Source organism: Pinus tabuliformis, chromosome 9 (assembly GCF_031772625.1).
Source record: "Pinus tabuliformis cultivar Carrire ecotype Pingquan chromosome 9, CPIR1, whole genome shotgun sequence".
Lineage (NCBI taxonomy): Eukaryota > Viridiplantae > Streptophyta > Pinopsida > Pinales > Pinaceae > Pinus > Pinus tabuliformis.
The window spans coordinates 66,506,050-66,578,138 of record NC_142307.1 but is presented as its reverse complement, the minus strand read 5'-3'; positions in this window follow the sequence as shown (position 1 = coordinate 66,578,138).

The following is a 72,089-nucleotide window of genomic DNA, read 5'->3' as shown; positions in this document are numbered from 1 at the left end:
CCTGTTCTTCCGGGGATGTATCACTTTGAGTCTCCACCTCATACTCTGGTGAACCCTAAGATGCCATGACTGTTGTTTATGTATTGTGCTTGGACTACCCTTTCATGACGGTGAAACTAGGTGTTGTTGTGATATTTGCCACCAAGGGGAACAATGAAACAAAAGGGAGTATTAGGAGGGGAGTAATGTGATGGGAATAGGGGTTATGGGGAGAAGTTTGTTTAGGGATATGTAGGGGGTTTGGGTATTTGATAGGGTAGGTAATTGGGGTGTTTTGTTGACAAATAAGAGGAGGGGAGAGGGAATAGGGTTTGGTGGTGTTTTAGGGTAGGGATAATGGGAAAAATGAGAAAGGGAGAATAGGGAAAAATGGTAGGTGAGGGAAAAATGGTGGGTGAAAATGGAAGTTTGGCTTCAATACCACAAATATGCAACCCTAGAAACAATGGCCTTTGGTGTTTTCTTGTGGTTGACTTTATGAGTTTTGTTGCATTTCAAACATTTCCATAAACCACCATATCATTTATAAAATTTGAGGAACAAGTCATGTCATAGAGCCTACCTGTCAATTTGAGGGGCTTCACAAAAAATTTGGGGAAGATTGGCACTATTTTGGTGCTTTTTCTATGTGCGTCGCGCGCAAAACCCAGTGCACCGTGCCCTGGGTGTGCACCGCACTCGTTGGAAAAATACACTGAGGGCTGGCTCTGTGCACGCTGCACCCTCTGTGTGCGCCGCGCCCCTGTGTATATGCGCCGCGCCCTGAAAACTGCCTCCAACCTTGCTCCAAACATGCACGATGCACACTCAAACACTTTGCAATGTTTCCCTATGCCTTGATTTGTACAATGACTTTGATTTTGGTGGAAAATTGTATATAAAGACTTGGAAGTCATGGTTTAAATTTTTTCTTCTCCAAAAACCCATTTTTTTAATGTTATGTTTTGACACTTTTTCATTGACTTAAAGCAACACTGATTTTCACTTTCCCTTTGAAATTTTAGCTCAAATGATGAAATTTTCGGCACTCTTTGCAGGGATTGCACAATAGGACATTTGGCCATGGAAACCATGTCTTCATCTGAAGAAATCAACTGACAAGTTTTTTGAAAATTTTATCACTAATGACACTGTTTGACTTTTCTTCAAAACAGAGTTTTGAAGAACAGTCGAAGTTTATCAATATGACGATGAAACTCTCTGAATCATTACTTTGTAAGGGCCTCACTCTGGCCTGCATGGCTTTACTGGACATATTTAAAGACAAAACTGATTAATCCCTAAACCTAATGATTGAAAATGACTTTTGTCCATTAAAGGACCAGACCTTGACTGTCATGGACTTTGGTGATCATTGACAAAAGACCTAAGCCAGCAGGAGCCAGACATGAGGGGAAATGACTAGCATGACCTTTTCTGTTAGATTATGGCATGCTCCTAGTGGAATGCAGCTGGGTGAATGGAGCAGGACTCCTAAAAATGAAATGCATAAATAGTTTTGATCTCTGACGGAGGACTGACCAGACCAAATCTAACATTGGATCCAATGGGGGATGGTAGCTCCTTGGAGGTTCCAAGAACAGCAGATCTCTGGAAGAGCTAGACAATGCCTTCATCCATTGGGCTATGGAGTCATCATTTCGACAAACAACACCGAACTCTGACTCATTTATGAAAATCAAGTGACCAAGAAATTAACTCAAACTTGACATTGAAATGACTTGACGACTAACTTGGCAAACTCAAACCAAACTGAAATAAAAATGGTATTTACAATGACAGTGGAAGCAGTGTTGATAGCTTAGAAATGGTACCACTTTAGCAGCCGACCATTGATCGGCCCTCCTGGATAATCTTCCCCGTTCATTTCCTTCAGAAGAAAGGCATTCTGACCCTGATATGCTGCAATTTTAAAGGGACCTTTCCAGAGGTTCTCGAACTTACCGTGCTTACCTTTTTCCTCATTCCTTGCATCCCACTTCAGTACCACATCATCCAACTGAAATTTATCCGCCTTTGCTTTTCTGTCATAAATTTTCTTGATCTTCTCCTGCAATTTGGATGTGTTCTTGAAAACTTCTTCTCTGGTCTACTGCAAGTGGACCATTTGATTCAACCTTCTCTGCACGGGATCTTCTTCACTGCTGGCCTCCTGAAGAAGTTTGACTGCTGGGGCAGCGAGAGAGGTAGGAAATACTGTATCAACTCCATAAACAAGCTCAAACGGTGACGTACTGTTATAGACATTTTTGTGCCTTACAGCATGAAGCATGAAATGTCCATAATCTAAGGGATCCAAAGTCCCTAAACATGTTGTTCCTACCCCTAGAGGAACAAGGTCAGCAAACCACAGCACTGAATATTAGTTCTCCACCTGAAAACACTCAAAAACAAGGCAATTCTGGATCATGTCAACTGCTCCACTGAGCATCTGCGTTGAATGTCAACTGCTCCACTGTCTACCTGCGCTGAATGTCAACTGCAAAGAAGGCTACCTGCGCTGGGCGAGTTGGGACATGTGGCACAGTCATTCCTCAAGGTGTCAATGCCCAGGAAGCTTCCAAAATGACACTTAGATCAGGGAATTCGACTAGTGATGAGTAAGAGGGTCTAGATCTCCAAGTGGAAGCAAGAACCTCCAAGTGGACTCAAGAACTGAAGAATAACTGAAGTGAGAGAGGACACTAGTCAGCTTCATGCCAGCTTCAAGCTGACTCATCCTTTCTCCAAAACTCCTATATATAGAGCTCTCTCATGAGGTCTAGGGAGGCTGGAATCTTGTGAATGTAAGGAAGTGCTGTTGGTTTGAGTATAGAACTATTGGGTGATTTTCTTTGAAGGAGGTGAAGAGGAGATTTCTTTCTGCTAGGAAGGTGATGCTGGATTGGGCCTATTATGGTTGTATCGCTTCCTGAACTTTACTTCTTCCATTAATAAAGCATTTGAGGTTCTTCTATATGCATGTGTTTCAATGGCGTATTGTTATACTTGTGTATTTGGTTTATTCTAATCCTTGAATCAATTATGAATGTATGCTTCTTGTAGTTTCCCTCTCTTGCCTTTTGCAGGATCTTGGTGTAGCTGGGCCAGTGAAAGAGCAAGGAGCTGGGAGCAAGCAGCAAGGAGAGAAGATTGGATCAACCATTAGCGAAAGACATCGGTTAGTGGACCTCTTTCTCCCCTATTTTACTTTCATAAAGAAGAAATCTTAGATAGCTTTGCTTTGATTGTTGCTGAGGTACTATCACCCTTAGAGTGGGATAGGGTCATTCCGTATTGGATACTTTTCCCAACAACAAATTGGCGACTCCGCTGGGGATCGTATCTTGTTGGTTGTTTGTGTTTTTTGCTATTCATTTCATAAACACAGGGAGTACCGAATCGAACTGCATTTGGATCTTTCAAATGCAAAGTAGAGGGCAGATACTCTAGCTCAGTTTCTGGGCATGTTTATGATTTGAAGAGCTGATCCACAAGGACTCTGAACAGCTCTTAGTGATAGCTTTTCATCCTCCTAATCATCCTTTAGTGTGTACTTGATTGATAGCTTTTGATTTGGCCAAAAACTGTGAATTTTTGAGCAATCTGTAACCCGGAAACTGAGAAAAACGAGAGTTTCTCTCTTCATTGCAGGCACTGTGAAGGCAGTCTGCATTTCATCGCAGGTCCCGAAGGGGCTACCTGCGCTGAATGTCAAACTGACAGTGTACTACCTGCGCTGAACCAGTTTTGCCTTGTGCAACTGGGGTTCCTTGCTTTCTGTTGCCCTGTTTTCATCCTTGTTTTTGCTGCCTGTTATCAGTCAATGTACCTATCTGAAACCACTTTTCTTTGCCACTATTCCACCTCGGTTGTATAAAGAAACTGTGCTTGTTCTTTGTGTATTTCTTATATCATTTGCAGTTTCCCATAACGAAAGCGAACTAGTCTTGCTGTGACCTCTTAGATCTAGACCTGTGATAAGTGTCGTTCTGATCTTAAGAGTTAGTTTGTTTGCTGTTCATAGCTGATTGAGCTTTTGCTTTCGTCATATGGTTTGAATTTATGCATTTCTAGTGTTGAAACAAGTAAATCTGAAGGTGTCTTTTGATTTTGGACAAAAGCTTGTTTGCTTTCACTTGAAATTGAATTCAAAGTTATACAACAGCTTTCTTTTTGTAATACATCAACATTAAGAAAGAGAAAAGAAATACCTGCATTGTGCATGAGCATTTTGACAGCTTGCATGTTGATTTAGGAAAAAGTGCATTAGTGTGTGCTCTATGATCTGTGTGAAAAGATGATGTCTTTCTTTTCCCTCAGTAGTTAAGATTTTCAAAGTTGAAAGATTGAAAAGCTTGCTTATCATCTTAGACTGCATTTAGGAAGTTGTATTATACATCTCGTGGTGATCCATAAAGGCAAACTGCTAAACAAGATCAACATTAAAATGAATTGAATTTACATAACAACGCATTGAAACATAACGCAAACACATAGAGGTCTAAGCTAGAGACGTGTTCTGGCGTCATTAAACGTGATATCTTAGCGTTGAGTGGTTGGGTGATTCCTCCACAGTGAAGCGATAAGTATCAATACGGACTTGTGCTCCCACGTACCGTCGCGTATATATTGGGAGACCCCTATAGGAACAAAGCCTTTATCCATAGGAAGCTGTGTCGGCCGCCCTACTGATCGCAATGCAGTGAACACAGCATTCACGAAGATCGACCACCTGTACCGTAAAATGTATTCTGTGGTTTTGCGAAAAGTTTGGCACACCCTCTGCCTAGATCTCCAGAGTAGTTTCTTTTGGCCTTTTTCAAACTCTATAACTGAAAAAGTCCATCCGAGCATTTGTCACTTCGGGCTCGTTAAAACATCGAAGGAGACTAGAGTCATCTTTAGCTTTTTCTCGACTCTTAAAAAGTGAAAAAGCAAGTTGTGTCTAAAGCGTCGTTATAAAATTTATTTTAAACGGAACATAATCCCCTCCTATTCCTGCGTTGATCTGTAGGTTGAGAACATGGAATGCCCCAACCAAGGAATTCCCCATAATGGAAATCCTAGTCCTTTCTCCTCTTGGGGAGAAGTTGGTGCGCCCCACATGGCCACATTGTCACTTCCAGGACTGACAATTGGCCTGCCAATTTGGCTATTCTCAACCAATGTAGTTCAGAACACCATGGTTCCTGAACAGTCGAGTCAACAGTTAGATCAGTCTAGAGATGCCCACCAGCCTTCTACTTCCTATAACTCTTCCTCCAATCCTTCATCTTCGCAAGGTAGAGCCGGCAAAAGCCAAGCTCCCATGGAGAAGAAGGAGAAGAAGAAGAGAGAGAAGAAGAAGGAGCCTAAGGCGACTGGGGGCAAGCAAAAGACATCTAACAAAAATCCACACACAGCACAGACCGGGCCTAAATCGCCATGTGTCATATGTAGAGGAGACCACTTCCATAGAGATTGTCCCTATATTCCCCGGATACTAAGGGACTGGTCCCCTCGTTTGCACAATTCGGGAGCATCAACCTCTGATAGCCATGTTGAATGCTTACCGTCAACCAGCGAAAGTGAAGGTTCAAGACAAAGAGGGGGAGCAAGAACCCCCTGCAGACTGTGTGAAGGCGATCACGCCATCCACCGTTGTCCCTTCTTAGACGAAGTGAAGAGAGTTTTGGAAGATCGTCCGGTTTCACCGTTGAGACTTCCTCCTGGATACAAAAAACTCGTGCCAAGTCCTTCGTTGGTTGAGAATACAGCTGGCCCGCTCAAGTGGTCAGCTGAAGCGTCAGTCATTGAAAATGAACCTACTGAATCCAGACCGGACGAAAGTCCAAAGGTCGATACGGCAGTTGACCCGGTTCTCCCTTCAGAAGTTTCATCTTCAAATGGCACCGTCACTGAAGATTCACCTTCAAATGACACCCTCACTAAAGAGAATAAGGATGACACCATCCAGATTCTTTTCATCAACACAGACTCTGACGAGCGTCAGGGCAATGCGCCCATTCCTTTATCGCAGGAAGGAACATCGTCAGGGTCATATCCGGCCGTGTATTCGGTCCCACCACCAAGCAACCTGGTTGTGTCCTTTGATTGGAACCAACTAGGCAGACCCCGGTTACCAGCCAGTATACCATTCAGAATTATAGTCCAAATTCACAGAACGGTAATGGCTGGCACTATCATTGATGAAGGGGCATCTGTGAGTATCCTTTCCTCTATTGCTTGGAAAGCACTGGGGTCCCCGGCGCTTTTGCCTGAGATAAGAAATCTCTCGGGTTTCGATAAAGGAACCAGTCGACCATTAGGGATCCTCCCCAATGTGCATGTTACATTGAAAGGGAAGACCGTTCAAATGAATGTGATGGTCGTTCAAGGACCCTTGGATTATAACCTACTCCTTGGACGAGACTATATATATTGCATGGGAGCTGTAGTCTCCTCACTCTTTAGAGTAATGTGTTTTCCACACGAAGGAAGAATGGTCAAGCTCGTAGACCAACTTTCATTTCCGGGATCACGCATCGCAAATAGTCACATACCAACCCTGAATGGTCTATTCAATCAAGAAATGTCTCCACCCCCAGTCCTCCTTCCCGATGAGTGCGAGTGATTCGGAAAGATGGGACTGGAACCCAGGGGGCATGCATCCTGGTTTGCGTTGGGTAGAGAAAACCTTGGGTATAAGATAGAATTTCTGCGAGAGAATATGACTAGTCCGTAACCCGTCCGTGGTTGGAAGAGGGGTTTTTCTAGAATAGGATTCTTTTGTCAAAGTTACGTGTTTGACAACAGTCATTCACCCTTGTCTATTTCGGTAGACAGTGCCGAGGAAATGTTTTTTTTGAAAGATTAACGAGACAATCTTTGGGTAACCAGAAAGAGGTAAGCCTCACCCTTTAAAACAAATGTTTTGACGGATAAGTAGGGGCAGCCTTGAAATTGTATTTTATACCTGGGGGCATGCAAACCTTTTGGAGTGCAAGCTAAGAGCGGTTATTTATCTATTTTTTGGGTTAGCCGTTTCCGAACTTGCATAAAGAAAGGATATGGAGTAAAGCTTAGTGAAGATGAAACTCCTTAAAAAATAGAGATCTCACAGGGGACATTTCTTATCTTATGACTGGTATAATCGAGCAGTTTTAGCATAAAGTTCATGCTCATTAAAAAATAAACGCAAGATCCGAGCAGTTTTAACGCAGTCTTCATGCTCGTTAAAAAATAAATAAAAGCAGTGAGCAATGTTTCCTCCAGAGTTTAAGCTCATTTTTATCTAAAAAATGAACCTATTTCGGTAAATAACCGTTGTGATCGTAAATTTATTAGCCATAAAAAGCCTTGGTCGTGTTTTGCACCTGCCACCTCCACCGTCATTTGGCCGATCGTTCACCTCCATATGATTTTTTACCCATTTTGAGGAACAGCTGCAAAGAGTGATTTCACCTAGCCATCCTTGTGACACTGCCGTGATTGGAAAATTCCAACCTGTACCTGGAATCTGCTGCTATCCCTGTTTATCACTCGTTCCTCAAAAGAAGAGTCTTCTTTGAGCTCTTTTCAACTGACTCGTAAAATATGAAAAGTTTGCCGAGTTTTGGCCTTCCAGCTCGTTAAAGTGACCGGAAGAGCTATCCCTCCTCTAGATTTTAATCTTTTTGGACCTGAGGGATTATTGCACAAAAAGGTCGAGCGCTTGTTTTATTCGGCTCGTTAAAGTTATCGAAAACTCATCCCTTTCGTATTGTTTTATACTTTTTCGGACTTAAGGGATTAGATGACGAAAAAGGAATTGTGGAGTTGACTTTATGTATCTTTTTAGACTCTCTAAAAATGAAAAGGACCGAGTTTTCCTTGTCGTTAGACTCGTTAAAATGATTAAATAGCGACAAACTTGTCTTTAGACGAGAATGAGTTTCCCTATCGCTAGGCTCGTTAAAACATAGCGATGGGCTTGCCCGAAGGGCAGGTTATAGAACAAGCATATGTTATCCTCCTCAAGCTTGACAAAAATAAAGAGGTACTGGTCAGAAATGACTGGGGAAAAATTGGGAGAACCTCAAAGCTTCAATGGTAGCAAGTCGCTCTTGAACATGACACTTTTCCTCCGTACCACATCGGGTTGGGTTGTTTCATTCACCGGTCTCATCACCATGGTCTCGCCAAACCATCCACATTTGGGGTAATGCTACCGATCCATCGCATCAGTGGCGTTATATGTTCAAGAGATGTTGTTCAGAAAGAGTCAACCATGTCCCATCCACTGCCATACATTATCCTTCATCCACCCATGATCGCCACCCTGAATCATATGTCACAAACTGTTTTCACCTCCATTAAAATCATTAGCTCCGTTCCGTGTCACTGATGTGGGATTCATTAAGGCCCTCCTTTGACGGATCGCTTCTTGTCGACTTCAGCTCATTATCCAAGAAGTTGATCTAGTGATGCAGGAGCATCGGAATTAGCCAGCAATGTGGAGGATTGTCCACATGTTGTGGCTAATCACAGTAAAATTCATTGACGGGTTTGCCAAATTCGGGATTACTAGGAAGAATAAACTTCTCAATTAGTTTGTTATTGTAATAAGTGTGAGATTGCCTTATTTTAGAACAGAGATAAGGTTGTTAAACAAATGTGATCGAGAGTGATAAGATAAGAACTTTGTTGTTATGATCTTTCAACAACGCAGGAGATCCCGTGCGCTATTATTACAAGATAAGCTCCTCATAAAAATGTGGTGAGGCGAGAGCCTAGGGTTCTTTTTAAGAGAGAAGGAGAGATAGTTAGGTGGACTTTGTGTGGAGCGGAAGCTCAATTTAGTAGCGAGGTGTGTGTATAAAACAAAAATAGTGATCAGTCTCTGTGTAATTGGGCAAAAGCTGATACTCTGTTCCATTCATTTAATGCAATTGTGGTTTGTATGCTGACAGAGGTCAATTCTTGTGAATAAGACCTGAGACGGAGACCCTGTATTGCTATTTTTCTACGAATAGAATTTGTGCTGTGTGTGTATCATTTTCTGATGAACGTGAACTTGAGTATCAGTCTTTTTATTGTAAAAAAAATGAAATGATAGCGCCTGTGTGTGTTCTTATTTTAAATTGTAAAGAATCTCATTATTAAGTCAAACTCAGCATAGTGGGAATTGGCGAGTTGCAAAAGTCATTTAATATATGATTTGGTGTAATCATCTGTTGGAACCTTTAAACGAAATTAAATTTTATGTCAATCAATTTATCGGGTCTGTGTATAGCCTTCGTGTCGATCGGAGAGGGTTCATATCACAACGGATGACACTAGGAAATGGATGCGAAAAGCTGTAAAGTTGGTTGAAGTGAAATTGGATCCGATAACATAATATCGGAACTGTGGATCGCCGATTAGATCGGATCAGAAGGTGTTTCATATTTGCATTGGAGCGGAACTGTAGTAATGGTCTATAATTGCGGCATTCAAAAGAATTGTGATTAGGTGTCTTTGGATAGTTATCACATCAGGAGCGATGTAAATGCCAAATTCCTGTGTCGTATTAATATTGCAAGTTGAGCCAGATCAGCCAATCAGATCTAGGTGGAAATCGACAATGTGTGGTTGCAAATAGCGATTTGCACTTATTGATCAATATTCACACCTCCGCAGACACAACCAATGACTTACCTGTCTCAAACCTGTGGATCTCCAAGCTTTGAAAATGAAGCAGTGAGGCATTCCTGGCATCTGATCTTCCTGGTCTTAGCTTGACGGATACTCAGAATGCTCGTGATATTACTGACGTGTTAGTGTAGATGCTAAATGCTTTGGATCCTCACAGTAAGGAGGGCGTAAAGCAGGAAGTGATAATAGATCTTGTAGAACGATGTTGTTCTTACAAGCAGCAGAATTCTGTTTCTGTGCAGAGTCCAGGGTATGACATTGAATGAAGACCATTCCCATTCAAATGGGGTTTTGCGTGGCCACAAAAGACCTCCTTACGATTTGATAAAGCCTTTTGGGTTAAAAGACAAGCGCATCGAGGTTGCTTTGCGAGATCCAGAACCTTTGGTTCATTTTCCTTAGTGTCTGGTTCACGATCAAGCCCTGCCATCAGATGCTATTCACCAGGAAGTATTGATGAAGAATTAAGGCTAGCTGGAAGGATATTTTTTGATGATGGTGGGTTTTGATCGATGGGGAGAACAAGCTTGCTTCAGTTAGCAAGATTTTGAATTGGTACAGTGTGGACTTTGGTAAAAAAACGAAACAGAAGTCTTGAAATTTGTGGCAAACTATCTGGAGCCCTCCAAGTCAGAACAACTATTGGAATTATTGAATAGTAATCAGCTGAAGATCACATACCAGAATTATGATTGGCTTTGAATTGCTAAGTCTAATGTTATCTGTCATGCTCTCAATCAATTCAGTTCATAGTCATCTATCAAATGGGAGCTGTATCCTAAGTTTAATGGGTTAGAAGCTAAATTAGTATGAAAATTTTAATTTTGCTGATGGTAAGTTTTAGATTCTGGGTTTGGCGGGGTTACCCTGCATCATTTTGGTATCGGAGCCAAGTTAACGCTCTAAAAAGGTTGTCTTTGGAAACTGAATTTTAATTTTGCCAGATGTATAATTGCCTGAAGTGCGTTGATGAATATGAGGATCAGGCTATAAACGATGCTGAGATTAGAATGGAGAAGCAGAGAATACCCAGGAAGGTCTGGTAAGAATGTTTACGTTGATTGCATGACTGATTTGATTGAAGATTGTTTAAAAATTGTTGAATGCAATGGTATTGATGATCGGAAGAGCAGAGATTGGGTAGGCAAAACAACATTTGCTTACAAACAGGTTGTCGGAAGGAATTGATAGCAGTTGAGAGATACTTTGATGTGAAAAGATTGTGCAGGTCAGTAGAAGCAGTGGATTTGCCAAAAGATGGAATGAGATGTACCAGCATCATAGCATATGAGCTATGTAAAGAAGATAGAGCAAGAAGAAATCCCAGATGTGTAAACGTGACAATACCCGGCAATAAACAAATTTACTGAATGAAGAAGGTAGTGAGCAAGAAGTATTCAAGAGGAGATGAGAACAACTTCCAACTGAGGTTGGGTAGAAGTTGATGAGGCAGCTCCACAATTGTGATTGTGGATAGGAGATAACAATTCCAGCAAGAAGAGTGCTGGTGGAATTGTTAGTCAGTGAAAGGTTCAAGGAAAGAACCAATAGGTGCCAAAAGACTAAACTCAGGAAAGTTTGGTGAGGCATGAAGGAGACTTGTTACAGGTGAAATGGAAAAAGTTAGTTGCAGCTCACTAGTGAACAAGGAAAGTTCACCAGAGGAAGGAAAGGAATTGACTATTGATGGTCATGACAGGGGTACAAAGGAAAGTCACAGACATAAAGAAAAGAGTGCTGAAGCAGTTGGACTCAAAGGAATGAGTAAAGAAGAAAGGGACATAGAGTTGGCTGAGATGAAGGCAGAACTCAGTCATTTGGAGAAGCTGGTATTGAAAGGAATTAGAGAAAAATGGAAACAAGGATTTTATGTGGGAAGAAGAGTTAAATGGCCTGTCAGAGAATTGTTTGCTGAGAAATTATTACTTCGAACAACTGAGAATGAAGAAATAGGATACATCTGCGAACCAAAGAAAGGATCTCTCCTTGGGGAAGAAGACAGTGATGACAGTAGAGAAGAACTGACCTATGCAGATCAGAATGAGAGGAATGTGTTGACATCATCCGCACAAACAAGAGGATCTCATATTTTTGGGATTAATTATTTCTGTGAATGTAAAATTGCAGGTATGCAGCTTAAAGAATTTGAACCTGTGTATGAAAAAGTGAAAGGAGCAAAGACAAGACAAGCAAGAAAGGAGGTGCATAAGGACTTTCAAGACTTCAATTGGTGGAGAAAATTAAAGGGTATGGCTGAATGGTTATGTATTCTTTTAGTGGAAACTTATTTGATTATATTTGAAGGAATTTTAGCATGGAAAGAAGACCAATGGGAAATGGAAACAGGAAAGGAAACAAATGCAATGCAGATTTATGAAGTGAAGAGAAGGAAAGCTGACACCGAGAACTTAGCTGAAGAAGGTAAGCCAAGGAAATCTTTGAAAGATCAAAGTCTTATCAGAGAAGAGGAAGAGGCATTATTGTCTTATTTGGACAAACTGAGTATTGGAGGAATTTGTGTAGAACAGGAAGGTATTCTACAAACTTATGATGAAGTTGCCAAGTATAGTCAAGAAATTGCAGTCCCAGAAGTTTTCTTTGATGAAGAAGAAATCATAAATGTTGAGGAAGAATTTCTCAATAATTTAGTGAACTATCAGAATAGTTCAGAGGAGCATGAGGAGCTGATCATTGAGGCCTCGAATGAAGAGCCTTGCATTTTTGAAACTGACATGTTGTGTATGTTTTCAGGTTTGACAGGTGAGGAACAACGATTGGACAATGTGCTTATGCATGTTGATGAAGAACTGAGATTACTGGAAGAAATGGCTGAAACAGAAAGATATTTTGAACATGTATTTAATAATTTTGAGAATGATGGTATTGACAAGGGAATTGTCATGATTAAAGGAGCTGAAGATAAACAAATGAAGGAGGAGTTATATGCAAATGACATGTTTATTGAATATGAAGAAATTGACATTTTGCTGAAAAAGTTATTAGACAAATCTGAAGACATAGAGGGAAGAATTATCTTTGATGATAATGAAAGAGAGGCTGTAGAGTACAAACAACAGATTGTAAATGGCAAAGGCAAGGAAGATTTGGACAAAAATTTTATAATTTGTATGGAAAAGGAGAATGTACAACAGACAGATGTCAGTGGAGTTCAGTTAAAGACAAATGGTAAGAAGGAATTTGAGAAATTGTGGAAGATGAAATTAGATGAGAACAGGGACAGCAAGAAGGAGAAATTGACCACAGGAATTTGTATCAGCAAGAACAGGGGACAACAGCAAATGAAGATTTGGAAATCTGGAGGAACAGAAGTGACAGTGGTAGAAAAATTAAATCAACAGCATAATGAAAGTGATGACCAGTTACAAAATAAAGTTTGGGATACTGGATGGACAACAGAAGAAACACATGACCAGGAGGTCATGGAAACTTTCAACTTCGGGAGTCTGATGCAGGAGCATCGGAATTAGCCAGCAATGTGGAGGATTGTCCACATGTTGTGGCTAATCACAGTAAAATTCATTGACGGGTTTGCCAAATTCGGGATTACTAGGAAGAATAAACTTCTCAATTAGTTTGTTATTGTAATAAGTGTGAGATTGCCTTATTTTAGAACAGAGATAAGGTTGTTAAACAAATGTGATCGAGAGTGATAAGATAAGAACTTTGTTGTTATGATCTTTCAGCAACGCAGGAGATCCCGTGCGCTATTATTAGAAGATAAGCTCATCATAAAAATGTGGTGAGGCGAGAGCCTAGGGTTTTTTTTAAGAGAGAAGGAGAGATAGTTAGGTGGATTTTGTGTGGAGCGGAAGCTCAATTTAGTAGCGAGGTGTGTGTATAAAACAAAAATAGTGATCAGTCTCTGTGTAATTGGGCAAAAGCCGATACTCTGTTCCATTCATTTAATGCAATTGTGGTTTGTATGCTGACAGAGGTCAATTCTTGTGAATAAGACCTGAGACGGAGACCCTGTATTGCTATTTTTCTACGAATAGAATTTGTGCTGTGTGTGTATCATTTTCTGATGAACGTGAACTTGAGTATCAGTCTTTTTATTGTAAAAAAAATGAAATGATAGCGCCTGTGTGTGTTCTTATTTTAAATTGTGAAGAATCTCATTATTAAGTCAAACTCAGCATAGTGGGAATTGGCGAGTTGCAAAAGTCATTTAATATATGATTTGGTGTAATCATCTGTTGGAACCTTTAAACGAAATTAAATTTTATGTCAATCGATTTATCGGGTCTGTGTATAGCCTTCGTGTGGATCGGAGAGGGTTCATATCACAACAGATGACACTAGGAAATGGATGCGAAAAGCTGTAAAGTTGGTTGAAGTGAAATTGGATCCGATAACATAATATCGGAACTGTGGATCGTCGATTAGATCGGATCAGAAGGTGTTTCATATTTGCATTGGAGCGGAACTGTAGTAATGGTCTATAATTGCGGCATTCAAAAGAATTGTGATTAGGTGTCTTTGGATAGTTATCACATCAGGAGCGATGTAAATGCCAAATTCCTGTGTCGTATTAATATTGCAAGTTGAGCCAGATCAGCCAATCAGATCTAGGTGGAAATCGACAATGTGTGGTTGCAAATAGCGATTTGCACTTATTGATCAATATTCACACCTCCGCAGACACAACCAATGACTTACCCGTCTCAAACCTGTGGATCTCCAAGCTATGAAAATGAAGCAGTGAGGCATTCCTGGCATCTGATCTTCCTGGTCTTAGCTTGACGGATACTCAGAATGCTCGTGATATTATTGATGTGTTAGTGTAGATGCTAAATGCTTTGGATCCTCACAGTAAGGAGGGCGTAAAGCAGGAAGTGATAATAGATCTTGTAGAACGATGTTGTTCTTACAAGCAGCGGAATTCTGTTTCTGTGCAGAGTCCAGGGTATGACATTGAATGAAGACCATTCCCATTCAAATGGGGTTTTGCGTGGCCACAAAAGACCTCCTTACGATTTGATAAAGCCTTTTGGGTTAAAAGACAAGCACATCGAGGTTGCTTTGCGAGATCCAGAACCTTTGGTTCATTTTCCTTAGTGTCTGGTTCACGATCAAGCCCTGCCATCAGATGCTATTCACCAGGAAGTATTGATGAAGAATTAAGGCTAGATGGAAGGATATTTTTTGATGATGGTGGGTTTTGATCGATGGGGAGAACAAGCTTGCTTCAGTTAGCAAGATTTTGAATTGGTACAGTGTGGACTTTGGTAAAAAAACGAAACAGAAGTCTTGAAATTTGTGGCAAACTATCTGGAGCCCTCCAAGTCAAAACAGCTATTGGAATTATTGAATAGTAATCAGCTAAAGATCACATACCAGAATTATGATTGGCTTGGAATTGCTAAGTCTAATGTTATCTGTCATGCTCTCAATCAATTCAGTTCATAGTCATCTATCAAATGGGAGCTGTATCCTAAGTTTAATGGGTTAGAAGCTAAATTAGTATGAAAATTTTAATTTTGCTGATGGTAAGTTTTAGATTCTGGGTTTGGCGGGGTTACCCTGCATCATCTAGGAACAACCCCCTCAGTACTTTGAAGCTTGCATGCCTCAATGGCAAGTTTCTCACTTCCGGCGACAGGTATACATCAATGACCTTCGACCGAAAGATTTTGTGTGGTGTTCGACGCCAAGTCCTTTATTCACACCACGTGAATTGTACTGCAGTACCTTGAGGGTCATTATCATTATCGGTGATTCCTCTCGCGCTTGTTAACGGTTTACATCATTGACCGGTAATCAAGTGATGTCTTTCCATGTTCGACTTCAGCGCAATTCTCACATGGATCGACTTGTACTTAGAGTGAAGATCGAACGAGTTTGAAGACCCCGGATCTAGTTTCATCCATCCGGGCTGCGATATATATTCAGGAAATATAAAGACATTTGACATGTACATCATTGCGGCAAATGATCATCCTACTCAAAGGATGATAATTTCAGCAGAGAATTATCAGTCTACCATCAGACGATCGTCTGTTCTATGTACCAAAATGAATTTATAAAGTTGAGCATGGGAATGCCCGCCTCAGCTAGATCATGAAAGCAGAATGAAAAATAATGTATTGTATTGTATTTTATTACAGGTCACCTCTCAGCGATTGAATGAACTTCGGATCCTCCTGATAAAGCATTTCACCCGATAAACGACCTCATACTTTAGGGGGCAACTGTTATAGACATTTTTGTGCCTTACAGCATGAAGCATGAAATGTCCATAATCTAAGGGATCCAAAGTCCCTAAACATGTTGTTCCTACGCCTAGAGGAACAAGGTCAGCAAACCACAGCACTGAATATCAGTTCTCCACCTGAAAACACTCAAAAACAAGGCAATTCAGGATCATGTCAACTGCTCCACTGAGCATCTGCGCTGAATGTCAACTACTCCACTGTCTACCTGCGCTGAATTTCAACTGCAAAGAAGGCTACCTGCGCTGGGCGAGTTGGGACATGTGGCACAGTCATTCCTCAAGGTGTCAATGCCCAGGAAGCTTCCAAAATGACACTTGGATCAGGGAATTCGACTAGTGATGAGTAAGAGGGTCTAGATCTCCAAGTGGAAGCAAGAACCTCCAAGTGGACTCAAGAACTGAAGAATAACTGAAGTGAGAGAGGACACTAGTCAGCTTCATGCCAGCTTCAAGCTGACTCATCCTTTCTCCAAAACTCCTATATATAGAGCTCTCTCATGAGGTCTAGGGAGGCTGGAATCTTGTGAATGTAAGGAAGTGTTGTTGGTTTGAGTATAGAACTATTGGGTGATTTGCTTTGAAGGAGGTGAAGAGGAGATTTCTTTCTGCTAGGAAGGTGATGCTGGATTGGGCCTATTATGGTTGTATCGCTTCCTGAACTTTACTTCTTCCATTAATAAAGCATTTGAGGTTCTTCTATATGCATGTGTTTCAATGGTGTATTGTTATACTTGTGTATTTGGTTTATTCTAATCCTTGAATCAATTATGAATGTATGCTTCTTGTAGTTTCCCTCTCTTGCCTTTTGCAGGATCTTGGTGTAGCTGGGCCAGTGAAAGAGCAAGGAGCTGGGAGCAAGCAGCAAGGAGAGAAGATTGGATCAACCATTAGCGAAAGACATCGGTTAGTGGACCTCTTTCTCCCCTATTTTACTTTCATAAAGAAGAAATCTTAGATAGCTTTGCTTTGATTGTTGTTGAGGTACTATCACCCTTAGAGTGGGATAGGGTCATTCCGTATTGGATACTTTTCCCAACAACACGTACCAATGGATTTCTTCTGGTTGACCCGATCTACCCAAAGTGCATTGACCAACCTCTTATGTCAGCTCTTCTTATTTATTTCCAGCAGCTTCTTGCTGATGTTGACCAATGATTTGTTTGAAGACTCCACCAATCCATTTCCTTGCAGATGATAGGCAGTTGAGTGACCCAAAATGATGTTATATTTATGACAAAACTCTACCATCCTTTTCGATTTGAAAGCTGTTGGGTTATCAGTGATTAACTTATTCGGGCAATCAAAGTGAGAAAAGATGTTATTTTCAAGGAATGAAATGATTACAGCATCAGTAGTTTGCCTGGTGGTAATTGCCACGATCCATTGCTTTAAATAATCTGTCGCTATGAGGATCCATCTATGCTGACTGGAAGAAGCGGGATGAATTTCACCAATGAAATCCAATCCCCATTGCTGAAAAGGGGCACTCACCTCAATAGGCTTAAGTGGCAAAGGCTGTAACTTCTGCTTTCCTTTAAAAATCTGACACTTATGATAGCGCTTGACCATGTTATATACATCAGCGAACAATGTCGGCCAATAGTACCCTGCTGTTATCGAGAAATCTAGTGTCTATGCAGAGCTTCTAGTCCCACTAAGGTTGGTAGCTACCTTAGAAACAAACAAACTAAAACTACTTTCATTTTCCTTTATGAGAAATAGATAAGAGGGGAATAAAGGAGACCAACCTCTGTCTTACGCTTGGTTCCTTGCTTGATTCCTCTCCCTTCTGATAGATCTTTGCCACTCGCTTCCTCGTCTACCCAGCTTCAAAGAGCACCTATAGAATCAAAGCAGCATAACACTATCCAAGAACATAGATCTATTATCATAAGTAATATAGGACCAGATATATATAGACCACACAAATGCATATATCATCAATCATACAAGAATGTGGAGGAAAAATTGAATAGCTTTATTAATAATTGAGAATAGCAAAGAGGATTACAACCAATTGTTCTGACCCAGCATCATCCTCTCAGCAAGAAAGCCCTTCTTCACCTCATGAAAAGCTTAGATCACCCAACATTATGATATTACACCAAGAAACTAGCAGCACTTCCTTACAAGATACAAAATTCCAGCCTCTGGATCTCTGGGATGAGGGATCCATATATAGATGTTTGCAATGGGGGTGAGTCAGCTTTTGAGATTTGATTAGTGTCCTCTCTCTGATAGTTCTTGAATCCACTTGGAGATTCATGATCTCTTACTCCTCCCTGGGCGAATGCAGAGAGGCAAGTGTCACAGGAGAAGTTTCTAGAAGATTCCATGATCCTCCACCTTGCAGATTGACCCTGCCATTTGTCCACTCTTGCCCATCGCACCCCATAGAAGGGCTTTTCAAGATGCATCACACCTCCCGTGTGTATTTAGGTGGGATGTAGCACACTTTGACCATGGAGCAGGTGAGATGGTCCAATTTTGATAAGTTCTGAGTAGTTTTTCATGGAGAACTTATGGGAGAAGATGTAATCAGTTGACCTTGTTCTTTTAGAGGTTGGAACAACACTTTTAGGGAATGAAGAGCCCTTGGTTTATGGACATTTATGATTGGGGTTGCAGTGCCCAAAAATGTCTATAACAGTTGCCCCCTAAAGCATGAGGTCGTTAATCTGTTGATGTCGGGTGAAATGCTTTATCATGAGGATCTGAAGTTTTTTCAAGCTGGAAGGTGACCTGTAATAAGATACAATACAATACATTATCTTCATAATATTTTCATGATCTAGCTGAGGCGGGCATTCACATGCTCAGCTTTATAAATTCATTTTCATGTACATAAGACAGACAATCGTCTGAGTGTAGACTGATGATTCTAGTAGAGCCATCATCCCTTAGGGTGGATGATTATCTGTGCAGTAATGATGTACATTTGATGTCTTTATTTTCCTAAATATATATCGCAGCCCGGATGGATGAAACTAGATCCGGGGTCTTCAACCTTGTTCGATCTTCACTCAAAGTACAAGTCGATCCATGTGAGAGATGTTCTGGAGTCGAACATGGAAAGACATCGCATGATTACCAGCCAATGATGTAAGCTGTTAACATGCGCGAGAGGAATCACCGATAATGATGATGACCCTCAAGGTACTATAGTAAAATTCACGTGGTTTGAATAAGGGACTTGGCGTCGAACACCACGCAAAATCTTTCGGCCGAAGTCCATTGATGTAAACCTGTCGCCAGAAGTGAGAAACTTGCCATTGAGGCATGCAAGTTTCAAAGTATTGAAAGTGTTGTTCCTAGATCGACTTCTTGGAGAATGAGCTGATGTCAACAAGAAGCGATCCATCATAGGAGGGCCTTAGTGAATCCCACATCAATGACACGGAATGGAGCAAATGATTTTAATGAAGGTGAAAACAATCTGGTGATATAAGGTTCAGGGTGGCGGTCATGAAAGAATGGAGCGTAAATGTATTGCAGTGGGGGAGACACAAGTGAATTCTCTGAGCGACTTCTCTTGAACATATCGATGACACTGACATGATGGATTGGTAGCGTTAACCCCAAATATGGATCGTGTGATGGACCCATGGTGATATGACCAGTGAATGGAACAACCCAACTCGACTCGGATGCGGAGTGAAAGTGTCATGTTCAAGAGCGATGTTATGTAAAAAAATAGTTAATTTTAGGTTTATTAATTAATTTAGGTTTAGTTAGGCAAAAGGGCACGATCATAAGATCATGCCCTTTCCCAAAGGGTGTCCATGGCGGTATTTAAGCCAGGAGCCCCATTGTAATCAGACATCATCTGTAATTTTCATCTCTTTTAATAAAATATTTATATATATTCTGCTTATCATAAGTTTTTCTGTACCATCTGGTATCGGAGCCACCACTGCGCTACGTCCATCCGTTGCTCAAACCATCACACCATTCTTCCGCCCTCACTCGTCCCTGTCTCTGCCACCCTCTTTGTCGTCAGCCGTTTTTTCTCCCACCAATCGCACTGCCCCAACCACCGTCATCCATCAATTCACTTCGGTCGCCGGCTGTGTTACGATTTCCGACGGCTGCCAGCTCTGTGGCTGTGTTACGATTTTCGACGGCTGCCAGCTCTGTGGCTGTGTTACGGTGATAGTCGGTATAAATTTTTTTAAAAATCAAAAGGGTTTATCGACGTGCTGCCAGCCTGCGGTGTAATATTCGGTATTTTTTTGAATAGGCAAGGGGTTACGCCAATAGAAGTGTCGGTTAAAAGTTAAATGATATATATATAAAAAAAAAAAAAAAATTAACGTGATTTGGTTATATATATGTGATATTTTAATTATATATATTATATATATAATTTAATTAAAAGTTATATAATTTATAACTTTAAATTTTATATATATATATATATAATAATAATTAATAATTATAAATTATAATTATTATAATTTATAATTAAAAAAAATATATATTAATTAAATTAAATTATTAAATTAATTTAATTTAATTATTTAAAAAAAAAAAAATAAGGGAAAGAAAAATATTTTAGCTAGCAAATAAATACACGCCTCCGCAAACCCGCTCAATGTCGACAATGACAATGGCGGATTTCCAGAAAAGGTTGTTGGATGCAGAGCAAAAGATAAATAACAACCACGACGAGGTCAGTAAAAGATTAAATGAAGTCGAGAGCAAGCTGGGGGAGCAAGCGGACAAAATAAAAAATCTTGAAGATACGACAAATCGAATAGAGATAAAGATGGAAAGTCAACATGTCCAAACAGAAGTAAACTTCAGAGAAGTCTTAACAATGCTGAAAAGTCTGTGTAAAATGTCGAATTGTACACCCGAAGAGCTATTAAAAGAAGGTGAAGAGAATCAAGAACACATCTCGTCAGATTCAACTAAGTCCACAGACTCGCATGACAAAGTTGAATCCCCAAAAAAATCAGCGACACACCACCAAGAAGCAAGTAACACTGCCTTTACAAACAAGCAACTTTGGGATACCCTTACTAATCAACACCCTCTTTTTGCTCAACCATTAGCCACATACCAGAAGAGGGTAAAGGTTGAGATGCCTAAATTCGATGGGAACGAAAAAAACAATGTTGCATGGATAAATAAAGCAGAAGAATACTTTGAGATATATGACATCACTGACGATGACGAAAATCTCAGACACGCATCCATGAAAATGGAGGGAGAAGCATATAACTGGTATATGTGGTGGAAAAAAGACAACACACGTCATTAGCTGGAGGAGATTTAAAGATGCGTTCTTCAAAAGATTCCAAGGTGTAAAGGAAGAAGAATTCTTTTCAAAACTCATCAAATTACGACAAAAAGGAAGTGTGGATGAATACACTCAAGAATGGGAGACCTTAGTAACTCGAGTACCTGGGTTATCAGAATCTCGTTTAATTCAGTCATACATCTCAGGACTTAAAACCCATTTACAAGTAGAACTTGAGATGCATGACATTTCATCAATAGAAGTAGCAAGACGAAAAGCAAAAATAGCCGAAAAGAAATTCGAACAAATATTTTGGTCAAAAGCCGAAAAAACATATTCAAGACGAAGAATACCTCAGTATGCAGATGCAAAAAATACAAGATATGTTCCACCACATCGTCGTGAAGATGAAAAATCTAATGTGGAAGTGCAAAGGATAAAGGAGGGTAAATGCAAGCGTTGTGGTGAAAAGCGGGATCCCAAACATAGGTGTGTTAAAGGAAAGGAACCAAAGAACCTATATAATTGTGAAGCAACCAATGATTCAAACAGTGAAGAGTCTGATATTGAAGAAACAGAAGATGCCCCAGAATTCTCGCCAGAACTAGATGACGAAAGTATTCCACAAGTATCATTATCAGCTATGACAGGTATATCACAACCTCAGACCTTAAAGTTAAAAGGACACATAAAGAAGAACAACGTAGTGGTTCTCGTCGACTCTGGAAGCACACACAATTTTCTAGATGCAACCGTGGCAAAGAGACTCAATATATTTTCATTTCCCTTACCAAACATGAAAGTGATGATAGCTAACGGTAAAAAGACTGAAAATGTGGGAAAATGCCATAAGGTTAAATTACAAATTCAAGACTTCAGTTTAGAGTCTTCATTTTTCACAGTACCATTAGGAGGAGTAGATGTATTTTTAGGTGTCCAATGGTTGCGAACTTTAGGTACTTATGCCGCTAACCACCAAGTACAATTTATAAAATTCAAATGGGGAGGTCAAAAGTACAAATTACATGGGTTCCAAGAACCAGAAAATCAAATTGTATCATCATCTCAGATGATGAAGATGATTCGAAAGGGAGCACCTGCTTATGTAGTACAATGTCATCAGTTAGAAATGTTATCTGCAAATATGACTAGTGAAGAGTCACCATAGATACAAGATTTAATTAAGAAACATGAAGAAGTATTTCAAGATCTACCTCTAAAGATGCCGCCTAATAGGGAAATTGAGCATACAATAGAAGTCAAGGCAGGATCAGACCCGGTTAACATCAAGCCATACCGATATCCACATCACCAAAAAACAGAAATCGAGAGATTAATCCAAGACCTCTTAAGGTGTGGAATCATCTCGAAAAGTAAAAGTCCTTACGCTACTCCAGTGGTGTTGGTAAGGAAGAAAGATGGGTCATTCAGGCTATGTATTGACTATAGGGGATTAAACAAAATAACAATTAAAAATAAGTTTCCAATTCCCTTTATCGACGAAATGTTGGATGAGTTACATGGCGCAAGGTATTTCTCAAAATTGGATCTAAGATCAGGTTACTATCAAATTAGAATAAGATTAGAAGACATACCAAAAACCGCATTCCGAACACACGAAGGTCATTATGAATTTAAAGTAATGCCATTTGGATTAACCAATGCACCAGCAACGTTTCAAGCAACTATGAATGAATTATTTCGCCCACATCTCAGAAAGTTTGTATTAGTATTCTTTGATGATATTCTAATTTACAGTAAAACTTGGAAGGAGCACTTGCAACATTTGGATAAGGTTCTTACACTACTTAAGGAACACCAATTTTACGCAAAAAAGTCCAAATGTACCTTCGGAAAGGAAGAAGTAGAATACCTTGGACACATTATATCCCATGAAGGTGTAAAGGTGGACCCTAACAAAATCAAAGCCATAAAAGAATGGACCAAACCTATTAATATATCCAAGCTAAGAGGGTTCTTAGGTTTGACAGGATATTACCGAAGGTTTATTAAAAACTATGCACATATAACTGCACCTCTAACAAATCTTTTAAAGAAGAATTCGTTTCTATGGGATGAGGAAGCAGGAAGGTGTTTTGAAAAATTAAAAGAAATTATGTCTAATGCTCCCGTATTAGCAACACCAGATTTTTCTAAACCATTTATCATTGAGTGTGATGCTTCTGGATTCGGTATAGGTGCAGTACTAATGCAACAAGGACATCCCATAGCTTTTGAAAGTAGGAAGCTCAATAAAAGAGAGCGCCTCAAATCCACATACAACAAAGAAATGCTCGCTATCATGCACACACTAGCTAAATGGAGGCAATATCTGTTGGGAAGTAAGTTTTCTATTCGAACAGACCATAACAGTCTCCAACATCTCCTTCAACAAAAAACGCTTTCCGAAGAACAACAAAAATGGATTGAAAAAATTGCCGCTTTTGACTTGGAAATACTACATAAAAGAGGTAAAGACAATGTAGTAGCCGATGCCTTATCCAGGAAAGATGAAGAACCAGCACTACTTGCAATGTCGGTTGTTGTTCCTGAGTGGCTTTGTTAACACCCAGGTTGTTCCCTTTGACTCTAAGGGAATACGGCAGGGGTAACCACTAACCAATCTTTGGACCACAGTTTCTAGCCAAACTGTAATCAGAGAGGGCTCTCTCTTTATGATTTGTCTCTGTTTTGGAATAATTTTAGGCTAGCTATGAGTTCAGGTTTGTTTAAGGTCTTTGTTGGATGATCATTTTAGTCAAGATACTTATGCAATTTCCAGGGTGTTCTAGTCCATTGGGCAATGGAGTTAGTGGTCCTTTAGTTCTTTGATATGCTGCTTTGATACAGTGGTAATGCTGCAGAGCCAGTTTAGTGTCTGAGAAATAATGATGTGATACTGTAATTAGATGTGATGTGTTTCAGGTAAGGAAAGGCAATTAAGAATCTTTCGCTTAAATGATCATGGAGAAAACAGTGAGAATGTTAATCTAGAAGCAGTAAAGAATTTCTAAATAACATTCATTTTTATGGAATCAGCGAAACATGAGCAATTAAGAATTCATGTTCATGGCTAATTCTAAAGAAAACATATACAACAGTAAAGATTGAGCACTAGGTGTCATCAAAACATGTCCAGTACTATTCTTTTACTATACTGCTAGTTCAGTAAAACATGAGTGTGTATTGATAAACATAAGAAGACAAAACAGAGTTTGAGAAAGACTTATTATTCCATCAGACAGCAAAGGAATTCTGCACCAGTACGCATGGCATCAATATGACATCAGATGTTTCAGGAAATCACTGAGCTCTTCCAGCCCTTTGTATTTAGATAATTCTGAAAGTGTCAGATACATTTGTCTCATAGAGAAAATTACCAACCCCTTATGAGTTACTCAGGGGAGTTTATATACAAAATTTACATCAAAAATATCAACGAATGAGTTAATATCTCATTTATGATATGCTAATCTCCGGAACGCAGTAGCTGAAGGAGTGAATGCTGCAGTAATTCCTTAATGCTTCAGTTGTCAAAATAGTCAGAAGATATTTGGACTTTATGGCTGTTAGAGTCGGTTGGAGATGCGTTGTTCAAAACTTGGCTAGCTGTCATCGTCTATGTGATGAGTCACTTTTTAGCTACTTTTAAATGCTAACCCTTTTCTGCTGTTTGTCTTCTAGTGACCTGGAGCTGGCAGTGGCCGAATGACTGAAGCTACTATGGCAAAATCTGGAGCATTGCCTGCCACCAATCCTCCTTAGGCATTTGATGTCTCTGAATTTTTATTAAGGTCTCATCGGCCTCTGTATGCCGCCAAAAGTTAGGAGGAGTTTCAAACAGATGGTTTGCCTCATTTTCAATGAAGAATAGGCCTTCAAGTTTAGTGTACAAGCTCTGTCCTGTTGGAGGCCCTGTTTGCTCAGGAGTACTGCCAGATGCAGTGATTTGATTTTCAATATAAGTAGCCATCCTGTTGGTAAATTGGTCTCTGGTGATCAATCTTCCTGTGCTGCTTAGTAGGCTGGGCAGTCCCTTTGCTTGCAGCATCCCCATTTTGAGTTTATACTCCTCCACCTCAGCCTGTATTTCATAGCATTTTCTCTCCACAGTTTGCACATAATTTCTGAGAGTTAGCACCTTTTTAGCTGTGAGGATGGCCTCTGTTCTGTTGTTGATGCCAATGGCTGCCAGCTCCTCTTTGTCTTGCCCGTTCAAAAAATCTATCAGTCTGTTTGCCTGCTCTGGTCTGTTTCCCAACACTGTTTTGGCCCTCTGGATTTCTGTCTGTGCTTGGCCAATCAAATCCATTTGCTCATGGATTGTTTTGATGGATTTCCATTGTTTGGTGATAGTTTGGCCAATCTTACCCCATAAAATTCTTCTTATGTCGGCCATGGCACTTTCCAGATTTAGCTCCTTCTCCAGGGCCTTTATTTTGTCCTTTAGGGCCTTTATTTCTCTGCCCTGTTCTGCTACAGTTACCTTTGATTTGTCATACTTGGCATCCAGTTCTGCCAATTTTTCCTTGGCCTTCTTTATCTCATTTGCCTGGAGCTCCATTTCCTTGATGGCATTAGTTAATTCTTCTATGCTTGCACTTACATCTGGGGCCGTTGTTGTTCCTGCTGCTTCTGATGAGGGGGCCACTGCTGCCCCTGTAGTTGTTGCTGTTGTTGAAGTTGTTGGAGGAGCTTGGGATGTGGATTCTCCCTGTTTATCTTGTAGTGCTCCTTCTAGCTCTTTCTCCAGATTGAGGACCTTCTAATTCAGCTGCATGATGAGGTCCAGTTGTTCATCAACCTGCTTTTCCTTTTGTAGCTCTGATGTCTGAGGGTGTTCTGTGGGCAGCAGTCTCAACCTCTTCTTTAGTGCATTGAGGTCATCCTCCTTTTTCTTCATAAGGGCCCTTACACCCTTTGGATCCTTAGGATCATGTCCTAGGTCTATAATAATGTCCTCCAAAGATTTTATTCTGTTATCTTTGGCCAGGGAGGACATTCTCTCAAAATCCAACTGAGTGTTGGTATTTTTGAGTGACTCCTTCAGTTCATGGGCCATGGTTGCCTTCTCCACCAAGGTCGCATAGACCATTTCTCCAGTCTGTTTGTGGAGTTCAATTTGGTCCATGGGGTGGATGTCCTTTGCCCTTACCTCCACCCTTGTCTTCACAAAATCTGCAGCTGAACTCGGCTGCGGTACTGTAGGCCTGAAATGACTTAATATCATTTTTTCTTCTTTAATGTCATATACAGACATTAATCTTTCTTGCTGGGCTGGTGTAGCATTCATAAATTGTTTGTACACCTCCACTCTTAGCAAATCATTCTCTGCCTTGATTTTCTTAAAAGAAGCCTTAGTGCTTTTAGGCTTCTTGCTTTGCTGAGAAGAGGATGACACCTCCAAACCAAGTTGCAAGCCTTGCTCCTGTTGGAATGAGCTGGTACCTGTGTGCTGGCTTGCTTCCCTGTCTTTCCTTGAACTATCAAGGAATACCTCAGTGATGTCTTCAACTTCTGGGGAGTCAGCCCTTTGCCTTTTGGTCTCTGGCTGATGGGAGGATCCACTAATAGGAGTGGACTCTTCTCTGTCTCTTTTAGTACCCCTCTCCTCATGTGCTGGGGTCTGCAAAATTGGTGCTATTAGTGGCTCAGTTTGTGGAGGAGGAGTTTGCTCTTGCTGCTGTTCTGTTTGCTCCTCCCTCTGCAGCTCATTTTGCTGTTCAGTTTGCTGCTCAGTTGAAGGGGCAGCCTTCTCTTTCACTGCTTCCTCTTCAACACCCATTATTCCTTTTCCTTTGTCTAAGCCTGGTGCTGCTGTAGAAGATGCTTGTGTGGCTGGTGCAGTCCTTGAGGTCGAGGTCCCTTCTCCTGCTGAATGAGGCCGTTTGAAGGGTACCTGCTGCACAGAGTCTAGGTCAAGAGTCTTTTCTAATTCCTTGACATTCTTTATCATCATTTCTTCTTCAGTTAATTTGTCAACTATAGAATCCTGTAGCCATTCCTGCTGGTTGGCATATTTTTCAATATGGGGATAACTGCAATGCTTAATGCCTACTAGCCTGTACTTGACTCTCCTAGTAGAAATGAAGCCTTCAGGGTCATAATGGACCCACCGAAAACTATATGACAGCTGGTATTTGTCTTTGAGGATCTGGTCAGCTTGTTCCCAACCTTCCTTTTTATTCATGATGAAAGGGCCCAGCTGATGTTTGAACTTGAGGTGGGCTTTCTTTTTGGAGCTGTGGAAGTGGGTAAGGTCAGACTGAATCAGCTGCCTATAATACTCAAGGGCAAATATCCTCATAGGCACATATTTTGGGAGCCTGAATGGACAAAGCTCACAGCCATACACTCTGATGACTGTATGATCCTCATATAGATACCAATCACCTATTTTGGACTTCTTGGAAAGCTGCAAAGCTTTCTGTATTTCAGTTGATATTCTGGGAGGAGGAGCCCTCATCAACAAGCAGGAGACAGGGTACACAAACTGGTCAATAAACTCACAATAGGAATAGGGTGAATTTTGGACCAGGTGATAGACAGATGTCCAGAAGATGACAGATCTTCTTTCCCCTCTATAATCCAGCTTTTTGATGTAGCATGAAAAAACCTGGGACTGATAATACATGAAAAGATGGTAGATGTAAGAGGAGTACTTGAAGACACCCTGTCTGTCCACTTTGCTCAACTGATCATGAATTTTGTTAGCTATGAACTTAGCAAAGTTAAACTTGCGGGCAGGGGGCTGGCCTGGACTATAAACAGATAACAAAACCAGCATTGTTCCATCCACATGCTCACTGGTTCTGTACCCCAGCACATAAGAGATCATATCTAGTAGTAGTCTGCCTGTTTCTGTAAAGGAGACATCCAGATAGGGAGGTGGCCCTGCAGGCTGGCATTCAGGTTTCATGAATGTCCTAGTGACATTCTGAATCTCCTCACTAGTCATTTTGGCAGCAGCATCCAGCAGATAATTCATGGAAAAGGGAAATAGCAGCTTAGTCTGGTCAAAGTGGAGCATTTTATTAATGGATTCAGGATTGATGTGAAAGAGGATGCTCCCAGATGGAGACTTAATGGCTCTCTGCTATACATCATAGTTTTCAGCACATAGGCGCACAATCTGAGGGAAAACATTGACAGAGGGGAGGCAGTAGTATGGTAGGTTTGACTCCCATATCCCATAGGTGTCCTTGCCATTCAAATAGTCTTCTCTCAACTGCCTGAAGGTCTGCATGAAGTCCCTGTTACCCACAAAGTCTTCAATAAGGGAGTCCCTGTCAACAAGAGGCAAGGCCTCCAGGTCTTTGTTTGGTGCATTTAAAGGAGTAACATTGAGAGCTGTGGGTGCAGGGGCAGCCATTGTATAATCTGATTGTGAATAATGTAATTGCAGTGGTTTGCAATGCTCCTCAGAGTTCAGTGATAGCCTTAATGTTGACAATGCTTGAACTCTTCTTCACAGTGAAAGAGGCCGGCTTGTTTCTGCAGGTTTTAGTAAATTCACAGGGGTTGTGAATTGTTAGGAATGATTTGCAGAGGGTGTGCAGGATTTATTTTGGTTAATTTGCAGCTGGCCTGTACTCGGCAAAAGGGAACAATGCCGAGCACCTTGAGGACAATTTTATGGTTCTAGGTGCGTGGGTCGACTGTTTCAACACCGAATTATGATGCAGAGGCAATGTAGGTTACTTTAGCTGACTTTCAGGTAGCAGACAGAGTTGAATTTAGGATTTTGACAAGTGTTCAATGGTGAATTTACAGAGAAATGGAATGCATGGGCGAAATGGGGAAATATGGTGAATACCTGGATAAAACGCTCGACAAGCCTGCGGGCCGAACCGTGAAGGCTTTGTGGTAGTTGATTTGATGAGTTGGCACGGTCGAAATTTCGAATTTGGAGGTCCGAAAGCGAGTTGGTGGTGAGGCAGCGACAAGAGTTCTTTGCAATTCGCTTGAAAATGACACAAAACGGCTATTTTGGGTGTTTATAACAACCAATTTGGCAAAAATAAGTAATTGGCACCTTTCCGCCGATGACGTCAGCATGACGTCATGGCGGGCCCGGGTACGGGTGACGTGGACGCTGAGCTGGAGGCCAGCGTGCCTGGACGAGGTGGCAGGCGGATGTGGCGGCAGGGCAGCGTGGAGGGCCACGGGGCGCGGGGGCGGGCGGAAGGGATATGACGTCAGGATGGCGTGAGGGTGACGTGCACCGGATGGGCAGTAACGGGGAGGCGGTAAGCAGTCTCCCCGCACCGCCTTTGGTGATAAGCGATATCGGGGAGGGGGGCTCCGAACAACCCCAGCGCTTGACACGCGTCTTGGGTACGGGCCCTAATACCGCTGTTCCCCGAACGCTAAAGGGCAGCAGATCGAGATCTGTAAATGCCTGCCCACCGTTGGATCGTGGGTGGCAGAGGATCGACGGCTGGCGGGCCTTCCGACGGATCGTGCAGGTTGGGGGGTCCCACCGGTTTATTTAAATATTCAATTAAATACCTTCGGCGGAAAACTTTAGGATTGTGGGTTTTCGTGAGTTTTTGGGGTTTTTGGGTTAATTTGTGAAAAAGGGTTTATGGAGGGTTTTTAGCAGAGGTGAGGTTTGAGCTTATGGAGAGGTTATTGCTCTTAACCAGGGGTTAGAGTAATCCCTTGACAGGGTTGAGCATAGTCCCAGGTGGACTAAAGTCTCCCTTAGACAGACATATTTAGCTATAATGCTAAAGGAGGATATTTATAGAGTGCTTGGGGGTTTATACACCATGGTGTTAATAATACTAGGGAAAGGGTGCCATAGGGGATTTACATAATAGAGTTAGAGTTAATATGGGGGTAAATGTGAATGAGGGGGAAAATCACTAAGTTTACTTGAAACTTACTTAGTTTAGGGAGTAGATCAAAATGAAAAGAATTTTTAGACAAGAAATGTGGCTTTTCAATGAATAAAACCACCATCAAACCTCAAGTTTTTCTAAGCAATTCAATTGATGAGGGGATGTTAGTAATGAGTGGGAAAAGGGATAATTGGGAATTTAGACATGATTCTTTGTTTTTCTTTTATCATCTTGACCATCAAGGTTAGATCTGAAATAAATACCACTTCTGCAACCCCATCTACTTACCCAGCTACTTTGCCTAGCATTTTTTGTTTCTTCTTGGGGGGTGCACTTAGGCTTGCAGACCCTTACTTGCCTTTTCTTTTCTTTGGCTTTTTCTTTTGTTTTTCTATCTACTTCTACCCTTATTTCTTCCAAGGTCCCAGATTAAGCTGTTGGGAGCCTTTTCTTCTCTACCTGAACTACTTGTCTGCCCAGATTAAACAGTTTGGACAGACTTCTTTCTCTATTCTACAACTGAAAATTTAAAACATGACATGATCCAGATTAGACTGTTGGACCATCCATAAAAATTTGAGTCCATACCAAGCTATAAGCACAGATTGTATTCTCATGGAAATATGTGATCTTTGCATCATCAAAGCAGAGCATATTTGGACCTTTTCAGTGCCAATCATGAAATATGAAACCTATTGGTATAGGTAGCTAACAGTGGCTCCACATGGGGATGGTGTTTCATTTGAAAGACCAAGAACAGCAGGTCAGATTGCCTTGCTCCTTGACTGCTCTTGCCAATCTTGAAGTTTGCTGCTTTGAAATGCCAAAATTGTGTGCTTCTCTTCTTGGTAGACCTCTGATTCTATTCACCTTGTGCTGGCAGTTTAAGAAAACTTTGAGAAATTTCATTTTTACATGTTGACAGAAAATAATCTATACATCTGGATATGTACAAGGGAAAACTCAGGCTGCACTTATGGGTGATATTCAAAATAGTGCTTAAACATCCTGCCATTCATAGGACCTTCATCCAAATCAGTTTCATTAAGACTCTTAAGGAAATAAGTATTGTTTCCTTGTACTGCTTGGACAACAAATGGTCCTCTCCAAAGGGAATCAAATTTTCCATGTTTTCCCTTATCCTCTCTTCTTGAATCCCACTTGAGGACTTTGTCACCAATGTTGAAATCTTCTGCCTTAGTTCTTCTATCAAAAGACTTCTTTAACTTTTCTTGTAGAACTTGAACTCTGCTGAAAACTTGGTCTCTAGTTTGCTGTAAACATATGATTTGATTGATTCTTCTTTGCATATCATTTGGTTCAACTTGGCTTTCTTGAAGAAGTTTCATAACAGGCACTCCTAGTGATGAAGGAAATTTGGCCTCTAATCCATAAACCAACTCATATGGGCTGGTCCCAATTGATCTTTTGGTTGTTAGTCTATCTGCCCATAGGGCGTTCACAAGCTTCTTATGCCAATTCTTTTTGTTCTCTTCTAGTACTTTCTTTATGATGTTTACCAGACTTTTATTTGATGACTCAGCAAGGCCATTTCCTTGGGGATAGTATGCAGTAGAATGGCCCAAGGTGATGTGAAACTTATGGCAGAAGTTCACCATTTTCTTGGATCTGAAAGCAACAGCATTGTCTATTATTATTTTGTCAGGACAGCCAAATCTAGCCAATATGTTGTTCTCCAAGAACTGAATGATAGTGGAATCATTTGCTTGTCTGCATGGAGCAGCTTCAATCCACTTGGTGAAGTAGTCTGTGGCTGTTAAGATCCATCTATGTTGGCCTGAGGATGAGGGATGAATTTCCCCAATGAAATCCAAGCCCCATTGTTGAAAAGGTCTCTCCGTTGCAATAGGCCTTAAGGGAAGTGGCAGCAACTGTCTCTTTCCCTCAAAAACTTGACATTTATGACATGAGGTGGTGAATTTCTTGACATCAGAGAACATGCTGGGCCAGTAGTACCCAGCCCTTAGTATTTTATCCACAGTGGACTTCCAGTACAAGTGTCCACCACAGTCACCTGCATGAAATTCCTTTATGATATTGTCAGTTTCATTCTCAATTAGGCAGTTTAGCAATATTCCTTCATGGTTTTTCCACAATAAATTTCCATCCATAACACAGAATTTAGAAGCTTTCATTTTTAGGAACCTACATTTAGTTCTAGACAATCCTGGGGGAGCACACAGGTTTTGCAATACATAACATATATCAGAGTACCAAAGGGATTGTTCAAAGGCTACATTGATCTTTGGAGTCGCCAGCTCCGGTTCACTGTCCAGCTGGTTGATGTCCAAGGCTTGGAAATTTGCTTCTGTCATTAATTTGGCCAAGCCTTGCCCTTTTATTAGTTTTGTAGGTTTTATCTCAATATCAAATTCCAAGATGTTGGCAATCCACTTTCCTCTTCTTCCCTCTAAATTTTCTTGGGTGAGAATGTCTTTGACAATAGGACTTGGCACATATGCTATAACATGGGAATAAAGGATATAAATCCTAAAGTCTTTAATGGCTTTGACCAAAGCATAAGCTTGCTTTTCCATGATTTGATACTTTAAAGGTGCATCTCTAATAGCTTTGCTAAAGAAAGCAATTGGCTTCTCATTTCCTTGGTCATCTTTTTGCAATAAAACAGCAGCAATAGTATGCTGGGAGGCAAAAGAGAAAATGATAAATTCTCTGTCAAACTGAGGATTGGTCAACACTGGGGTTTGGGTAAGGGCCAATTTTATACCTTCGAAGGCTTGATTGGCTTCAACAGTCCATTTGACTTTTGAATCTTTCTTTAGCATGTTATTTAATAATCTGATTAGTTCTGCTAAGTTTGGGATAAACCTTCTCAAGAAATTGATTTTTCCCAAGAATCCTTGCAACTCTTTGACATTTCTTGGGTGGGGAATTTGTAGGATAGCATGTATCCTATCTGGGTCAATTCTAATGCCATTTTTAGAAATGATGTGGCCCAATAGCTTACCTTCCTCTAAACCAAACAGGGATTTCTTGGGATTCAAGGAAATTCCATATTTTCTGCATTTTAGGAAGATCTGTCTCAAATGTTTTATATGTTCTTGGTCTGATTTTGAGAAAGGTGTAAGGTCATCTAGGTAAATGACTAAAAAGTCATGAATCTCCTTGGAAAAAGCAATATCCATGGCTCTTTGAAAAGTTGCCCCTGCATTTTTTAATCCAAAAGGCATCTTTACATATTTGAAAGTTCCCCATGGGGTAGTGAATGCCGTTTTGTCTTGATCATCAGGGTGCACCAGGATTTGATTGAAGCCTGAAAATCCATCCAGTAATGAGATCCTTGAGGCCCCTACCACTCTTTGGAGAATGTGATCCATCTTGGGTAAGGGATAGTTGTCTTTGAGGGATACTTGGTTCAGATTCCTTAGGTCCACACACAGCCTTATTTCACCAATTTTCTTTCTTGTAGGGACTAAGTTGGAGATCCATTCAGAGAATCTGATTGGTGCTATGATGCCAGCCTTGAACATTTTCTGTACCTCTTGTTCCATTGCTGGGAGGAGCATTGGATTGATTCTCCTCAGTTTTTGTTTAAAGGGTTTTTGATCAGGCTTGAGAGGGATAGTGTGCTGGATTACAGAGGTGTCATAGGACTTTAGGTCCTCATAACTCCATGCAAAGACATCCTGGAACTCTTTAAAGAGGTCAATGTATTTAGGCTTTTGGTCAGGAGGTAAAGAAGCAGACAATTTAATTATTTTGGGTTTGTCAGTTGTACCTATGTTGCATTCTTCAATGGCTGCATTTAAGGGCTGCATTTTTGGTTTTCTGGGGAGATCATTTGAGTCAAAGATGTCTTCTAGTGGAGTTAGGCCTGTTGGTAGAAAATTGTCTTTCAGCTCTATGATTTCAGTTTCAGCATTAGCCACTTCCTCACCATTGATTGATTGAATTTGCTGAATGTTGTCCTTGTCGAAAATAGTTGGATTTAGCATTTGTTTTGCTGTTCTAGGTGACATTGGGTGAGTAGTTTTTTGAAACTGTATTTGTGATTGACTTGATGTATCAGTGTCAATATTTAATCCTGCAAATTCTTGTTGTAGAGTTAAAAAATGGTTTATTTGCTTGTCATCCTCAAATACTTGCCAGTCATTAACATTGTTTGGAATAGAGGGTCTGTGTTTTACCTCAGCTGTAAAGCAATGATGGGACTCAAAAGGCAGCTTGCAGGTACTTGCAAAGGTGGCTAAACTATGAGCATGCAGATTGTGGGTTCTAGGAATTTTAGTGATTTGGAATTCAGAGAAAAAGTTTAGTACCTCAGCAACAGCAGACCTATAAGTCCTTAGTCTTTTGTCATTGGTGACAAAGTTTCCCTTCACTTGTTGAATAACTAAATCTGAATCACCCATGATTGAAACCCTGGCAGCTTGTAAGAACTTTACTAGCTTGAGGCCTAGTAAAAGAGCTTCATATTCTGCCATGTTATTGGTACATCTGAAGTTCAATCTATAGGCTCTGCCTTCTGCATGACTATTTTCTTTATTGTGTACCCAAACTCCAGCTCCTGCCCCTAACTTGTTGACTGAGCCATCAAATTCAAGGAACCATAGAATATCCTGTTGGGAAGGAGATTTAATGATCTGTTCATGGGCTGGCAATGTGAGTAGAAGTTGTGGTTTTTCATCTAGCTTGTCTTCTAGGACAGTTTCATCATTTAATTGGGTATGCTTGATATTTAAAACAGCAGCAGTATCTAGTGTTTGATTGACTGTTGTTTCATGGGTGGTAATTCTTTCATTTGAGTCTTCCTCCTGTATGAGTATCTTGGTTTCAACCTCACCTTTTGAGGGAGTTGTGCTGTCATTGAAGAGGATGTATGAGTCTATGTCTGAATGGACAGCATATATGGGAAAGTTTTGAGGCTTTTCTTCACTGCTGACCATATATTTCATGAGTGTTTCTCTGTACAGTCTTTTTGGTTGCCCAAAAACAGAGATGGTGGCATATGACATGTCTAATTGTAGGGAACCTTGGAGTTTAGCTCCCCATGATCTTGATAACAGCATTCCATACTTAGGTGGGATATCAACAACTACCACATCCATTAGGATTGTTTTGTTTGGGTATTGAACCAGAGACACACATAAGTCTTTTATGAGACCTAAACACTTGACTTGGCTGGAGTCAAAGGAAAACAGGTCCTTGTATGGTCTTGTTATGTCTAGATTCAATCTCTCCATGACTGCTTTTGGCATGAGATTGTGAGAAGCACCTGAGTCAAACATTGCATTATGTAATATTTTAGCATGAATATGTAAACTGACATAGAAAGGTAATACCCCTGTGACTACCGTTTTTCCATCCACTTCTGGGCCAAACAGGAGTTCTGGGGTGTCATCCAGCACATTGACATCATCTTTGTTGCTAGTGAGTTGAAGGGACTTCTTGATCTGTAGTTTATAGATGTCATGCATGGCTAGTTCTGAGAGAGGAATAGCTATCTTTAGTTTGCCAATTTCAGTCTCTAGGTCAAAGGGTTTTTCAGGTTGGGTCTTGGGGTTATGGATAACAGTCCTTTCCTTGTTTATTAAATCTTCTTCTTGATTTTTATTTTGACTTTGGGACTTGCCTCTTTTACTCATCTCTTGGGGAGTAACATTTAAATTAGGTTGAGAAGGTGAAGTGGCCACAGGCTGCTGTTTTAAGGGCAGTGGTTCAGTGATCTCTTCAACAATCACTTCTTCTGCAGACGAATTTTTTTTGTCATTAGGCTCTGTGACTATGACTCTTTCAGGCTGCTGATTATCCTTTATCTTTTCAGGCTGGTTTACATTCACAGTTCTGCTCCTCAGCTTGTATTGTTTATGGACTTCATAAACAGCAGTGTCATAGCCTTGTTTGAAGTCAAAGGATTCACCTGATTTAGTTTGGAACAGTCTGATTTCATCATCCTCATGATCTTCTTGTGTTAAGAAAACTTGACTTTCACCATCTAGACCCATTAAATTAATCTCGGGATCTTCATTGGGCTCTGTTGATGTGGAAGTTTCTGCATAATTTTCTTGAAAAGGGGGTCTTATGTCTTGGTCAGTACTGGGCTTCCCAATGCCTGGGTTTTGAGTTCTCCTAAAATTTGGATTCCTAGGAGGGTTGTTTTGTGGTGCTTCCCATGATGATTTTCTCTCAACCGATTCCACTCTATCACCCAATCTTTTCATTCCATTGAGTATTGCATCCAGTTTTTGATCAAAGGCAGAGGGTTCCTCTTTGAAAACAGTCCTTTTTTCCAACCTTGCTCTGTTTCTTTTGGCAATCAGGTTGGCTTCCACTATGACAGCAACCCTTTGGGCTTCTGCAAGGGATTGAGGATCTCTTTCCTTCAACTGATAGGCCATGTCAGGGTCAAAACCATCAGGGAATTTGTACAAAGCTAGATCAGGAGGGGGTCTTAAATTTTGTGGGATTGCGTTATATACATTGTTGAATCTTGCACAATACTCCAAAACAGTCTCTTGGGGACCTCTTTTGATGGTGTCATATTCCCCCAGTATGTGCAGAGGATCCTTCTTCTTCTCCCATCTGCTAGTAAAGGCTTGACACAGTTCATTAGGAGTTGTGATGGAATTTGCATTCAGGGATCTAAACCAAGTTCTTACATCCCCAGTTAGGCTTTGAACAAACATCCTCATTCTGACACTGTCATCATCTATTTCATAGGTCTCAAAATAGTCTTGCATCCTCTTAGCATGCTGGACAGCTATCAGAGGGCCATTGGAGTCAAAATATGAAATTTTGGTTTGGTAATCTTGAGGTAGAGCTGCAGCATTAGCTGGTATCTGCAAGGGTGCATATCTGTTAGCCATATTTACAGGGTTTAGAGGATTAACAGGGGCAGCTGGGATAATAGGAACAGTGGGTACCACAGGGGTAATAGGTAAGGGTGAACCTAGAGTGTTGGTCAAGGGGATATGTGCAGTGGATGAAGATGTGAGAGGAGGACTTTGAGGTGTGGATGGTGAACTAGGGGAACTAGGGGTAGACCGGAAAAGGACCTTGCATGGAGTAGAGATAAGGCTGGGATGATCTGAATCTGAGGTTAGATCAGCAGGCTGCTCCTGCCTTTGCTGCCTCCTAATGTTTCTAGGGATGGTATTTGGATTATCAACAATGATGGGTGGATTAGGGTCAGGATTTTCCCTAGTGTGCCATGGATTTTTCTTGGGAGCCAGCTTCTAACTGTTTTTTAGGATTTTATAGGAAATTTTTATATCTTCAAGGACTGGATAAAGATTTTGGAATGGCTATATATATTTCAAAGCTAAGATGAAGACTCACTGAAAAAGCTCTTCCCTAAAGCTGTCAATGTGACACAGAAACAGCTTTGCAGGCCTCCTGACTGATTTCAGGCTTGATCTGTAGCTTTGAGAGATGTATAGAAATTGGAAAATCCTAAGAAGTTCCCAGTGGAGTCGCCAATTATGTTAACACCCAGGTTGTTCCCTTTGACTCTAAGGGAATACGGCCGGGGTAACCACTAACCAATCTTTGGACCACAGTTTCTAGCCAAACTGTAATCAGAGAGGGCTCTCTCTTTATGATTTGTCTCTGTTTTGGAATAATTTTAGGCTAGCTATGAGTTCAGGTTTGTTTAAGGTCTTTGTTGGATGATAATTTTAGTCAAGATACTTATGCAATTTCCAGGGTGTTCTAGTCCATTGGGCAATGGAGTCAGTGGTCCTTTAGTTCTTTGATATGCTGCTTTGATACAGTGGTAATGTTGCAGAGCCAGTTTAGTGTCTGAGAAATAATGATGTGATACTGTAATTAGATGTGATGTGTTTCAGGTAAGGAAAGGCAATTAAGAATCTTTCGCTTAAATGATCATGGAGAAAACAGTGAGAATGTTAATCTAGAAGCAGTAAAGAATTTCTAAATAACATTCATTTTTATGGAATCAGCGAAACATGAGCAATCAAGAATTCATGTTCATGGCTAATTCTGAAGAAAACATATACAACAGTAAAGATTGAGCACTAGGTGTCATCAAAACATGTCCAGTACTATTCTTTTACTATACTGCTAGTTCAGTAAAACATGAGTGTGTATTGATAAACATAAGAAGACAAAACAGAGTTTGAGAAAGACTTATTATTCCATCAGACAGCAAAGGAATTCTGCACCAGTACGCATGGCATCAATATGACATCAGATGTTTCAGGAAATCACTGAGCTCTTCCAGCCCTTTGTATTTAGATAATTCTGAAAGTGTCAGATACATTTGTCTCATAGAGAAAATTACCAACCCCTTATGAGTTACTCAGGGGAGTTTATATACAAAATTTACATCAAAAATATCAACGAATGAGTTAATATCTCATTTATGATATGCTAATCTCCGGAACGCAGTAGCTGAAGGAGTGAATGCTGCAGTAATTCCTTAATGCTTCAGCTGTCAAAATAGTCAGAAGATATTTGGACTTTATGGCTGTTAGAGTCGATTGGAGATGCGTTGTTCAAAACTTGGCTAGCTGTCATCGTCTATGTGATGAGTCACTTTTTAGCTGCTTTTAAATGCTAACCCTTTTCTGCTGTTTGTCTTCTAGTGACCTGGAGCTGGCAGTGGCCGAATGACTGAAGCTACCGTGGCAAAATCTAGAGCATTGCCTGCCACCAATCCTCCTTAGGCATTTGATGTCTCCGAATTTTTATTAAGGTCTCATCGGCCTCTGTATGCCGCCAAAAGTTAGGAGGAGTTTCAAACAGATGGTTTGCCTCATTTTCAATGAAGAATAGGCCTTCAAGTTTAGTGTACAAGCTCTGTCCTGTTGGAGGCCCTGTTTGCTCAGGAGTACTGCCAGATGCAGTGATTTGATTTTCAATATAAGTAGCCATCCTGTTGGTAAATTGGTCTCTGGTGATCAATCTTCCTGTGCTGCTTAGTAGGCTGGGCAGTCCCTTTGCTTGCAGCATCCCCATTTTGAGTTTATACTCCTCCACCTCAGCCTGTATTTCATAGCATTTTCTCTCCACAGTTTGCACATAATTTCTGAGAGTTAGCACCTTTTTAGCTGTGAGGATGGCCTCTGTTCTGTTGTTGATGCCAATGGCTGCCAGCTCCTCTTTGTCTTGCCCGTTCAAAAAATCTATCAGTCTGTTTGCCTGCTCTGGTCTGTTTCCCAGCACTGTTTTGGCCCTCTGGATTTCTGTCTGTGCTTGGCCAATCAAATCCATTTGCTCATGGATTGTTTTGATGGATTTCCATTGTTTGGTGATAGTTTGGCCAATCTTACCCCATAAAATTCTTTTTATGTCGGCCATGGAACTTTCCAGATTTAGCTCCTTCTCCAGGGCCTTTATTTTGTCCTTTAGGGCCTTTATTTCTCTGCCCTGTTCTGCTACAGTTACCTTTGATTTGTCATACTTGGCATCCAGTTCTGCCAATTTTTCCTTGGCCTTCTTTATCTCATTTGCCTGGAGCTCCATTTCCTTGATGGCATTAGTTAATTCTTCTATGCTTGCACTGGCATCTGGGGCTGTTGTTGTTCCTGCTGCTTCTGATGAGGGGGCCACTGCTGCCCCTGTAGTTGTTGCTGTTGTTGAAGTTGTTGGAGGAGCTTGGGATGTGGATTCTCCCTGTTTATCTTGTAGTGCTCCTTCTAGCTCTTTCTCCAGATTGAGGACCTTCTGATTCAGCTGCATGATGAGGTCCAATTGTTCATCAACCTGCTTTTCCTTTTGTAGCTCTGCTGTCTGAGGGTGTTCTGTGGGCAGCAGTCTTAACCTCTTCTTTAGTGCATTGAGGTCATCCTCCTTTTTCTTCATAAGGGCCCTTACACCCTTTGGATCCTTAGGATCATGTCCTAGGTCTATGATAATGTCCTCCAAAGATTTTATTCTGTTATCTTTGGCCAGGGAGGACATTCTCTCAAAATCCAACTGAGTGTTGGTATTTTTGAGTGACTCCTTCAGTTCATGGGCCATGGTTGCCTTCTCCACCAAGGTCGCATAGACCATTTCTCCAGTCTGTTTGTGGAGTTCAATTTGGTCCATGGGGTGGATGTCCTTTGCCCTTACCTCCACCCTTGTCTTCACAAAATCTGCAGCTGAACTCGGCTGCGGTACTGTAGGCCTGAAATGACTTAATATCATTTTTTCTTCTTTAATGTCATATACAAACATTAATCTTTCTTGTTGGGCCGGTGTAGCATTCATAAATTGTTTGTACACCTCCACTCTTAGCAAATCATTCTCTGCCTTGATTTTCTTAAAAGAAGCCTTAGTGCTTTTAGGCTTCTTGCTTTGCTGAGAAGAGGATGACACCTCCAAACCAAGTTGCAAGCCTTGCTCCTATTGGAATGAGCTGGTACCTGTGTGCTGGCTTGCTTCCCTGTCTTTCCTTGAACTGTCAAGGAATTCCTCAGTGATGTCTTCAACTTCTGGGGAGTCAGCCCTTTGCCTTTTGGTCTCTGGCTGATGGGAGGATCCACTAATAGGAGTGGACTCTTCTCTGTCTCTTTTAGTACCCCTCTCCTCATGTGCTGGGGTCTGCAAAATTGGTGCTATTAGTGGCTCAGTTTGTGGAGGAGGAGTTTGCTCTTGCTGCTGTTCTGTTTGCTCCTCCCTCTGCAGCTCATTTTGCTGCTCAGTTGAAGGGGCAGCCTTCTCTTTCACTGCTTCCTCTTCAGCACCCATTATTCCTTTTCCTTTGTCTAAGCCTGGTGCTGCTGTAGAAGATGCTTGTGTGGCTGGTGCAGTCCTTGAGGTCGAGGTCCCTTCTCCTGCTGAATGAGGCCGTTTGAAGGGTACCTGCTGCACAGAGTCTAGGTCAAGAGTCTTTTCTAATTCCTTGACATTCTTTATCATCATTTCTTCTTCAGTTAATTTGTCAACTATAGAATCCTGTAGCCATTCCTGCTGGTTGGCATATTTTTCAATATGGGGATAACTGCAATGCTTAATGCCTACTAGCCTGTACTTGACTCTCCTAGTAGAAATGAAGCCTTCAGGGTCATAATGGACCCACCGAAAACTATATGACAGCTGGTATTTGTCTTTGAGGATCTGGTCAGCCTGTTCCCAACCTTCCTTTTTATTCATGATGAAAGGGCCCAGCTGATGTTTGAACTTGAGGTGGGCTTTCTTTTTGGAGCTGTGGAAGTGGGTAAGGTCAGACTGAATCAGCTGCCTATAATACTCAAGGGCAAATATCCTCATAGGCACATATTTTGGGAGCCTGAATGGACAAAGCTCACAGCCATACACTCTGATGACTGTATGATCCTCATATAGATACCAATCACCTATTTTGGACTTCTTGGAAAGCTGCAAAGCTTTCTGTATTTCAGTTGATATTCTGGGAGGAGGAGCCCTCATCAATAAGCAGGAGACAGGGTACACAAACTGGTCAATAAACTCACAATAGGAATAGGGTGAATTTTGGACCAGGTGATAGACAGATGTCCAGAAGATGACAGATCTTCTTTCCCCTCTATAATCCAGCTTTTTGATGTAGCATGAAAAAACCTGGGACTGATAATACATGAAAAGATGGTAGATGTAAGAGGAGTACTTGAAGACACCCTGTCTGTCCACTTTGCTCAACTGATCATGAATTTTGTTAGCTATGAACTTAGCAAAGTTAAACTTGCGGGCAGGGGGCTGGCCTGGACTATAAACAGATAACAAAACCAGCATTGTTCCATCCACATGCTCACTGGTTCTGTACCCCAGCACATAAGAGATCATATCTAGTAGTAGTCTGCCTGTTTCTGTAAAGGAGACATCCAGATAGGGAGGTGGCCCTGCAGGCTGGCATTCAGGTTTCATGAATGTCCTGGTGACATTCTGAATCTCCTCACTAGTCATTTTGGCAGCAGCATCCAGCAGATAATTCATGGAAAAGGGAAATAGCAGCTCAGTCTGGTCAAAGTGGAGCATTTTATTAATGGATTCAGGATTGATGTGAAAGAGGATGCTCCCAGATGGAGACTTAATGGCTCTTTGCTGTACATCATAGTTTTCAGCACATAGGCGCACAATCTGAGGGAAAACATTGACAGAGGGGAGGCAGTAGTATGGTAGGTTTGACTCCCATATCCCATAGGTGTCCTTGCCATTCAAATAGTCTTCTCTCAACTGCCTAAAGGTCTGCATGAAGTCCCTGTTACCCACAAAGTCTTCAATAAGGGAGTCCCTGTCAACAAGAGGCAAGGCCTCCAGGTCTTTGTTTGGTGCATTTAAAGGAGTAACATTGAGAGCTGTGGGTGCAGGGGCAGCCATTGTATAATCTGATTGTGAATAATGTAATTGCAGTGGTTTGCAATGCTCCTCAGAGTTCAGTGATAGCCTTAATGTTGACAATGCTTGAACTCTTCTTCACAGTGAAAGAGGCCGGCTTGTTTCTGTAGGTTTTAGTAAATTCACAGGGGTTGTGAATTGTTAGGAATGATTTGCAGAGGGTGTGCAGGATTTATTTTGGTTAATTTGCAGCTGGCCTGTACTCGGCAAAAGGGAACAATGTCGAGCACCTTGAGGACAATTTTATGGTTCTAGGTGTGTGGGTCGACTGTTTCAACGCCGAATTATGATGCAGAGGCAATGTAGGTTACTTTAGCTGACTTTCAGGTAGCAGACAGAGTTGAATTTAGGATTTTGACAAGTGTTCAATGGTGAATTTACAGAGAAATGGAATGCATGGGCGAAATGGGGAAATATGGTGAATACCTGGATAAAACGCTCGACAAGCCTGCGGGCCGAACCGTGAAGGCTTTGTGGTAGTTGATTTGATGAGTTGGCACGGTCGAAATTTCGAATTTGGAGGTCCGGAAGCGAGTTGGTGGTGAGGCAGCGACAAGAGTTCTTTGCAATTCGCTTGAAAATGACACAAAACGGCTATTTTGGGTGTTTATAACGACCAATTTGGCAAAAATAAGTAATTGGCGCCTTTCCGCCAATGACGTCAGCATGACGTCATGGCGGGCCCGGGTACGGGTGACGTGGACGCTGAGCTGGAGGCCAGCGTGCCTGGACGAGGTGGCAGGTGTATGTGGCGGCAGGGCAACGTGGAGGGCCACGGGGCGCGGGGGCGGGCGTAAGGGATATGACGTCAGGATGGCGTGAGGGTGACGTGCACCGGATGGGCGGTAACGGGGAGGCGGTAAGCGGTCTCCCCGCACCGCCTTTGGTGATAAGCGGTATCGGGGAGGGGGGCTCCGAACAACCCCAGCGCTTGACACGCGTCTTGGGTACGGGCCCTAATACCGCTGTTCCCCGGACACTAAAGGGCGGCAGATCGAGATCTGTAAATGCCCGCCCACCGTTGGATCATGGGTGGCAGAGGATCGATGGCTGGTGGGCCTTCCGACGGATCGTGCAGGTTGGGGGGTCCCACCGGTTTATTTAAATATTCAATTAAATACCTTCGGTGGAAAACTTTAGGATTGTGGGTTTTCGTGAGTTTTTGGGGTTTTTGGGTTAATTTGTGAAAAAGGGTTTATGGAGGGTTTTTAGCAGAGGTGAGGTTTGAGCTTATGGAGAGGTTATTGCTCTTAACCAGGGGTTAGAGTAATCCCTTGACAGGGTTGAGCATAGTCCCAGGTGGACTAAAGTCTCCCTTAGACAGACATATTTAGCTATAATGCTAAAGGAGGATATTTATAGAGTGCTTGGGGGTTTATACACCATGGTGTTAATAATACTAGGGAAAGGGTGCCATAGGGGATTTACATAATAGAGTTAGAGTTAATATGGGGGAAAATGTGAATGAGGGGGAAAATCACTAAGTTTACTTGAAACTTACTTAGTTTAGGGAGTAGATCAAAATGAAAAGAATTTTTAGACAAGAAATGTGGCTTTTCAATGAATAAAACCACCATCAAACCTCAAGTTTTTCTAAGCAATTCAATTGATGAGGGGATGTTAGTAATGAGTGGGAAAAGGGATAATTGGGAATTTAGACATGCTTCTTTGTTTTTCTTTTATCATCTTGACCATCAAGGTTAGATCTGAAATAAATACCACTTCTGCAACCCCATCTACTTACCCAGCTACTTTGCCTAGCATTTTTTGTTTCTTCTTGGGGGGTGCACTTAGGCTTGCAGACCCTTACTTGCCTTTTCTTTTCTTTGGCTTTTTATTTTGTTTTTCTATCTACTTCTACCCTTATTTCTTCCAAGGTCCCAGATTAAGCTGTTGGGAGCCTTTTCTTCTCTACCTGAACTACTTGTCTGCCCAGATTAAACAGTTTGGACAGACTTCTTTCTCTATTCTACAACTGAAAATTTAAAACATGACATGATCCAGATTAGACTGTTGGACCATCCATAAAAATTTGAGTCCATACCAAGCTATAAGCACAGATTGTATTCTCATGGAAATATGTGATCTTTGCATCATCAAAGCAGAGCATATTTGGACCTTTCCAGTGCCAATCATGAAATATGAAACCTATTGGTATAGGTAGCTAACAGGCTTAACGAAATTCGACGTGAGTATGCCAAGGATCCAGAAGTAACAACAATAATCAATAACCTTCCCAATAACTCAAAATTTGAGTGGAAGAATGATATCCTATGGTATAAGGGGAGAATATACCTAAGTACAAATTCCAAGTTTAAGTTTAAGATACTCAAGGAATTACATGACTCACCGTCAGCTGGACACGTAGGATTCTTTAAGACTTACTACAATGCACGTCAATCCTTCTTTTGGAAGTGAATGAATCGTGATATTCAGAAGTATGTAGCAGAATGTGATACATGTCAAAGGAATAAAAGCGAAAATATTATGACACCAGGATTACTTCACCCCTTAAACATTCCAAATCAGAAATGGGAGGAAATCTCGATGGACTTTATTGAAGGATTACCAGTATCTGAAGGCAAGGACAAGATTTTCGTAGTAGTCTACAGACTCACCAAATATGCTCACTTTATGGTAATAAAGAAGTCATACTCAGCAAAAGAAATCGCTGAAATATTTTGCAAAAATATATATAAGTTGCACGGTTTTCCAAAAGTCATTGTAATTGATAGAGATGCCAAGTTCAAAGGTAATTTCTGGAAGGAATTGTTCAACCATGTAGGAACTTACTTAAATATGAGTTCTGCTTATCACCCGCAAACAGATGGACAAACAGAAGTTGTCAATAAATGTTTGGAGGCCTACCTACGTTGCTACGCTATAGAAAAACAAAATAAATGGGCTCAATGGTTACACCTTGCTGAATGGTGGTATAACTCCACCTATCATACATCAGCGAAAATGACGCCATTTCAAGCCCTATATGGATATGAACCCCTGAAATGGAAAGATCTAGCTATGGTCCAAACAAATCTACCTGTTGTTAAAGATCAACTAGAAGAAACCCAGAAAATCGTCCAAATATTAAAAGAAAATCTAAATAATGCAAGGAATCGTATGAAGCAACAAGCAGACCGTAACAGAACCGAAAGAGAGTTTGAAGTTGGAGAATGGGTATTTGTTAAGCTCCAACCATACAAACAATTGTCCTTAAAACAGAAAGGAAAAAACAAATTGGCACCAAAGTTTTATGGACCTTATCAGATCAACAAAAAGATTAGCCAAGTTGCATATGGTTTAAGCCTTCCAGAGACAAGTCGTGTTCACAACGTCTTCCACGTATCTTGCCTTAAAAGGGCCCTAAGTAACAATCAAACAGCGCAAACAACACTTCCATCCCTAGATGATGAGGGAAGAGTCATTTTAGAACCAGAAGGTATTTTGTCTACTAGAGAAAGGAAGCTTCGTTATCGTACTATCAAGGAATATCTGATCAAGTGGAAGGACTTGCCCGAAGAAGAAGCTTCTTGGGAGAATGAAGCATTTTGTCAACAACATCCGTCGTTACATATGCTTTGAGGACAAAGCATTCTTTTGAGAGGAAGGAAATGTTATGTAAAAAAATAGTTAATTTTAGGCTTATTAATTAATTTAGGTTTAGTTAGGCGAAAGGGCACGATCATAAGATCATGCCCTTTCCCAAAGGGTGTCCATGGCGGTATTTAAGCCAGGAGCCCCATTGTAATCAGACATCATCTGTAATTTTCATCTCTTTTAATAAAATATTTATATATATTCTGCTTATCATAAGTTTTTCTGTACCAAGCGACTTGCTACCAATAAAGTTTCTTCAATTTTTCTTCCCAATTTTTCCCAGTCAGTACCTCTTTATTTTTGTCAAGCTTGAGGAGGATAACATATGCTTGTTCTATAATTTTCCCTTTGGGCAAACCCATTGCTATGTTTTAACGAGCCTAGCGATAGTGAAACTCGTTCTTGTCTTTATGGACAAGTTTGTCACTATTTAGTTTTAACGAGTTTAACGACAAGGATAACTCGGTCCTTTTCAATTTTATAGAGTCTGAAAAAGTGACTTAAAGAAAACTCCAATAATCCTTTTTCGTCATATAATCCCTTGAGTCCGAAAAAGTATAAAACAATACAAAAGGGATGAATTTTCGGTACTGTTAACGAGCCGAACAAAACAAGCGCTCGATCTTTTTGTGTAATAATCCCTCAAGTCCAAAAAGATGAAAATCTAAAGGAGGGATAGCACTTCCGGTCCCTTTAATGAGCTAGAGAGGCCAATTGCTCAGCAATCTTTTCATATTTTACGAGTCAGTTGAAAAGAGCTTAAAGGAGACTCATTTTTTGAGGAACGAGTGATAAATTCGGGTAGCAGCTAATTCCAGGTAAGGTTTGGAATTTTCCAATCACGGCAGTGTCACAAGGATGGCTAACAGGATCACTCTTCGCAGTTGTTCCTCAAAAGGGGTAAACAATCAAATGGAGGTGAATGATCAGCCAATACAGAGTGGAGGTGATTATGAGAACACGACCAAGGCTTCAAAGGCTGATGATAATACATTCACGAAGGTTATTTACCGGAAAGTGGTTCATTTTTTAATGAGCTTAAACTCTGGGGGAACATTTGCTCATTGCTTATGTTTATTTTTTAATGAGCTTGAATTCCGCATTAAAACTGCTCGATCCAGTCGTATAATAAGGATATCTCATATAAAAACGGCATCTTTTCAAAGATTTTCCCCACATCCTTTCTTTATGCATGTTAGGAAACGACCAATCCTATGAGTTTAAAGGGTTAGAGGACCTACAAATTTAAAAAATAAATGGTCGCTCTTCGCTTGCATGCCAAAAAGTTTGCATGCCCCTAGGTATAGTGAAGTAGAGTTTCCAGGTTACCCCTCAATTTGCAGACAAAACATTTGTTTTATCGGGAAAGGCCTACCTTTTCCAGGTTACCCTTCAATTTGAAAACAAAACATTTGTTCTATCAGGAAAGGCCTACCTTCTAACGGAGGTATCTTATTCTGATTTAGCCCCATTTTCCTAAACGGATGGGTATGTCAACCAGTCATATATCCTTTGCAGAAACCTACCCTATACCCATGGTTTTCCTGTCGAAACAGGCCAGCATGCATGCCCCCTGGGTTTCAGTCATATCCTCCGAATCACTCGCGCTCATCAGGAGGACGGACTGGGGATTGATGAGACATTCCTTGCGTGAAAAGACCATTCAGGGATGGTATATGACTATTTGTTATGTGTGAACTAGGGAATGAAAGCTAGTCTACGAGCTTGACCACTCTTCCTTCATGTGGAAAACACATTACTCTAAAGAGTGAGGAGACAATGGCTCCCATGCAATAAATATAGTCACGTCCAAGGAGTAGATTATAATCTAGGGGTCCTTGGACTGCCATTACGTTCATGTGAACGGTTTTCCTTCTCAATGTTATCGGCACATTGGGAAGGATCCCTAACGGTCAACTGGTTCCTTTGTCAAAGCCTGTTAGATTTCTCATCTCAGGCAAAAGCGATGGCGAACCAAGCGCTTTCCAAGCAGTTGAGGAAAGGATACTCACAGAAGCCCCTTCATCTATGATGGTACCGGCCATGACCATTCTATATATTTGAGCAATGATTCGAAATGGTACACTAGCCAGTAAATGGGGTTTGCCTAGTAGATTCCAATCGAAGGAAACAACCAGGTTGCTTGGAGGTGGGACCGAATAGACTACCGGATATGACTCTGACGAAACTCCTTCCTGCGGTAAAGGAACGGGTAGACTGCCCCCATGCTCATCGGAGTCTGTGCTTACAAATAGAATTTGAAAGGTGTCGTTCTTGTTCTCTTCGATGACTGTATCATCTGAAGATGGATCCTCTGAAGGAAAGACCGGGTTAACTGCTGCCTCAACCTTTTGACTTTCGTCTGGTGTGGATTCAGATGGTTTATCTTCAATGATAGACGCTTCGACCAACCACAAGGGCGTGTCAGCCAGATTTTCAACTAGTGATGGACTCAGTAAGAGCTTCTTATATCTAGGAGGAAGCTGTAACGGTGAAACTGGACGGTCGTGCAAAACTCTTTTAGCCTCGTCTAAGAAGGGACAACGGTGGACGGCGTGATCGCCTTCACACAGTTTACAAGGAAATTTATAGCTTCCTTTTTGTCCAGGGGCTTCACTTTCACTAGTTGATGGTGTACTTTCAACATGATCATCAGAGGTTGATGACACCGGATTGTGCAAACGAGGAGACCAGTCCCTTAAGATCTGAGGGATGCAAGGACAATCTCGATGATAGTGGTCTCCTTTGCAAAAGATACATGGCGATTTAGGCCTGGATGGTGCAGTGTGTGGATTTTCGCTAGACGATGCCTGGTTGCCCCTTTTCGCCTTTGGCTCCTTCTTATTCTTATCTTTCTTCTTCTTCTCCTTCTTCTTCTCAGTTACTTGATTTTTGGCTTTACTAGCTTCATCAAGCGAAGAGGAAGGAGGAGAGGAAGAATAGGACGAAGTAGAGGGTTGGGGGGGTAACTCTGGTATCGTTTAGTTGTTGACTTGATTGTTCAGGAATCACGGTGTTCTGAACGACAGAAGTTGAGAAGAGCCATACGGGCAAGCCGATTGTCAATCCTCGAAGCGACAATGTGGCCATATGGGGTGCGCCAACATCTCCCCAAGAGGAGAAAGGACTAGGATTTCCCCCAAGGGGAACTCCTTGGTTGGTAGACTCCATCTTTCTCAACCTAAGACCAATGTAGGAAAGGTGATATTTATTCCAATTAAAATAAATTTTATATGCTTTGACACAACTTGCTTTTTCAATTTTTAAGAGTCGAGAAAAAACAAAAGATGACTCTAGTCGCCTTCGATTTTTAATGAGCCTGAAGTGACAAGTGCTCAGATGGACCATTTCCTTTAAGGAATCTCAAAAGGAATGAAAGAGACTACTTTGGAAATATAGATAGAGGGATTACCAAACCAATCGCAAAACTGCAGAATACTTTTTACAGTACGGCAGTCAATCTTCCTGAATGTTGTGTTCAGGGCATTGCGATCGATAGGGTTGCAGACACGGCTTCCTATGGATAAAGGATAAAGTCTATTGTGGTCTCCCAATATATACTCGACAGTACGTGGAGCGCAAGTCCGTACTGGCACTTATCGTCTCAAAGTGGAGGAATCACCCAACCATCAATGAAAACAACAGTTACCAAGCTTTACGACGCCGAAATACGTCTCTAGCCTATACTTCTAAATGTTGTGCGTTAGGTTCCAAAACGTTTTTAGATTCATTAAATTTATTTTACATTTGATCTTGCTTAAGAAATTTTCCTTTCAGGTTCACCGTGTGATGTAGATGTACAATTCCTAAAATGCAATCTAAGATGATAAACAATCGTTTAATCTTCTTTTTGCAATGAAAATCCTAGCTACTAAGGAAAGAGAGATGATATTCTTTCAACATAGAGCAGAGAGCACACACTATATGCACTGTCCTAAATCAAACCAACAAACAGTCTAAATGCAAATGCACATGCATGTATTTGCTTTCAGCCTTCTTAATGTGCGAATGATCAAAAGAAAGCTAAGCACAAATCTGAATTATTTTTCAAAGTGACATTACTAACAAGTTTCTTTTCAAGGCAAAATGAAGACAATGATGACACTTTGCGATTTGGAATTGAAAACTTGCTTTCGACACTTGAGAAACTACTAATTCAAATCAAATACAAGAGTAACAGTGTAATCGACTATCAAGAACAATCGGATTCTCTTCTATGATTGAAAACGACACTTGCGACACTTTCAAATCAAGAAACGACAGTTCAATTACGCTATTTCTTTGTAAAATAGAACTGAAAATGGCTCAAAATACATAAAAACATTTACAGTTCTTTTCACAATGGAGGCGAACTAATGGCAAGGAAGGGGGTTTCAACAAAGGCGTACTGACTACAGGCAGTAAAACTCCTAAATAGAGCTGAAAAGAGTGAACACAGAAACCAAAATCTAAGAGCAGAAGAGGCCTTGTCTGATCAGCGCACCTGTAACACAGGGAAAAAGAGATGCAATGCACCTACTACACTCGGGAAGTGCGATGCATCCAGAATCCAAAGAAGAGATAGTGCGATGGTCCAGGGACGAGACTTCAACTGGGTTCCAGGTCACAGTTTGCAGCTCAGTTCAGGGATTTAGGTCGAGCAAGTGGTAATTAGTAAATCAATCACAGGGGTAGATCTAAAGAGGTTACTAGAGCCATCACAAGGGCAATTAGAGAGCTTTTAAATCAATTTTTTAGTTCATAAACAAAACCCGGAGATAGACTGAAGTAGCATTGATCTACTTTGCACTTGCATAGCAAATTCAGTTCGAAGGCTAGCTGGCTTGACTTCAGGCTCCGTCTGTAAGTTTCTAAAGCAAACAAATGTATACAAACAAACAATCTATTCACTCCCCAGCGGAGTCGCCATTTTGTTATCGGGAAATCTAGTCTCTATGCAAAGCTGCTAGTCCCACTAAGGCTAGTAGCTACCTTAGAAACAAACAAACTAAAACTACTTTCATTTTCCTTTATGAGAAATAGATAAGAGGGGAATAAAGGAGACCAACCTCTGTCTTGCGCTTGGTTCCTTGCTTGATTCCTCTCCCTTCTGATAGATCTTTGCCACTTGCTTCCTCGTCTACCTAGCTTCAAAGAGCACCTGTAGAATCAAAGCAGCATAACACTATCCAGGAACATAGATCTATTATCATAAGCAATATAGGACCAGATATATATTGACCACACAAATGCATATATCATCAATTATACAAGAATGTGGAGGAAAACTTGAATAGCTTTATTAATAATCGAGAATAGCAAAGAGGATTACAACCAATTGTTCTGACCCAGCATCATCCTCTCAGCAAGAAAGCCCTTCTTCACCTCATGAAAATCTTAGATCACCCAACACTATGATATTACACCAAGAAACCAGTAGCACTTCCTTACAAGATACAAAATTCCAGCCTCTGGATCTCTGGGATGAGCGATCCATATATAGATGTTTGCAAGGGGGGTGAGTCAACTTTTGAGATTTGATTAGTGTCCTCTCTCTAATAGTTCTTGAATCCACTTGGAGATTCATGATCTCTTACTCATCCCTGGGCGAATGCAGAGAGGCAAGTGTCACAGGAGAAGTTTCTGGAAGATTCCATGATCCTCCACCTTGCAGATTGACCTTGCCATTTGTCCACTCTCACCCATCGCACCCCATAGAAGGGCTTTTCAAGATGCATCGCACCTCTCGTGTGTATTTAGGTGGGATGCAATGCACTTTGACCATGGATCAGGTGAGATGGTCCAGTTTTTACCAGTTCTGAGTAGTTTTTCATGGAGAACTTCTGGGAGAAGATGTAATCAGCTGACCTTGTTCTTTTAGAGGTTGGAACAACACTTTTAGGGACTCAAGAGCCCTTGGTTTATGGACATTTATGATTGGGGTTGCAGTGCCCAAAAATGTCTATAACACTTGCTCTTAGAATTTTATTTGCTGTTGACTTCCAAAAAAGGTGACCACCACAATCTCCTTGGTGACAGTTGTTGGAGAGGTAAATCCCCTCTACGGGTAGAGGCAATCCCTACTAGCCCAGCAAGGGTCTAGCAACAATCACACAATGCTACTACGCATGTTCCTAATTACAATTAAACAAGAGGTAAAGAGCACCTACTTGGATTCTTGCGCTTGTCGTTTGACGAAGAGATGTTGCCTTCGCTCCTCCGCTTCGGTTAGTCACGATCCTCCGCGATCTCTGCGAATAGATACCTGCACACACGAAGGGAAAACAAACACAAGCGTGAAATCTAGTAAAAGCAACCATACATCAGTCAGAAAAGATGTAATTCACATTTAACCATTGCGTAGACAAATGAGAATGGAACAATAATAGCAGTCATCTATTATTAATCAGAATAGAGAAGAGTACAACCAAATGTTCTGACGTCGGTAACCTTCTCAAGAGGGGCCAGTCAGCATGTATCTCAAGCATTCACCTTTGAGGATGATTCTCCCAAGACAAACAACTCTCTCTCACACAAATAGCACAAAACAACCTTCCCTAAGCAATCAATCACTTCCACACCTAGCACACCACACCTATAGCAGCAATCTGAGCACTACAAGCTCTGTACAATCCAAGCTATTCCAAGCTAAGTCTAACTATCCAAAAACTAGCTGCCCATGGTAATGGTGAGAGTTTATATAGGAGAAGGAGTCTCCTATAAGGGTGGAAGGATGAGCTTATCTTCAAGGGAAGTTGTTGCAAAGGGTCGAACAGACATGCCATAGAAGGGAGTCGACATTCACAAAGCTAACAACCAAGCCTGGAGTGATCTGGAAGGCTGGCTGTTTGAACAAATTCGCCCAAACTGGATCAGCGCGGATTATGAGGCAACTGACGCGATGTCGCCGCGTCTACATAACTGGGACAGTCATGTCAGCGCGGAAGGACACGGGAAAGGCGTGCTGGCGACCAGCGCGGAAAAGTGATGTCATTCCGAGCTGGCAGCGCGCGAGATACACTACAGGGCGCCAGTCATCGCGGGTATTTTGGGAACAGACGCGCTGATGAACAAAACTTTGGATAAATGGGTTTTTGGGCCAGTTCAGGAAGCAGGAACTTGGTGATTGTGAATTCTGGGCACAGCAGGGTGACTGACAGGGAGGCAGTGACAAATTACTGTGTAACAGATGCCCCCTAAAGCATGAAGACCGAGAGAGTGGGAGGGGTGAAATGCTTTACAACACACGCCGAACTGGAACATCACCAGGAAGGACCGAAATATCTCTGATAATCAAGTACATGCAGTCGAGGCATGGGCGCAGCCATCCAAAAGACATGCGAAAAGGTCTGTGGAATGGACGCAGCCACCCAGCTAAAGAGACCATAATAATGATAAGGTATGGTCGCAGCCATCCATGAAGACTCAGGTATGGGCGCAGCCACCCATCAATGAGTCATGTAATGATCATCCACAAAATCGCAACCTGGACCATAACAGACAGGGATCCAGGGTCTTGCGCTCCGTCCCGATCCGAACATAGTACAAGTTCAAGCCTGTGAATACATGGGTTGAAGTCGAACATGCATGAACATCGTCTGATTACCAGTCAATGATGAAAACTGTTAACAGACGCGAGAGGTACCACCAGTAATGACAATGGCCCTCAAGGTACTATAGGTACAATCCGTGGCATGTGAATCAATGAGCTGGCGTCGAACACCCACGGAATCATTCGATCGGAGGCCAATGATGTAAACCTCGCGTCGAACACGAAGAACCTGCCATTAGGGCATGCAGGCTCTAAGGCACCTGAAGGGAGTCTCTAAGTCACCTTCCTGGATAATGAGCTGAAGTCGACAGGAAGTGACTTTGATCGAAGGTGGGCCATAATGTTTCCCACATCATCGACGCGAGACAGAGAAAAAATGATTTGTGTGAGATATAAGGGAAGGTTGTACTAATGCAGAGGTCAACTTCTCTTGAACATATTGGCGGCACGACGGTGGATTTGGCAGTATTTGACATCAAATGAGCAGAGGTCATGGTGACAGGGCAATGAGCAGATGAGAGGTCAAAACAGGGTAACCCAAACCCATGGAGGCTAATGTGAAACGAGATGAGATATCCCCACCCAGACACGAATGCAGACTAGTGCCATGTTCAAGAGCGACATACTGCCGACACGACTATGATTACAGTTCCATTTTCCCCACCATTTCTGGCAGGTACCCCGGTTATTTTTGGATGACAAGCTTGACGGGGATAGCATATGCTCGAAGATTGTCATTTCGACAATACCCGATGTCATCAAGTGTTTAACGAGCCTGACAAAGGAAAAACTCGGCGTCTTTTCTTGTTTAGAGAGCCTGAAAAGACAGCAGAAAAGAAGACTCCAGGGGGGTCCTTTTTCGTACAGTTGTGTCTCTCGAGCCTGAAAAAGTATAAAACAATGCTCGAAAGAACCGCCCGACCATTACGATCGAGGAGTACTTTTCGTAAATAGTAACTTCGACCCGAAAAAGTAAAAAAGCGGTCAGAAGTACGTCGTTTTGGAGCCAATAACGAGTGCGAAACGACAAACACCCGGCAATCTTTTTAGTTTAAACGGTCGAAAAAAAAAGCTTTAAAGGCGACCGCCTCTCATTTCTTTAACGAGTCGAGAGGGGGACTCGGCAATCTTTTCATCTTTAAACGGTCAGAAAAGAGCTGAAAGCAGACCTCCATTTTTATTCTCTTTAACGAGTCAAAAAGGGAAAAATACTCGGCAATCTTTTCACATTTTACGAGTCAGAAAAGAGCTTGAAGGTGACTCGTCCTAGAGGAACGAGTGGTATAAAGGGTAGCAACTGGTTCCGGTAATGGTGGAACTGCTCAAAACATGTAATGGTCAAGAGGCTGGCTAATAAAACCACTCATCGCTGCGGTTCCTCAGGAAAGGATAAACAACCAAGTGAGAGCATATGATCGGCCAAAGAGATGGTAGCAATGGAATGAAACAACCAAGGTTCATCTAACAAAAATTAGCAGATAAAAGGCAATCACGAGATGTAAATCAGGTATGGGTTCATTTTTACACAAGCTTGAACCGTGGAGAACTTTGCTTGGATTCGGTTTCATGTTTACACAAGCTTGAAACGAAAAACTATGCTTGTTATAAGTTCGCATGCCCCCAGCATAATAATGCAAATCGAGGTACATGCCCCCCAAGCTTCATTGCATTCGACAAAGTGGATGGAATGAAGGTTCACTTTCGAGATCTTGGAAAGACTCGACTGGGATTTTACGAGATCTTAATCAAAGAATCGATTTGAAAAGGGAGTTGTTTCATTTTTTTAATGAGGTTGACACAGTAAAAGAACTATCCTCATAACCCTTGTTTCATGTTTTAACGAGCTTGACACAAGATCAGGAACTATGCTCGACTCCTTGTTTCATTTTTTAACGAGGTCGACACAAGATCAGAACTATCCTCGGACTAAGCCTAGTTTCATTTTTTAAGGAGCTTGACACCAGAAAGGAACTATGCTCCAACCAGACCCAGTTTCATTTTTTAAGGAGCTTGACACCGGAAAAGAACTATGCTCCATCCAGACTTCATCATAATGAACGGGAAGTGGAGGCCCCCAAGAAAGTGGCTCCGGAGGGAAGGCCGACATCTTGGAAATCAGGACCTAATGCCCCCAGGACACTATGCACGATGGTGTCATCACTGGGTATGGGCACGGGGTAGGTGGCCACATAGTTGATTTGCGGCGAGGCAGATGCAACTTGTGGATGAAAGCCAGGAGGGAAGGATGAGTGCGCCGGAGGGGCTTGTGGACGAACGAACGATAATTGATCGAACGTCACGATTCTTCCATCGTGTGGAAAACAAACCACACGGAAAAGTGAAGAAACAAGGGCTCCCATGGCATACACATAATCACGACCAAGGAGAAGACTGAAGTCTAAAGAACCTTGGGTAACTGAGATGTCTATATAGACAGTCTTGCCCCCCAAAGTAATAGGAAACTTTGGAAGGATCCCTAATGGCTGACTCATTCCTCCGTCAAACGCGGTGAGATGCGGTGCGACAGGTACAAGCGATGGGGAACCCAAAGCTCGCCAAGTAGTAACGGGCATAAGACTAACCGATGCTCCTTCGTCTAACACAGTGCCGGGCAGCGCCTTATTGCAAGCATAGGCGGTGACCCAGAAAGGCACGTGGGATGGAAGGGGAGGGGTAGTCAAACGACTCCAATCAAAGGAAATGACCGAACTACTTGGTGGGGGAACCATATGGTTGCCCCCCTGCTCGGAAAGAACCGAATCTAAATTCTCCGGAGAGGTTTCAGTAGAACCTTTATCAAGCTCAGGAGAATCTGAGGAGACGAGAAGAACATGAGAATTTTTCTCTTCCGAAACAGAGTGTTTGAGAGGAGGTGAACTCGAATCAACACCCTTTCTGACCAACGGCGGGTCTGGAACAGACTGGGGACAGCCAGGTTCGGGAAGAGGGGCCTGGACAAGAGAGGAATCTGAAGCAATCTCTTCGTCAACAAGGGCGCGATCTACAGTTGTAGAAAGACGTTGATAACCGGCGGGAAATGGATTCGGAGGAGTAGCAAGACTTTCCAACACAGCAGAGGCTTTATCCATGAGGGGACAAAGGTGAAGGGGATGTTTGCCTTCACAAAGTCGACAGGGGATTCGAAACTTCCCTTTCTCCTTACCATTCCCAACTGATGAGGTAGCATCGCCATGATCATTAGTGGACGATGAAGGGCGGGCCGGATCGTGGGACCAAACTTCTAATACCCTAGGAATGCCAGGACAATCACGAAGCAGATGCTCCTCCCTGCATAATCGACAAGGAAACTTAACCTTCCGCGGAGGAGCAGAAGGTGACCCGACTTCAGGTATACTGGAGTGGATAGCTGGACTTGAGGGGGGGACTGTGTGTGTAAGCTCTCCCTTATGAGACTTCCTCTTCTTGGTCTTCTTCTTCTTCTTCTTAGCCACCTGGTTATGCGAATCGAGACTTTCACCAGGCGAAGTCGAAGATGAGGACGTAGAAGTAGGGGTCGAAGGGGAGAGGTCCACCTTAGGATCAACATGATGTTGTTCAGGTGGAGGGACTGATGGACTAACAACCGATACGGTAGGGACCAAAGAGGTTGAAAACAACCACATAGGCAACCCGACAGTTAACCCTGGTAGGGACAACGTCGCCATATACGGAGCACCAACATTCCCAAGAGGAGGGAATTGTCCTGGGTTCCCATTAGAGGGGGAACCTGGGTTAGTGAATCCTGGAAAAGTTGCCATAGCAAACGAAAACGAAACCTACTCAAGCTAACGCACACAAGATCTAACCAGGTGATGCTATCGTGGCCGAATAAACTTTTAAGACACAAGAACCAAACTTGACCTTTTCATGTTTCAGGAGTCGAGAAAAGGACGAAAAGATGACTCCAGTCTCCTTCGAATGTTTAATGAGCACGAAGTGACAAGATGCTCACAGGCACCTTTTCATTTAGGGAGTCCGAAAAGGATCAAAAGTGACTGCTCTGGAGATTCTAGGTAAAAGGTGTGCCAGACTTTTCGCAAAACCACAGAATACTTTTTAGGGTACGGGTGGTCAATCTTCGTGAATGCTGTGTTCACTGCATTGCGAATCATAAGGCGGCAGACTCGGCTTCCTATGGATCAAGGATAAAAGCCTAGTGGGGTCTCCCTATATACGCGACAGTACGTGGGAGCACAGTCCGTGTTAGACCACTATCGAGTCACAGAAGGAGGAATCACCCAACCTAATGTGAAACAACAGTGACTATGTTTAAAGACGCCGGAACACGTCTCTAACCTAGACCTCTAGATATTTGCGTTTAGTTCCAATGCATTTTTAGATTCTTTCGGTTCATTTTATAGTTGATCTTGAGATTAAGTTTCGGTTTCAAGCTCTATCGTATGTTCGCTCACAATTACCTAGATGCAATCTATATGCCAAAGAATTCCGCTTTGTTCGATGAATTCTAGCTACGAGAGGGCAAGAAATTTTCTACCAAACAAAACAAGTACAAGCAAACAAGCAACTTAATGCAACTAAAGCGAGGAAAGGAAACTTTTCTTTTGAAGATGCAAATCAATGAAATGTTCTTTTCCTTTTCAATTTTCAAAAGCAAAGCCACTAGTTCGATTTTCTTTCAGTGACACAAAGCATCTAAAATAATTTGGAGGAACCGGAACACCAAGTAAACTACTTAATGAAAGCACGCAAAGTTCCTGAAACACTCAACCAAAGCTTCCAAATCAAAGGAAAACAAAGGTCTGCACGAGCTATGTGATCTAAGCTCTGCAAGACAAGCAAGGATCGCAAGCGAGGAGGAAGCGAAAAGAAACCACTTGGAAACACAACCCAAAACACTCCAACAATCACTGAACAAGTGCATGAACAGATCTGAACTCGGCTGGTCGAACAAGCAAACAAGCTCCCTACAGCAGGCTTGACACACACACGGCCTCTAGATGTCCTAGAGCTAGAGTGCGAAATCAATAGAAAAAAGCAAACACCCGAAGGACGAGAGTCACAACCAGTCAACTAGAGACACAACACAATCCAGCAATTGCAAAAGTGATGATGGGAACACGAACCAAGCAGCGAAAGCAAAAAGGGAAGGTATCTGCAAACTTAAAACCGAGCAAAAACAAAACCTTATGGAAACAAGCTCCGCAATCAAGCAGTTCAGAGTTCAAACAATGAAAAACAAGTCATCAGGCAGGAGGAGAGAAGAGGGGAAAGTCACAGCAAGAGGTTCAGGAGGCCAATTTGGTCAAAAATGAGTTTTACAGGATCAGCGCGGGTAGCCTTCAGCAACTCGGCGCTGACAGGGGGAGGCCTGTAGCAACTTTGCGACGTCAGCGCAGAAAGACAGGAATAAAGCGCGCTGTCTCGAAAAAACGAGGTCAGCGCGGAAAGAAAACACACAGACGCGATGACAAGAAACACAAAGAAGCGGCAGTGCGATGCCAGCGCGGAAGGACACGAATAAAGCGCGCTGTCTCTGAAAACGAGGTCAGCGCGACTGTTAGACGTACAGGCGCGATGGAAAGAAAACCAAAGAACAGGAACGCGACATCAGCGCGACTGTTTGGAATTAAAACGCGCTGAGCGCAAAAACAAGCAAGGCCAAACTAAAAACTTCCCAAACCAAAGGCGAGAGCTTTTTAACAATAAAGATGCCTCCCAGAAACTCCCAGAAAGTTCACAAGCAAAAGAGACAATCCCAAAAACTCGAAAAGAGATCAATCAAAGCCAAGCACAAAAGTGGACTCAAGAGACAAAAAGGCTGATCCCCAGCGGAGTCGCCAAATTGTTGGAGAGGTAAATCCCCTCTACGGGTAGAGGCGATCCCTACTAGCCCAGCAGGGGTCTAGCAACAATCACACAATGCTGCTACGCATGTTCCTAATTACAACTAAACAAGAGGTAAAGAGCACCTACTTGTATTCTTGTGCTTGTCGTTTGACAAAGAGATGTTGCCTTCGCTCCTCCGCTTCGGCTGGTCACGATCCTCCGCGATCTCCGCGAATAGATACCTGCACACACGAACGGAAAACAAACACAAGCGTGAAATCTAGTAAAAGCAACCATACATCAGTCAGAAAAGATGTAATTCACATTTAACCATTGCGTAGACAAATGAGAATGGAACAATAATAGCAGTCATCTATTATTAATCAGAATAGAGAAGAGTACAACCAAATGTTCTGACGTCGGTAACCTTCTCAAGAGGGGCCAGTCAGCATGTATCTCAAGCATTCACCTTTGAGGATGATTCTCCCAAGACAAACAAATCTCTCTCTCACAAATAGCACAAAACAACCTTCCCTAAGCAATCAATCACTTCCACACCTAGCACACCACACCTATAGCAGCAATCTGAGCACTACAAGCTCTGTACAATCCAAGCTATTCCAAGCTAAGTCTAACTATCCAAAAACTAGCTGCCCATGGTAATGGTGAGAGTTTATATAGGAGAAGGAGTCTCCTATAAGGGTGGAAGGATGAGCTTATCTTCAAGGGAAGTTGTTGCAAAGGGTCGAACAGACATGCCATAGAAGGGAGTCGACATTCACAAAGCTAACAACCAAGCCTGGAGTGATCTGGAAGGCTGGCTGTTTGAACAAATTCGCCCAAACTGGATCAGCGCGGATTATGAGGCAACTGACGCGATGTCGTCGCGTCTACATAACTGGGATAGTCATGTCAGCGCGGAAGGACATGGGAAAGGCGCGCTGGAGACCAGCGCAGAAAAGTGATGTCATTCCGAGCTGGTAGCGTGCGAGATACACTACAGGGCGCCAGTCATCGCGAGTATTTTGGGAACAGATGCGCTGATGAACAAAACTTTGGATAAATGGGTTTTTGGGCCAGTTCAGGAAGCAGGAACTTGGTGATTGTGAATTCTGGGCACAACAGGGTGACTGACAGGGAGGCAGTGACAAATTATTGTGTAACAACAGTCCTCCATGACCTTCTTTGCTTCTTCTTCCACCAAACAATTCAAGAGAATGCCACCGAGATCTTTCCAATAAAGTGCAGAATTGAGAATGCAAAACTTGGCAGCTTTCAACTTGAGTGTTCTTGCTTTGTTTCTAGTCATGCTGGGCGGTGGTGACAAATTTTTAAGCACATATATGATGTCAGAATACCACGGAGAAAGAGAAAACACTTCCGATACCTGAATTGATGATGCTTCCTCATTCTCATCGGACATAACAACGATCATATTTATGTCCAAGGCGTGCAAGTTTGATTTGGCCATTAACTTTGCCAATCCCTGTCCTTTAACCAGCTTTGTGGGCTTTATTTCCACATCATATTCTAGCAAGGCTACAATCCATTTGCCTCGCCTTCCTTCCGGATCGGTCTGCACTAAAACATCTTTGACAGAAGTGTTAGGAACATAGGCCAAAATATGAGAATGTAGAATATATACATGGAAATCTTTCAATGCCTTCACAAGTGCAAGGGCTTGCTTCTCAATGATGTTGTATTTTAAGGTTGCATCTCTTATGGCTTTGCTGAAGAATGCAATGGGTCTTTCATGATCATCTCTTTTCTGCAATAACACTGCTGCCATAGTGTGCTCCGAAGCAAATGAAAATAATATGAAATCCTGAGTGTAGTCCAGGCTGACTAGAACTGGAGCTGAAGAAAGAGCCAATTTGACCAAATCGAAAAATTTTATAGCCTCCTCCGTCCACTTCACTTGGTTGTCCTTCTTAAGCATGTTTGTCATTTCTCTTAGGTGCTCAGCAAGATTAGGTACAAAGCGACGTAGAAAATTCATTTTACCATTAAAAGACTGAATCTCTTTCTTATTCCGGGGCAGATCAATTTGCTGAATTTCTTGCACGCGTGCTGGGTCAATACTAATGCCATCTTTTGAGATAATGTGCCCGAGTAATTTTCATTCCTCCATGGCGAACAAGCTCTTTTTCAGATTCAGTGACAAGCCATATTTTCTACACTTTTGAAAGACAGTTTTTAGATGGTACATGTGCTCTTCATTAGATTTGGAAAACATCGTCAAATCATCCAGGTACACAACTAAAAATACATCCTTCTCATTTGAAAAATCCAAGTCCATTGCACGCTGAAATGTGGCACCAACATCCTTTAAACCGAAAGGCATTTTAGCATAATGAAAGGTTCCCCATGAAGTTGTGAACGTTGTCTTGTCTCGGTCATCTTCATGGACAGAAACTTGGTTATATCCAGAATAACCATCAAGTAGTGACATACAAGATGCTCCCACTACTCGCTGAAGTATATGGTCCATTTTGGGCAGTGGATAATTATCTTTCAATGAAACTTTATTGAGATTTCTAAAATCAATGCATAAGCAAATCTCACCTATCTTCTTTCGTACGAGCACCAAATTAGAGATCCAATCTGAAAATCTGATGGGAACAATGATCCCTGATTTGTACGACCTGTTTATCTCCTTTTCAATAGATGGCAACAACTTTGGATTTAGCCTTCTCAACTTCTGTCTGAATGGTTTTTGATTGGGCTTGATGGGTATCGTGTGTTGAATTATATTGGTATCATGTGTCTTTAAATCAGAATAGTCCCAAGCAAACACATCTGTAAATGAAGACATCAAACTGATATATTTGTCCTTGATCTTTGGTGCCAATGCTTTGGACAATTTTACCAACTTAGGATTAGCAGCTGTTCCGATGTTGACCTCTTCTACACCCTTATCTGTTGGCTACAATGTTGGCTTGCGGGCTACGTCATCTTGATCAAAAATTTCTTCTAAAGGTATCAAGCCTTTAGGAATAACATTATTCTTCAGCTGCAACACGTCCATTTCATTGATCTGCACTCATCTGTACCATTACCTTTACGATCATCATTTTCTACATCAATTGAGGTCTCTTTGAACTTGCATTTGTTTTGCAGAAAATCATCAATCTCCATCATCTTGGAACACTTGCCAATATCTCTGATTTTCTGGAATGGTTGGACAATGCTTGGCATGGATTTCAAATTTATTGCTAGAGTTCATTGGGATCTTCAAACTACTTGCTGCCTTAGCAAGGGCATCAACAATACTATTTTGTATCCAAGGCATGCATGTCAAGGTGTATTCTGAAAATAATTTTAGGATGTCTAGAACTGCATTATGGAAAGCCCGCATCCTAGGATGCTTTGCCTAGTACTTGCCTCTGACCTTCTTAATTACCAATTCAGATTCACCATATACTAAAATCCTCTTAGCATTCAGGTTCTTAGAATCTTTAGGCCAGCAATCAGACCTTCATACTCAACTTCATTGTTTGAACACTCAAAAGCCAACTTGCAAGAGCATACCCGTACGTTACTAGGCCCTTTGTCCGGGGCGGAGAAAGGACTACGTACCCAAATTCCAATTCCAGCGCCATCATTTCCCACTGCTCCATCAAAATCCATGGTCCAAAAACCTTCTTCCTCCTCTTGCAAGTGCTGGAAATATGGTTGTTGTTCCTTGTCTGCTTGCTGTCCATTACTTTCAGCTGATTTCCCAACAGTGCTCTACTGTTCTTGTCCTCCTTTCCTTAAAATTTCTCTGAAATTTTCTGTTATTTCCAGAATATCATCTGCTTCAACTAACTGACTATCTATATCATTGAAACTATCTGAATACAAAAAAAAAGACTCTAAATTTGTATGTACATAGTTAATTGGATGATTTATTGGTTTCTCCTTACTTGTGATCATGTATTTCATTTTTTGTTCCCGATACAATTTCCTCATTTGTCAAAACACCGGAATCGTTGCGTAGGAGAAATCTAGATGTAGTGTCCCTTTCAATTTCGCTACCCAAGACCTGGAAAGAAGCATGCCAAACCTGGGAGGAATATCTACTACAACCACATCCATCAAAACATTCTTCATTTGAAGCTGATCCAGACTCACAACCAAGTCTTTGATGAGTCCTATACATCTTACTCTGCTGGAATCAAATGAATAGAGGTCATGGTATTGCCAAGTGATGTCCAAGCCAAGCTTATCCATGATAGCCTTGGGCATGAGATTGTGAGAAGCTCCAGAATCGAACATGGCATTATGTAACACAAAATCATGCAACCTTAAACTGATATAAAAGGGTGGCACATCACTATCAGGAGACTCACCATTCGATGCTGGCCCAAAAATCATTTCAGGTTGATCATCTTCGACATTCACCATGTCGGACATTGGGTCCAAATTCAACATTTTAGATACTTTCCCTCTATAACTGTTGTTCCTCATTATTTCAGTCAAGGGGATGGATATCTTTAATTTAGAAATCTCATTCTCTAAATTAAAAGCAGGAATCTTTTCTACCTCTTTGACTGGGATTTCTTTCTTTTCCTTTTCTTTCGATGCAACTTGCTGATGGTGATTTGCTGCTCTCTGGACCAACTGCCTCCTCTCCTTTCCTTTGTGTAACTGATGAATCATTCTTTGATGCCTCAACATCCTTCCTTTTCTGAATTGGTTTGACCGGCACATCTTTGTTTCTAAGTGAATATCGCTGCTGCTGGGCAGACAGAGCATTCATATGGCCTCTTTGGTACTCATCTGGTTCTTCCTCCAAGATGGTGTCGTTTTCTAGAATGAAATCTACATCTTTGTGTACAGCCGAACTTTCTGCATACTCCTCCTCCTCAGTGAGATAAATAGGCAAATCATCAGGAGTAAAGAGGTGGTTTTCTTCACCTATTATATTCCCATCCTCATCTGACTCCGGTCCATGCACAAAATTTTGCTGCAAAGGTGTTTGTACTGGCTGTTGTGCTGTCTGCTCTTGGGCTCGCTGATCTCTCTGTCTTATTCTATATTGTGGTTGTTGCTAACCATGAAAGTTAGGATTTCTAACTTGTGGCTCCGGTTTGTCAAGTTTCACCCTTTCAAGCATCTTCTCTACCTTCTTTAGTAATTGATCCATTGAGGAAGACTCTTCCTTGACTGTGACCTTCTTTTCTGCTTTCACTCTAGCTCTTTTGGACAGCAGATTTGCTTCAACGCTGACCGCTATCTTATGCATGTCTTCCATTGTAGCCGGTTCTCTCTCTCTTAATTGATAATCCATGTCAGCATCAGAACCATCCGATAAATTCACCATGGTTAGTCCCATAGGTGGCCTTAGATGATCTGGAATTTCATTATAAACTGAATTGAATCTAACGCAATAGTCTTGGACCGACTCACCAGAGTTTCGTTTGATTTGCTCATATTCAGCCAGAATTTGAAGAGGATTCTTTTTCACTTCCCATCGGTTTATGAATTGTCTTTGTAGGTCGGCCAAGGTAGCGATACTTGCCGCCGACAAACCTCTGAACCATTTGCTCACTTCACCTGCAAATGTCTGTACAAAGAGTCTCATTGCCACATTCTCCGCATCGATCTCATGAAGTTCATAGAAATCTTCCATTCTGTCCACATGTTGCTGAGCAGTAATACTGTTAAGAGTGCCATCAAAAAACTAGATTTTGCTTTGATAATCTGCGGGCATATCATCTAGAACTTGAGGCAGAACTAGGGGTGAAAAACGGCCAGCCATCACTCTTGGTGGATTTGGCCTTGGAGGTGTTGGAGGAGTGTGCACAGTTTGTAAGGGGATAGCAATTGGAGTTTGAAGCTGAGCTATAATGTAATTATCAATTGACCGGTTAGCCCTTTCCGTCTCCAAGTCTACAGAAATTGTGGATTGGGGACAGTATACTCAACCGCCCTTTCGGATTTGGTTTTGAACAACAATAGTTAAAATTGCTCTTCAAGATACTCAAAAATGTTAGGACAAGAATGGGATTTGAACACGGGAGTTGTAGTGCTCTCTTGACGAAGGAGTCTTGGAATCAAGTTGGGGTTTTCGTAAATATGAGGGGGATCTGGATCTGGATTGGCTCTGGTATATCGTCTCGAAGCCAGTGTGCTATTTTCGAAAAAATCATAAGGACATGAACAACTTACTCAGGCTATCAAATCCTAAACTTATCATCTGGAAGCTTAGAATTATCAAGAAGTAAGGGGATTAATTTCGTTCCCCAGTGGAGTCACCACTATGTTAGCACCTAAATCTGCCTTAGGCTGAAGGAAGGCAAAATTCAGGGTGACCACAAACCATGCTCAGTCTGGTAGCTAGCACTACCAGAACAGGAGAGGGCTCTCTCTGAGTCACGCTCAGCGAATAAGTAAATGGAATGGTCTGAGATGACTAAGAGTGAAATATTGATCTTAGGCTAGTAAGTAAATATCGATAGAAGAAGAATTTTTTTATGAATGACTGAGTTTCTGGGATGGTATGGGACCAACGGATAGCAATGAGCAGAGAATTTAATACAAAAGACATAGATTATTTCGTGAGGCAAGATAGGCAGAAAGTCTAGAAATTTAGTTTGAGATAACACGGAATGGAGGAATTGCTTAGGAGGGTGACAAGGGCATAAGTACATGAATCCTTTTCAACAGAAGAAGAACACTGAACATGAAATTTTCCCACAGGCAGAGCAGTAAAAATGAATTCTACCTTATCTAACTTAGAAAATTTCACTGGAAATGAATATGAAATGAACTGTGAAACATTACGAAATACATATGAAACATATGAGACAGATTTGCTACACTCACAACCACATGAATCTCATGAAACAGATTCGATGCCTTTCATTAATCATCTATCAAAATATACAATGAAGAACTGAGTTTCTCTCCCACGGTCTCCCAGAAATTACAAGCCAACCAACCCTTTGCAAATGGTTTGCATACAATATATAGAATGTGCCATGAAGAGATAGAACACCCAAGGGTTGGGGAGTTACTCGAATCATTACAAAATGGAGGTGGAAAGCCAACCATTAGCTACAGGTGCAGCATTACAAACATGACAAATGGCTTGGGTGACTGTTTGCCTTCCTTTGCCACTTGGATAGAAGCCAATCTGGAGTGAAAATACTTTAAATTCCACCTTAGGTGCCGAAAAGTGAAGTGTAGATGAGAGGGCCCACTTGTGAAAAGTCGTGAATCGAAATTTCGCGAAACGGAGGTGAAATTAGCCTTTTTTCTATATGCGCCGTGCCAAATTCTATATGCACCGCGCCACTTTCGAGGTTGTTTTTAGGTACCTCTAGGAGTCCAAATTGTGCCCAAGTGTGCTTGTTGGAAATCCTAGCCTATCTACTTTCCAACCCAAGTGGAATTTCTTAATTTGGTGCTCATTTGCCCCTCCAAACCTTCATTCACCCAAGACTGCTTCCTGTGTGTCAAAATAGGGGCAGAGAGGTCATTGTTTGAGTTTTTTTGACCTCTTGGAGACTCAAATCATGCCTAAATTTCTTTTCCAAGCACCAATAGTCGTGATTTTGCATGCTGAATCCAAAAATGCAAACCATTTCCAATTTGGAGCTCCCAATTCTAAGCGAGAAAAAACCTGTGTTTTGACCAAAAAAATACCATGTGACCAAAATTGCCCCAAATTTCGTGAAATTTGGGCTGGAGGTTCTCTATGAAGTGCTATGTTGTGCCAAAGAAGCTTCAGCCAAGATTCGAAGCCGATCTTGCTCTTTTGCCTCTTTTGTTGCTTTGCTCAATTTTGCTTTCAAGCTCTTTATCCGGGCCTTTGCACTCATATTTCGTGCCCTGTAATGGAAAGCCATGTGTCTCAGTAAGGCATGGTCCTTGTCAGCCTTGTCCAATAGCCTCTCCAAGTGCATGTTAACTCTCTCAAGATTGGCCTCCTGGTCCTCATTGATCTCTTTCTCCAATGACGTGAGCTCAAATCTTCTCCTTTGTGCAGCTTGGCGATGCTCACGAATGTTTTGTAGCTCCATGATCGCTTGATGATCCTCAAGCTATTTGTTCCTCTGCTCCAAATATTTCATGTTCCATTTGGCTCTTTCTAAATCAAGGGACAAGGCTTCAATCTCTGATTGCAGCTCCTGGATGATCTCTCTAAGCTCTGCATTTGTCGGTTATGTATCTGTCTCATCATCATGAAGGAGAACGAATTCGGTCTCTTGTTCACCTGATGGCTCACCTGAAGGAACCTCATCATGCATTGTCTCCTTACCTCTATCATGTTCCTGTGTCATTGATGCCGAAAGCGAGGCCCCTTCCACCCCAGGTGGAGATAACACTCGCTTTGCCGCTGCAAAAAAATGTCTACTGCCTCACTAATAGGTGATGAATACTGGCATAGTAGCAGCCTCATGGCACTCATATTGGTGAGAAGGACCACCTATCTCATGTTCTACCTCTGATAATACCTGTGGAGTGCTGAAGAAGTCACGGGAGATGAAGTCCTCCCAAGAAATGCCCTGCAATCCCAACTGATGATCCACCAAAATCCGGATAAGAGAAAAGTGATAAACACTGTTAAGTTGCTGCTGAGGGGTCTTATGTTGCATGAAAGTGTTCATCCTCTCTATGTTCCTGCAAATGAAAAATGGGAGGTTCATCATCCGCACCCTGGTAAAGTGCATGAGAAACCTGATGTGATAGGCATATAGACGAGAGAACCTCCCCTCACAGTTGAAGTACTTCATGATCAACCTCATGAGTGGAGCATACTCATTTCTCAAATATCGGAATGGAAAGACTCTTGTGAGATGCCTCAAACAACTGGCCTTAATGTAAGGCTCATAATGCTGCCTATCCACCTTTTTCTTCTTATGCCACTGTTCTCCAACATTTTGTATGCCTATTGCCACTGAGATAGTTTCGAGTGTCAATGTGAAGGTGACCCCGACCAAGATAGACTGACTTCCATGGAGGTGAAGCACAAAAAGACAGGCCAGCTCATGATGAACTCTAACATTAGCCACCCTTTGACAAAATTCAAAACATGCTAGGTGCTAGAAACATGACATAGCAAGAGGGCATGCCTGCAATTCAATGAGGGTGTTTGGCTCATCCCTAACATGTTTTCCACTCTTGTGATGTCTCCTGGGAGCCTGTTCTTCTGGGATGTATCACTTTGATTCTCCACCTCATACTCTGATGAACCCTCAGATGCCATGACTGTTGTTTATGTACTATGCTTGGACTGCCCTTTGATGATGGTGAAACTAGGTGTTGTTGTGATATCTGCCACCAAGGGAACAATGAAACAAAAGGGAGTATTAGGAGGGGAGGAATGTGATGGGAATAGGGGTTATGGGGAGAAGTTTGTTTAGGGATATGTAGGGGGTTTGGGTATTTGATAGGGTAGGTTTTTGGGGTTTTGACAAGGTAGGGTTTTTGGGTGTTTTGCTGACAAATAAGAGGAGGGGAGAGGGAATAGGGTTTGGTAGTGTTTTAGGGTAGGGATAATGGGAAAAATGAGAAAGGGAGGATAGGGAAAAATGGTAGGTGAGGGAAAAATGGTGGGTGAAAATGGAACCTTGGCTTCAATACCACAAATATGCAACCCTAGCAACAATGGCCTTTGGTGTTTTCTTATGGTTGACTTTATGAGTTTTGTTGCATTGCAAACATTGCCATAAACCACCATATCATTTATAAAATTTGAGGAACAATTCAAGTCATAGAGCCTACCTGTCAATTTGAGGGGCTTCACAAAACATTTGGGGAAGTTTGGCACTGTTTTGGCGCTTTTTCTGTGTGCATCGCGCGCAAAACCCAGTGCGCAGCACCCTGGGTGTGCGCCGCGCTTGTTGGAAAAATACACTGAGGGTTGGCTCTGTGTGCGCCGCGCTCATTGGAAAAATACATTGAGGGCTGGCTCTGTGTGCGTTGCGCCCTCTGTGTGCATCGCGCCCCTGTGTATATGCGCCGCGCCCTAAAAACTGCCTCCAACCTTGCTCCAAACACGCACGATGCACACTCAAACACTTTGCAATGTTTCCCTATGCCTTGATTTGCACAATGACTTTGATTTTGGTTTCAACTTGTATATAAAGACTTGGAAGTCATGGTTTAAATTTTTGCTTCTCCAAAAACCCATTTTTCTAATGTTATGTTTTGACACTTTTTCATTGACTTAAAGCAACACTGATTTTCACTTTCCCTTTGAAATTTTAGCTCAAATGATGAAATTTTCAGCACTCTTTGCAGGGATTGCATGACAAGACATTTGGCCATGGAAACCATGTCTTCATCTGAAGAAATCAACTAATGACTTTTTTGAAAATTTTATCACCAATGACACTGTTTGACTTTTCTTCAAAACAGAGTTTTGAAGAACAGTCGAAGTTTATCAATATGACGATGAAACTCTCTGAATCATTATTTTGTGAGGGCCTCACTCTGGCCTGCATGGCTTTACTGGACATATTTAAAGACAAAACTAATTAATCCCTAGACCTAATGATCGAAAATTACTTTTGTCCATGAAAGGACCAAACCTTGACTGTCATGGACTTTGGTGATCATTGACAAAAGACCTAAGCCAGCAGGAGCCAGACATGAGGGGAAATGACTAGCATGACCTTTTCCATCAGATTATGGCATGCTCCTAGTGGAATGCAGCTGGGTGAATGGAGCGGGACTCCTAAAAATGAAATGCATAAAGAGTTTTGATCTCTAACGGAGGACTGACCAGATCGACTCTAACACAGTAAATAAACAGTATACTTGAAAATTATATCCAATCATGCATTAAACCAGGAAAATATACAAAAATTTATAGAAAAATTTCTCTTTATTGATTCTGCCAATGGTCACAAACTCGACCTGCCCTATGCACTCAGCTGCAGGGGTCTGCACACTCAGCTGCGAACTACTAGACCTCTGCGCACTCAGCTGCAGAGCCTTCTCCTACTCTTTGACCCATAGACACACTTTACACTTTGACTCAATCACTTAGACTTTTCATGCTTCCCTTATATTAGTTATTTTTTACACTTAGAGCCTGGCTCTATTTATACAATCCCATGGTTTGCAGACCATGGGCAGGTCTATCTAGCCGACATTACATTACAAAAAATAAGGTGGACAACCCTATGACTCTATTATACTTTTGCACCCCGCGCCCATAATTCGCGAAGCTTTTACAAAAAGATTCAGTCAAAACTTTGGCTTTAAGCCCCAAAACATGCCTTGGGGGGATTCCATGCCCAAAAATGACCATCACCTAGAGAGAAAGAGAGCATAGTGCTATAGATAATGAAGTAATGGAGGACCAAATGCTTTGGATGCTTTAAGAGGCTGTGGCTTGTTAAAAAATTTTAATATGGCAAATATGAAAGCCAACACATCATTGCTTAAGCTTTTGATTCATTACTAGAGTGTAGAGGATGATGCCTTCATGATCGAACAGATTCCCCTAAGGATCGAGATCAAAGATATATACCTTATTACCAGTCTTTCTTTAAGGGGAGAGGTGGTGCATTCGACCGGCAAGACAAGGGGTAGTCTTACTGTAGAAGACTACATCCACATATATTATCTCAGTCATCCTGAAAATATTGGAAGTCAAATTCCAATCAAACACGTGGAGAGATTTTCCTTGAATATTTTACTATTTACCATTGCCAGGGTAAATGGCTCAGCTGCTTTACATCAGGCCTCATGAGTATCTATGAGCCTTGCAGTGGAATGTCTCACCACAACATTTGATTGGTTCACGCCTCTACTGACCAATATGAAGAACCAACTTACGTCCATTCATAAGGGTCAGACAAAGAATTTTGGGTATGGCACAATATTATTCTCATTCTTCTTTGAGAAAGTACCTGGGCTTCGACCTAAGGTATCATCGACTATCAGCAGCTCTAGAGATCTACAAATGGGTAGATGGGTTGACCTAGTGAAACCCCTTGGGGGTGGTGATGTGCCCAGGATGAATTTTGACGACGATTTTTTCGCATGGTGGGATTAAAAGTTCATCACAGTCGATGACTAGCCCTATGCCGGGATGGATTTCTGAGGAAATCCAGATTTACTGTTACCACCAAATGCAACATGGGGTGCCATAGGTAACAATTTTTTAATTTTTAAGATTTTTTAAGATTTTTTTTCTTAATGAACTTAAAAATATTTTTGATGAGAAAAAGAAACTTATAAAATATATTGATCATGTTTCAGATGTGGGACTAGTGAGACCTGACAGATTTCCCAGACATAGGCGTCACGAGAGAGATGTTGAAGGGGTTGTAGCTGAGACGAAGAGAGTTCTTCATGCAATTCAAAGGAACTTGGTGAGGCTGACTCACCAAGTACCCATGATAGCCATAGAGGATCTACCCGAGGAGATGCAGCGTCATGTGGTAGGAGTACCACAGGACTGGGTGCAGCTATTCCGGCATGTAGCCAATGCTATTGTTTATTTTTTGGCTGCTCATCCTGAGCCAGCTAGATAGATGATCAGATCTTTTTATGATTGGACATGATGATGAGCATAAGCCTAGATTTTGTAGGGAATTTTCTCCCAATTTTTTATATCAATTTTTGGATGTAAACACTCTATCTACATATAGGCGATTTTATGATATATACAGATGATGCTTTCGATTAGTTTTGATAATTTTTAATTTGATGAATGATTGATATGCCAATCTAATGCTTGATTAGCAATAGAATCTACTAATGAATTTTCTAATTATGGAATGCGAACATATGTGATATAAACAAATGATCGTTGCAACAATCTCACTCTCAAAAATTGGCGATACAAATAGGGATCTCGTACCTGATAAGTGTTATTCAACTAAGATACCACCAGTTGTGAGTCTAAATAAACCATTAATGAATCAATACCAAGAGATATTTCTTCAGATAGAAAATTAATAATGGAAATATATTTGACAA